This window comes from Protopterus annectens, chromosome 7.part0, assembly GCF_019279795.1.
Source record: "Protopterus annectens isolate FY-2018-M chromosome 7.part0, PAN1.0, whole genome shotgun sequence".
Lineage (NCBI taxonomy): Eukaryota > Metazoa > Chordata > Ceratodontiformes > Protopteridae > Protopterus > Protopterus annectens.
In genome coordinates this window covers 1,457,662,380-1,457,734,468 of record NC_056739.1, presented here as the reverse complement: position 1 = coordinate 1,457,734,468, position 72,089 = coordinate 1,457,662,380, and positions in this window count along the sequence as shown.

Genomic DNA, 72,089 nt, shown 5'->3' with positions numbered 1-72,089 from the left:
GCAGGTAAAACCAGTTCATGTATAAAGATGATGACAGCCATATCACTGTCCAAACTAAGGCAATAGGATAGTGTAGTAATAATTGTAAGGTACAGATAACAGCATTGACTAGGAAAGCAATGCGAACTACAGGAGTATATTAGTTGTTAATTGACATCTTTCTGCTGGTATGTGATGACGCCACTGTTATGTTGGGACATATGTCCTATTGGTTGATAATTATTTAAATCTGTTTCTTTGCATGTACTATGATGAAATACTCTGACACTGGTGGCATTGTGCTATAAATGTACCTGCATGCTGTTGTTATTACCACTGTGGTCCCATATATGCATGTGTTCCATTTGCTATGCAACTGTTCCGTATCTGGTGTCTGGGTTAATGGGAATATCTATGCATGCTGTTATACCTAACCCTGGAAAGTGATGACTATTACTAACTCACATATGTTGATACACCATAAACACCATAGCACGTATGAGAATAAGGGTCCCAGCAGACCCACCTGTCCCACCACAGCTGGCCATGGCACCAGACTCCAGCATATCTGGGGCCCAACCCGGGACCTCCTCGTCTGTTTGTCCTGCACCACCTTCGGATGGAACTGCCTCAAGGGATGGGGCTCACCCCCCCCCGGGAGTGGGAGCATACAGGAAGCTGTCACCCGTCACCAGGTCCAGGTTGTGGTGAATAGAGAGCTTGATCAGCAGTTTGGTGATGTTCTAACCAGCTTGAGGGTTGCGTGTTGAGAATAGAGGGTCGGACTGGCTCTCCAATGCAGCCCTCAGCACATCTACCTTTGGGGCTGTGAAGGTGCAGTGGTGACTCCCCATGGGTGGGGATCTCAGTCCCACTGTTTCCACTAGGGGGCTCATGGGCTTCTGATTTCCCAACACCCCTCCCCATCAAGGTGTTTACCTCCCACATGTGTCACATACTGCCCCTGCATGAGTCTTGTTTATCTTGTCTGTTAACCTACCCAGCCAACCTCCCCAAATATGCCTACTATCCCTTCCCAACATGCCACTCTCACCTGAAAAAAAAAAGGCAATCAGTTCCCCCCAAAATCTCTAGCCCCATACATAGCTGTCCATTTTGCACACGTGTCCACTGGACACATGTAATCTGGTCTAATTGGTATCACAATATATTATTGTTGTCCTCACCCATCTCTCAGGGGTTTGAGTGTCCAAATCTACCTCCAAAGTCACTGTATATGTACAGCTGTTGCTGTAGAAGAAATGGGCAGCTATGGACCTTCCGGAAACCCTCCTTCACATCCCTAGCTATTTTCCCCACTGTCTTTCCCTCTTTGTATCCCTTTTTCAACACTGTCCTATCAACCCTTTTTTCTTTCCTTGTAAAGAAATTAGTGCGGGGGTAAATGGGAGTAAACACTTTTAAGCAGCAGTAAGCAGGTTTAAGCCTGTCTGCGTGGGGGTAAGCAATGCCTGCACAATTTAAGCAACTGAGAAGCTAAATCAGTATAAGAAACTGTAACCAGAAGTTAGCCGTGCTTACCTCCACGCAAATCCACATAGACCCACTTACAACTGCTTAAAAGTGCCTTAATCTCTCTGTATCCAATGGCCTTGTTCTGCCCAGCAACAAAATAAACAGCCTTTGAATGCAAAAACCCAGGACCCTGCACACCATAGGCAAAGTGATTTACCACTAAGCCATGTCAGATACACATAACCCTGAAGTTTTCACAAACAAATCATCCAGCCCAGTCATTCAACAGTACAGGAAATGTATTTCAACATGTAGAGGTATGTGTGTGTGTGTGTGTGAGTGTGTGTGTGTGTGTGTGTGTGTGTGTGTGTGTGTGTGTGTGTGTGTGTGTGTGTGTGTATATATATATATATATATATATATATATAAATAGATATAACATATTTATATATGTAGATATAGATACATATATATATATATATATATATATATATATATATATATAAACATATATAAATACATATGCATACATCTACAGATATATATGTCTACATCTATATGTATATATATATATATATATATATATATATATATATATGTATATATATATATATATATATATATATATATATATATATATATATATATATATATATATATATATATATATATATATATATATATATATATATATAGCAATATATATATATATATGTAAGCATAAATATATATTTACATAGGTATATACAGACATACATCTGTAGATAAAAATGGAAACATAACAAAAACATATATGTCCACATGTAGCGTTAATGGGGTTGAGGAGGACCAAAAAACATACGTCTTGTATGTATAGATACCCCCCCACAGCCAAACATGTCTGCCCAGCAATACAATACCAACTGTTGCACATCCCATAACCAGGACCTGACACAACATGGGCATAAGATGTTAACAGTACTCCATCCCACCTGTATGATGTCAGGCTGGTATCAGTAACATATCATGCAGTACAGTCTGGCTACCATAGAGAATGTACAATGTGGAAGCAATCAACATTCTTAGGATACATAAACACATACACATATATGCAGATACAGATATATACATACATACATACATATATATATATATATATATATATATATATATATATATATATATATATATATATCTGTGTGTGTGTGTGTGTGTGTAACTACACATACACACACAGATATGTATAGGAAGATACATATGTAGAAGGTGCACACAATACGAAACAGCCACTATGTCTACAGTTGCCACCTTACCAAAAGGACACTGTATGAGCCACCCATGCAAATGAAAATTGTTGCCTGCAACATATACCCACAGTGAGGTCAAATGATATAACACCACACACAGGTTTGCATACATGGGAAAACTTTATTTGTGTACTATTACAGTTGTATATGCCATGTCATATAGCTGCTTAGACACTGACATGCATGTAAACAGAGCAATGCAATTGTGAAACAGTTATATTAATACAGTAGTCTGGAAAGGTTTACATATGTTGCTGTCCAGGTTGAGGCCTTCAAGTAGTACAATAGTAAAGACAGACTGGGCCATAGGATACAGGATACCAATAAATCAATAGTAAGTAATGCAGATGTATAGTCCAGCAACCTCTATCTACACTCTGTACACAATCCCTAGGGGGTAAATACCTCAGCTGACACAATGGGATGTATCTGTTACATAACAAGACATAACTGACACCATCACAATCACACTGACAAACAGAACAGTCTGTATGGCAGGAGGCAATAGGCCTGCATTTACCCAAGGTGAATTGTATGGTAATGTACATCCAGATACCTTAAGGCAGCTTAGCCCTGATGCCCCCAAATGTTGTAACAGCCTAGGTTAGTTATGGTTCATCCCCCACTAGACTCAATAATACAGGGCCATATACCACTGTTACATACACTGGCCTCTGGAGTGCATAAGGGCACACATGTATTGCATAGACGAAGCCCACACATATATGGACACAATCACACAGTATGTGTGGGGGACACAGCAGCAGTGGACTAATGGCAGTGGACTGATGGCAGGAATGGCAGCATGACATACTCACAGCCCACTACATAACAACCCCTGACAGCATGTCGTATGTACAAAGCCTGGTATGTAGGTGGAGGACAGAGGCTGGAACACAGACTCATATGTGTAAAACTGTTGTCATACACTAAGCAAGTAGCTGGAGTTACAGGATAGTCTGCAGCATACCCCTAGTCAGAAATATGAAGTAGAAACAGAAATGGATGTAGCCATGTACTGATAAAACTCAACACATACACTGTCAGTAATATATCTGACACAAGACCTGTGTGGTGGACAGACAAAACATAATAGGCACACCTCTGACAATAAAGTGGATAGGCCCACAGTTGAGAGCTATGCAATCAGACTACATTCCAAGTTAAACTAGCATGTACACACAAACCCTGTAACACCAGTGCTATACAATGCATACAACACTACTCACACTCTGTCTGTAGTTCTGGAACCTCCTACAAATATGTAGCTGGGCTGAGTGTGCAGGTTCTCCTGTAAGAGGTATTGCTACCTGCTGTCTGTAACACTGCTGCCCACACACAGGAAGGATGTCCATCATACAGGAAAGGTAAAGTGACCACGCCCACATGATGTAGGGATTTATAGTAGTTGGTTGCCATGACAGTGGTAATTGGAAGTAAAACACAGCATGTTGCATGCAGGTAGCAAGTGGAGGACACTGGCTGATGCAGAGGCCATCACCTGATCATGTTCATTACCTACAAACCCCATGCTGCAATCTATGCAAAGCAGTTCATTCCATTTACTGGAGATAGACTGACAGTGAGAGTGTGACAGAGAGAGAGAGAGAGAGAGAGAGAGAGAGAAAGTGTGTGTCTAAGGCACAGAAAAAAAAAAAACATCCAGAAGAGACTGCATTCCCAGAACAGGTATGTGAAGTATATATATGTAAGTAATTGACTGTAGTACTTGGTCCATAATAATGGGATAGATGATGTGGAATGATTTATATGTGCCTTCAGGTGTTGTTGTAATGATGCTCAGCTGAACAACTACTAAGGACAATAGAGTCCGTCCCTGTGGGCAGTGGGCCATACCCGTCAACTGTGCAGAGCAGCACTGACTGATAAGATGTAAGCCATCATAGTGTGTGTTGTGTAATGGGAAGAAGGTATATTAAGTGGCCAATAGCTGGTGGTGGAAGTAATGCCATAATGATGGACACATGGGTTACACAACCCACCTTTTGCAAGATACTCAGGTTAACCTGTATTGTAGTATGCAGGAATGCCATAGGTGTGTAATAGGGTTACCTGCAATCTGGCCCTACATATACCCCCTAATGTCAGGCTGTGTCCATATGTGCACCTGTCTGTGTTGTAGCAAGGCAGAACAGTGCAGCTGTGCAGGAAGGTGTAATGAGATTGTGGACCTGATGTCTGAATGTACCCCACATATAGGTATGCATATGTGTATATGTATATATATATATATATATATATATATATATATATATATATATATATATATATATATATATACGCGTATGTCCACAAATATACAGATACCCTTGTGTAGACATATATATGAACACATATATACATCATATATATCTACACGTATATAGATGTATACCTATATGTACATGTCTACATATATACAAACACACACACAAACATATATGTATGTAAATACATGGGGTCTATATTAGAACATCGACTTTTTAAAATGTCGAGTATTCTAATATTGACCCCTATTCAGCAAACGCTGACAACATCGAACATGCAGAACAGCGAATTTTTTCCAAGGGAAAAAATTTGCTGTTCCGACACACATACACATAACACAAACACACCAAACAAACAGCAATCCACCCACATACACCTAAAATCCTACATCTAACCTTACACTAAACTGTACACACACCACTAGCTATCCACTTACCTTAACTCAAACCCTAACCCTAAGGTCCCTCACTATCGCACACTCACCTCACCCGTGCCCTAACCCTAACTCACCTAAGCCCTAACCCTCACGTCCACACAGTCTCACACTTACCTGATCCCAACCTATAACTTTCCACCACAGTGCTGAACATAGCAAAGCTACAGGAACAGCCAACCAAATTCCTTCCATAGGAAGTAATTTGGTGTTCTGCAGGTTTGTTATTTTCAGCATACGCTGAAAAGGGGTCGATATTAGAACATTCGAAGTTGTGAAACTTTTATGTTCTAATATAGAAACAAATACATGCCCCCTATATTACTACCACAGTGCTGCATGCTATGTGTGAGGAAACAGCACACATAGCAATACACACAGATATCTACAGCTGTCAGTGTGTGCAACATGGATGGGTATGTCACATGTGAACCCCTTGTTGGGACCACATTGCCCTTGCCTGTGAAGTATGGAATGGGAATATGGAGAAGTATGGCAGGTATAGCTGTGGAGGTGGTCAGGGTTGATAGATATAGAGGACAGCCTACAGGGATGGTATGTGACACATGTGGTGGGTAAACACCCTGGATGGTGTGTGTGGTCTGTGATGTGGATGCCCCATGGGCCCCAATATGGATACAATGGGAACAAGCCTCCCAACCACTGCTACTCACAACAGCAGTCCACGTCCTGAAGGTGCCTGGCCTAGAGGCTGCACAGGAGGAGCATGTGGGCCCTGTGAATGTGTACTGGGTGGCTCAAGCTGATGTAGCACATTCCACATATGTCTGTGGAGACCAGAATGGAACAGACCCTGGATCGGACCTCAGAGGACAGGATCATGTCTGTGTGTGCCCCCCGGGGGGGGGCAACATCCCCTGGGTTGGTTCCACCTGATGGTATTGCTGAACCAGTACATGAGGAGGCCCCAGGGTGGGTCACACGTGATGTGGCCTGGTAACATGGGCAGATGAGTTTGGAGAGGTAGTTCTGCTGGCCAATAGTACATATACATGCTGTTGTGTCACTGTTGTAGAACATATGTCGGTAGTAATAGTCTACACAATCCCGGAACATGTCCAGCAGCATGCATAGATAACCCCAATAACACAGAATGTCAGATGTGCAGCAAACACATAGCAAGCATACCACAGGCATATATGGAACCATTGTGGCCCTGACAATGGCATGCAGGTGAATAGTCTGTAACAAGCCAGCAATGACAGTGCCCACACAGGGAACATGGCTACAAACACATTGCACAAAGCATGGTACAATACAACATCTCTCCCACTGGTAGGTATGCTGTAGCCATACCTATTGAACTGTGTGTACAGTTTGTTGTTGCTGATATGGTGGGGGTGACAGTGATGTGTATTAAGAACTGAGGTAACCTTGCTGCATGACTTGCTCACACCTGTGTCCATCTTTATGTCTTTCAGACATGATGTCCCATGGAAGACTGCAAACTTACACAGCAGTTGAAAATAAAATCCTGCTTAATAACCTCATACAGTACTATGCAATCTTGTTTGGCCAGGCTGCCCATGATCAGCAGGAGTGGACCACCCTGTGGAACGACCTAGTCCACAGGGTCAAAGATGTCGGACTGCACAATCGCAGTTATGAGCAGGTCCAGCATCATTGTTCTGACCTGCTTCACAATGCCCATCGGCGTGCTGCTGCAGTCCAGGGGGATCACCTCACCACATGGGGGGGCATGCCATCCATCCCTCTCTGACATGTGGAGGAGCTCCTAGCCAGCCTCTTGGCACCTGCCCATTTGCACAGCCAACAACCGGCAGACAACTTTTTGGAGGTGGGTGCCACCCACGCACCGGCCGAAGAGCATGCAGGTAAGGCCACAGGGCACATCAGTAGACCACTGTTGCATATACATCCGCATCGGTACAGGTAGATCATGCATATCTGACATGTCATAGATATATATTGTTGCTGCATAGTAGTGATAAACAGATGTGCATATGTGGTAGTATTGTGGACATGTACTGTTGATGTACTGTAATGCTGCACCCACCCTGTAGCAATGCCACAGATGTGGCCACTGACTTTATATCTCTCACCCTCTTGTGTAGGTCCCTCTGGGATACCACCAAGGCAGCAGCCTGTAGCTGGTGAGTATGGTTTATGTAGATGCTTGCCAATACACCGGGCATGTAATGGAGATGGTACATTCCATGCACACATCTAACACGCCTACCCAGAATGCATGCTGTACATGTGCATGCATTGTTGCTGTTAAATGCACAGCATCACAGGTGGTGACCATGATGGGGTATTGGAAGGGTATGTCAGACACCTGCGTGATAACTAACATCTTGTCATTGTGGAATGTGTCTACAGGGAGTAACATAATGGTGGGAGACATGGACTACAGTAGGGACATGTTTGGAACAACACCCATATACAGTGCAATAACAGTGTATATACCTGTAGGACAATGGCAACTGCTGCAGAGTTATACTATGGCATAAAGAATTACTGTGGTCCACATTATCAGCTGGGACTAGGCTGCAACATGTGGTGTTCAGTGTATGGGACACTGCAAAGTGACACACATGTGTAGGCCTTACTTGTCACGTATTTGCAAAAAGGCTGAAGGAGTGGGGTGTCAGCATGACACACCAGTGCACTGCAGCAGGGATCCTAAGGATGCTAAGAATGGCTGTATCTGCACATAGTCAGGTTCAAGAGCTGTGGCAGATGAAACTAGACCCCACAGCAATAGTGATGGCAGCATGTGAACACCAAGGGATGTGCACATGAGAAGACCTTTCAATCATGCAAATTAGGGGGACATATGTAGGGCAGACTGAACATACACTGGCAAATGCAAATGGCCCACGCTAGTATAACCCTGCCAGGAGTAGTGACTGCTGTAGTACACATAACAGGAGGTGCGACACACTGTCATGATAAAGGGATGCACACATATGCCCACCTGGAGTGTATGCATCACAGTCATTATCCACACACCTAACACATTCCATAGACACTGCATGTGAAAGTACAGGACATATGTCACATATCAGGCTCATGTACTCTTAACATATGCGGTGATGTAGTGCCATGGCAGGTCAAGGATGGGTGCATCCTATCAATAAGGGTGTGTACACCTGTCATAGCCATGTTATGCTCTGATGGTTGTCAGTGTAAGAGTACTGGATTAGTCATACATGGTCCGCTGATGTTGAGAGCTGTAAATCAGACATCAGGCATTCACATATCATCCCAGGTACGTGTTGCTGAAAAAATAGGGGCTGTGAGCATTAAAACTGACATAACTGACACAGTAGTACACATTCAGCAATGGGTTGTACACCTGTGAGGTGTGGTGCACAGGACATGGCAGGGTGAAGAACAGGTGCACAGCAATACTGTGTACATGGGTGCAGTGGTATCCAGGGGAAAGGGTATCACCTAGTGACATAAGACCTGCATCACACACATGTATACTGTTGCTAACATGGATTGACTATGGCTGCAGTGCATGCTGTTGTGTACCATATGTTATGCATGTTGACAGATGGGTAATAGGAGGACTGTGTGTACTATCATGGTGCAACCTCACCTGTATATGTGTGTGTGTGTGTGTGTGTGTGTGTGTGTGTGTGTGTGTGTGTGTGTGTGTGTGTGTGTGTGTGTACTCATCCTGGTGGGTAGTTAGTTTGTCTGTAGGGTCACTATGGTAAAGTGCAGGGAGCTTGATGCATGTAAGATGCGTGTGTGCATGTGTGTGTGTTTGTGTGGGTGGCCATGTATGCACATATGTGATTGTGGGGTGTTCGTACAGCAGTACCTTCCTTTGGGATCATGCAGTACATGGGCATGGACTGCCACATTACATACCAGGAATACTTGTCATTAATGTAATCACAGGGCAGCTGATAGTATAATAAGGTCTGTAGCATGGAGAGGGAAGGTAGACACCAGGTATAACCTTATCAGAGAGGTGACCTACAACCCATGTATGCAGCATTACAGATGCATTGGGGAAGTACTAGTCAACACCAGGGAGTGTATCCATATATTACAGTTGTCACATTATAGCCTGATTGAGCAGCATATCTGGTATGTACTGAGCAATACATACACATGATACACCAGTGTGTGATATTATGGAGTGAACATAGTAGCCCACACATATAGGGGCCATGCTCATGATGTCTGGACATGCACAGGGTGAACACTGAGTGACAGCAGTGAGGCCATCTAAAACTTCTACACACAGGTCAGGCAGGTAATATAGTAACAGGTAATGTGTTGTGATAGCTTGTCTAGGCATTTAGAGGACTGATATGTTAATGAGTGGTATCAATGTGTGTATGTTACCAAGTGTGATGCAGGATGGAACACATAGAAATATACGTGGGACTGTCTGTAAAGTTACGGACAGGTATGTATTACGGTGGTGTGTCTGTGTGTGTGTGTGTGTGTGTGTGTGTGTGTGTGTGTGTGTGTGTATGTGTGCATGTGTGTGTGCGTGTGTGTGTGTGTGTGTGTGTGTGTGTGTGTATGTGTGTGTGTTTGTGTGTGTGTGTGTGTATGTGCATGTGTACTGTTCGGCAATGCTGTACAGGTTCTAAAGTGCGTTTATTGTTTTCTTCCACAGGTGACGAGGTGGGTCACGGTCCCCTCTGCATGCAGTCTGATGGTGTCCATACAGACACCGAAGATGATGATAGTACTGTTGAGGCACAGGTGGGGTTGCCAGGGGCCAAAACAGTGCCATCGTTTGACATCCCCCTTTTAGCCACCCCAATTCCGGACACAGTTTCAGTGCCTATACATACCCCATCACCAGTGGCCATAGCAGAGGGACAGCTGGTGTTTGGTGGCAGTGCACAGGAAAGTGTGGTAACCATGCCTACTGTGTCTGGTCGCAGCAAGCATAGCTGGATGACTGACAGGCACCAGATAAGCAGATGTCCCAGGGTGCTTGTGGTAGGGCTGCTGGACATCATGCCCCTGGCAGAGGCGGCATAGCTGGTACCAGCAGATACATGTTTTAGGCTGTCATGGCGGTGCAGAGGGCTGCTCTTACATATGCAATCGACAACTTCAGTGAACTATCTGGTGCCATCCTTGCTTATACCGAGCTCATGGATAGATGGTCTGGTGAGATGATGGCCCTCCTCAACTGTGGTATGTCTGTACTTGAAAGTGTGGTGGGGGTGTGGCAACAGCCGCGTGGATGTAGTCCAGCAACACCAACAGCTGGCAGTCAACATGGACGTGCTTTGTGGGGGGGGGGGTGCTGTCCACACCACACCACAGAATGCCATGAGGACGTGGTCCTGGCCAGTCCCATGAGGGACCTGGTACCAGCGGACATTTGTCATCATCAGGTGAGAGTAGCACATCAAGGCCTGTACCTGGACATGCCCATGGAACCCCTGGCAGGCACAGTCCATGTGTCCGTGGTTGGAGGCAGTAAAACTGCACACCCTGCTGGGTATGATCTTCAGCTGTCCATAAACACCTGTGTAGGGCAGCCACATGGCAGAACTGTGTGCATGCATAACCACACACTATACAAACACACCTAGGGCAACCCCATACCTATACACACCACATCATCATGCCCAGTTCACCACAGTACAACCTTCACCCACACACATGGTGTCAAATGTATGGCCCACCCCTGGCCTCTGGCAAACCAACAACACACACTGTGCATATGATGATACCTGTGTCACATTCCTGTCATCCATACCATCAATACAGGGACAGGCTAATATGATTCTGATGCACACTGTGACTGTACTACAGTGTACCACAGTACTGCAGTGTAACATGCTGTAAGGAGTAAAGTGTAATGCATATGTGTCAGGTAGTGTAGCCATTCAGCAATGATGCACTATAGCTGTAACACTAGTTGATTGTGGTCTCTATAATGTTATCCATTTGTGTTGTAAGTGTACGTGTGTAAGCATGATGGTCTGCAGTCATATTCCACAATGGGGTATAACACTGTGGTGACACCATGGGTGTAACATGTCTGGGGTACAGTTGAACACATGTCACAGGTTAGTATAACAGTTATTGCCTGTGCCACATGGACAGGTGACCCACTGGGGCATGTATAATCTGCGACCTGATGTAGACCTATCCACATACATGCACACTGTTACTTGGCAATGGTGGGACTAGACCCCTACCTAGATATGTAGTGATACTGAAGTGTGTGGCTTCCATTGCACACACCACACAGCATTTAGGGTGAGGTGTGTCACAGGTTACATGTTACATGCAGACATCCCCAAACATATACAGTATGCTAATGGGTGATATAATGGGTGTATATGGACAATACATAGCGTGACATACCTTCATATACACATTAACAGGCACATAACAGGCAGACACACATCTGAGAGACCAGGGCCTATCGCTGCTAACTAACATGACCGTGTGTCCAATGTGTTGCAGGTAGGCTGCACACATGCATAACTGGCCTTGAATGTGGTATCAGTTGCCTGTATGGTTGATGGTGACAGTGGTAAACATAATGTGGTACATGGGACATATACCGGGTGTACCTTGGTGTAATGACAGTGTACACAGCACCCACAGCCCCCAGTGGATATTCTACTCCCTGAAACCCATGATGACACTCTGATATACCCACCATCACACATTGGCCATGACTGCAATATAACCCATTGCAGATACCAGCAGTGGTACTATAGGGATATGCATCTCATGCACATGCCACACGCATATCAGGGTGTTGCATTGTCATGCATGTCACCGATGGGCAACAACAACACAATCTGCATCTGTACTACCATGTGGCAGTGGGTATTGTAATAGGAGTATGTGGTCTAGGAATGCTGTACCCTACAGATAAATGGACATGCACACATCCACACACTTACCAGAACACAATGGATATCCCATGCCTATCAACCCATTTGTACAATGCTGTTGTGATGGTTCTGCATGGCTCGTGTAGCCGGTATGGAGAGGAGCTTAACAGAGTACATGTAATGCCTCATACAGCAGCAGCCAAAGATGGCTATGGAAATGGGTGGTGTGGTGGTTGTGAAGGCCCTCATGGAATTCCAACATACAGGTGTGCTAACACACAGACACTGTTATACTCACATGCACACATACACATGCATCAGTACTGGGGTGCATCTCTACAGGTGGTCATACCTGTGTACCTAGCTATTGTTCAAGGAGAGACGGGTTGTGTAGAGGTTGTGTGTACAGTGGTATCCTGCCACCTGCCATGTGGTAGCAGGCAAACCATTGACAGACACTACTGTGGTGACCTTCAGGGTGGAAGTGACATGCATCAGCCATTCCACCAGATTCCTCCTGCAAATGGCCACTGTGGTGATCAAGTTGACATGCATGCAACATGCATTACAACACATGGTTAGCGTCTGTGATGGAGACCTGTACCCAAGCATGTTCAGTTGACTGTGGTAGTGCAGTGGAGGTACCCGTGGCATATGGTGCATACAGGGTGTTATCTCCAATATGTGCCAGTTCTTACACAGCTGGGCAGACAGGTCATTGTCAATCAAGCTTAGGATACCTGTACATATCCCAGCGGGATACCTGCCATCTGCACATCTGTACAGGGACTGACAGTCATTCACTTGACATCTGTACAGGGACTGACAGTCATCCACTTGGCAAGTAGCTATGTCATAGGATGAATGTGTTGACAGACAGACGTTTGACAACAATATGTATGCCATAACTACATGTCAGGAGCCCTCACTATCATGTGCTGTACAGACAGTAGTCTACAGTTACATTCCACATGTTGGATCATTACCCAGTAGGGGTTATATACTGCGACACTGTTCACACACCAGGGATACAACAGAGAGGCCTCAGAGTCCAGCTATGCCTGCAGGTGTGCCTGTTGTCAGTACTACATTTAGCACTCTACTCTTGCATGGGTAGGCACTGTCAACAGTAGTACCGCCATCATGCACTACATGCCAGTATGACAGCACGTACCTTGGGCTACTACCCCTGTATGTAACAAAGTCACATGGATAACAGTGCTGTACAGGCCTCACATATGTCTGTGTACCTGACATGACACTCACACCCCTTGCTACCATAATGACAGCACATAGGTGCATGCATTGTACGTGGCATTACATACACTTTTTACAGATGTCATTACCCTGCTATGTTATCAGACTGGGTGGTGTGAACTGATATCAACATTGCTGCAGTATAACAGCTAGGCTGATTTGCGCACTGGTAAGCGAAGTCTGCACTGTGTAAGCACCTGTACATTTACCCGTAGCTTAGCACCGCTTAGCTTCATGGAAACCCATGCAAACGCACTTAAAAGTGCTCAGACCTGCCTTAACCACTCTGTATCAAACAGCCCTTGTTCTGCCCAGCAACAAAATGAACATCCCTTGCAGATCTTGCACCCAGGACCCTGTACACTAAAGTCACGATGCTTAATGACTATGCCATGACCACTGTGAAGACAGCTGTTGTTTTTCCAATATATCTGTCAATACACATATTGATTAGTATTGAACAATTGCCTTTACTACCACAATTGTGTAGTACTTGTTATTAATATGACTTTTGCATCACATATGTTGTTTTAACATAATGTACAGATAGCAGATACATACGGTGAGATACATCTGGGAGAGTATACACAACCGTGAGGTTTACACATGATGGGAATATGGATATGTACATATAATAGGTTGATATATGTCTACATGTACATGTATATTCATGCATATGTCTGTATACACATCTGTATAGTGCAACATATATATGGGCATGTGTACACCTCTTCGTATGTACATATATGGAGCTAGATATATATATATATATATATATATATATATATATATATATATATATATATATATATATATATATATATATATATATATATATATATATATATAATGTATATACAGATATATGCATATATAGCTATATATGTATGCACATCCTATGTGTACAGATATGCCCATTTATGTAGATATATATGTAGATATCTATAACTATATGTGCATACATATCTATTCTGATATACTTATTGCTATCAATATATATGTAGATATCCGTACGTATATGTGCATATGCATCTCTATCTGTATATGTGTAGACATATATTGCTGTGTATATGTATAGATCTGAGTGTTTATATATATATATGTATATATATATATATATATATATATATATATAAATGTACATATACATATCATCTATGTATGTCGATATGTGTATGTGTATATATCTATATAAATATATGGATACTTATATATACATATGTGTCCACCATATGTCCTGAACATGGAGTGGAGCCTACCTCAGCCCCAATAGTCCCAACCTTGTAGTGCAAGGGGGTGTTAGGTATGTAGGGCAGGTATATATGTAGACTATTGCTACTGTGATAGGGGTTGTCTTTACAGCCATGTTGTGTGTGGGAGGTCACATCTGCTTTTAACATGTGCAGCATTGACTACTGACAGACATCCTAAGGACATCATTGTACAGTACCACTGCTAGCACAGTAATGATCCTGTGGACCACAGTAGAGATATGTTCAATAAATGTGGACAGTCTGACACACTCTGGTCAGTCCAGAGGTATACACAGAACCCCTTAATGCAAGACATGTAGACCAAGCCTGACAATGTGGATGTTCACAGCCATGTAGATGGGTGTAACAGGTAAATACTGGTATACATTTTTCCCCATAGGTTATGCATTCACACATCCCAGTCTGTCCTGCCACATAATAACCACTGGTACAGAGGTGCCATGGCTACATACTACCCACTAGTTAGTGACATACATCTGTACAGCATCCCACTGCTTTGTCTGACATACATGACTGTTATAGTGGCCTGGCAGCAGTACATCTGGCAAGTATCTGGACATAACATCACACTGGGTAAGGACACTAAGCTGCTAGTCATGTAACAAAGCACTGTGCAGGCTACAGGCAGACTGCCACAACACTGGCCTACATTTCTTATGGGGGAATGCACATGTACCTGCATATATAGCAGGCTCTACAGGCATGTCACAGCACAGAGTAACAGACATCTGTGTGAAAGTGCATAACCACAACCAATGTGAACACAGCGATAGCCACATATGGTAGCCAGCGTAATATTACAGTATATGGACTATCTGATCAACACCATCCTCATATGTGACACTCACACACTAACCCTACATATACTGGGCCACTACACAGTGTGGTCCGATGCCTGTCTGTGGTATGGGACATGTGTGTGTTTGGCCCTACAAACATGTAGCCGATAGGGTGACATACAGTGGTGCAGCATGTAACATCAGATAGAACAGGACCAAGAACAATGACATCTACCAGAGTCTGTACACAGGCCAAGGTACATATTCACAATGCACACACTGTCGACAATCACCATAAGTATACTGACCTCAGTACTCTACATACAACCACAGTATGCCCAGGTTATGTCCTCAAAGAAAACCCCTACTATACATAACATGTGTCGTAATCTGATATCACACTGGCTTGTTATCAGATATGATGTCAATACATTATGGTGTACTGGTCATATGCACCTCTTACTGCATGCCATATGTACACAGGTTGACACAGAGTTGTGGCTGGAGGCACAAACACAGGGCCATTATTGACATGTTGCTGTGATAGCCTCATATATTTACTGTTATAACAGGGTTTGTTGCAACATATGTCCTATGAGGGATACAAGGTCAGTAACTCTCATGTCTGTCACCATGTACTGTCTGCAATCCTCACACTATGCTTCTGCAGTTCACAGATAAGTGCTCTGTGGGTAACACAAGAAACAAAAGGCACCACACACACTGCCCAGTCTGCAGATGTTTCTACAGATGGGGGTTTCATCAGTAACACAGCACGGTCATGACAAGTATTAAAACTTGTAGAACAGCCATATCCACAATCACCCTGTTAAACCAACATTACTCCAAATGCAGAATAGCAACACTTACATTCTGTAGTCATGTCAGGCACATCCCCCTCCTGTGTGTTGGCCTGCTTCCACAGTGTATGTTGTTAGAGGTAAATCCGCAATCCATCTGTGATGCTGTTTGCCAAACAACAAATCTAGGTCCTGCTCACAATGAACGAAAAAGCCAAACACCAACATGATGTTCCTAGATATTGGAGTGTGTTCCCATGCAATTGGCTATGGGACTGTTACCACAGCTATTCCACATGCAGTCAGCAAGAGGACGGCTGGAATTCATGCAGAGGCCATCAGCTGATCATGAGCATCACTTACAAAACACATGCTGCTGCCTAAGCAAAGCAGGTGTAAGTCTCCACATCCACCAAAGAGGGAGTGAGAGAGACAGACAGAGGCAAAGATAAGTCAGGGAGGGGTGGCAGAGTAAAACCTAAGCATGTTTGTGTCACACACCTACCAGTACACGATATCAAACCCCAGACTGACTATGTATTGCTATCGCATGTCAATGCAGTTATTGGATGAGACACATAGGTTACATGTTGAGGAGCTCTCCAAACTTATATGTGATGGTGAGTGACATCTGCAACAGTGATATGGTAGCTATATGGTAGTTGTAGTACACATGCCTGTCCACATGAACAGGTGTCAACGTCAATACAGCCACAATCTCTCAGGGACCAACACACATTGACACACTTGGTAAGGTCAGGAATGCAACTCCTCACTAGTTAGTTTGCCACAATACAGCACTGTGCAGGTATCACATGCACCACAGGGGTTATCCGGAGGTTATATGGGCAAAGGGTATGTGGAGGTGTCTGACATCAGACAGCATACTTCAGTATGCCAATGGGGGTTGTAGTGAGTGTGAATGTGGTCATAAGCATCATACACCACACACACACAGACACAGGGAGCCAGTACTGACATGCATAGGTGCATTGCTTCACGGGTGTGTAGTGGTCGACTGTGCCAGATGGCTATACAAGGCTAGGTGATGGGTATTCCTTGGCATCTGGCCACATGACAATGGTCTGCAGTGTGGGTCAGGGATGTAGTGTCTGGATTGGCCCACACAGGTGGGTATTGTATTCACCATCCAGTCACCTGGGTAACTATTGTGTGTGGCCATTGCTGTGCTTTGCTTGCCATGTATGTGTTCTTTAGTCTATGACATGGACGGTGTCTGGGATGTGCACACGTCCCACATGTATGTACATTGACATGTGGAACTGTACCTGGGGTATCTGGCCCATGTTGTGTACACAGATTATCATCAGATGTGCCAGTCCTGGCCTCATTTGGTGGGAACTGGCAATGGACAGCAGGTTGACCCTGCACCTACATTGATAGCATGATACAGGTATTCCCTGGTGTCAGTGGCATCTGTCCATACAGGGCATGTGTTTAAGGCATGGTATGTCATTTGTGGGTTACATTTGATGGCACCACAGGTGTTGCTGGTGGTCCAGTGGGGAACATAGTGAAGGTGCACTGTCTGCATGTACATGCCTATTGGACTAATGGACAGGGTGCCATGCCCTCTGTCGTCCACTGCAATCACAACATGGTTACTATCTATGGGCAATATGCAGAGTACTACCAACATAGTTTTTGCCTAGGCAAGTGTGTTTCTGTATGAGACATTGGTTGAGAGTGTTCTCTTTGTAATACAAGGGTTGCTAACTTTGTTCACCAGGCCTTGATGTCACATGTAGGGGTATGGATTTGCACCCCAGCCTCTTGGCTATTTCACATCTGTTATCCCTGTAAGGTGGACGTTGTGACATATACTAGGGCCACCATATAAGAAATTTGCAAAACGCATTCCACAATGACTCCAGTTGTTACACACTCACAGCCACCACCACACAGGATGCAAATGAAAAACACAGACACACACCTGCCATGTCTGGAATTCGAACTTCTACCTAACTAGTTTATTACACTGCAGCAGTACACAGTTATAAGACAAGCCATGGAGATTACTGGAGTACTCCTTCCCCAAAGGTGTATTTCACGGTGAATGACATCAGTGGGCTTGCCACAGTAGCGCATTTGAATGGTAGTGAGTGTGACTAGCCTAAAAAGCATTGCTCCCTACTCACACAAAGAAACACACACACAAACATCCACACCTGCCATGTGTGGGACTAGAACCCTTACCACAATTCTATATCACACTAAAGCATTACACTGTTATAAGACATGCCACGGACATTACTAGGCTACACCTTTCCCAAAGGTGTATTCTACAGTGAATTACATCAGCAGCCATGCCAAAGTAGGGCATTTGAATTGTAGTGAGTGTGTCTAGCCTAAAAATCATTGCTTCCTACACAGACAGAGAGACACACAGTTGCCATGTCTGGGATTAGAACTCCTACCTTGCTAGTGTATCACACTACAGCATTACACAGTTACAGGACTTACCAGGGGGATTACTGGGCTACATTGTTCCCAAAGGTGTATTTCACAGTGAATGACATCAGCAGCCATGCCAAAGTAGGGCATTTGAATTGTAGTGAGTGTGACTAGCCTAAAAAGCATTGATTCCTACACAGGGGCATACACACACAGTTGCCATATCTGAGATTAGAACTCCTACCTAACTACTTTATCACACTACAGCAGTATGCAGTTATTGGATGCACCAGAGTAGGGCATTTGAATTGTAGTGAGTGTGACTAGCCTAAAAAGCATTGCTTCCTACACAGAGCCATACACACAGTTACCATGTCTGGGATTAGAACTCCTACCTAACTACTTTATCACACTACAGCAGTATGCAGTTATTGGATGCACCATGGAGATTACTGGGCTACATCTTTCCCAAAAGTGTATTTCACAGTGAATGACATCAGCAGCCATGCCAAAGTAGGGCATTTGAATTGTAGTGAACGTGACTAGCCTAAAAAGCATTACTCCCTACACAGACACACACACACACACACACACACACACACACACACACACACACACACACACACACACACACACACACACATACAGACACACACACAATTGCCATGTCTGGGAATAGAACTCCTACCTAGCTTGCTTATCACACTACAGCAGTGCACAGTTATAGGATGAGCCATGGAGGTTACTGGGCTGCACCTTTCCCAAAGGTGTATTTCACAGTGAATGACATCAGCAACCTTGCCAAAGTAGGGCATTTGAATTGTAGTGAGCATGACTAGCCTAAAAAGCATTGCTCCCTATGCAAACAAACACACACAAACAAATATTTGCCATGTCTGGGATTAGACCTCCTACCTACCTAGTTTATCACACTACAGCATTACACAGTTTTAGGACATGCCACAGAGATTAGTGGGCTACTCCATTCCAAAAGGTTTATTTCAAAGTGGATGACCTCAGCAGGCTTGTTGTAGTAGGGCTATGAAGTGGGCAGTGTGTGTGCATGGGCCATAACCCATTCATCTAGAGGTTGACACACCACATGCAGACACACGCAGGGTTATATTCTGCAGGTACGTATATACAGCTGCTAGATGACTACTGCCTTGTACAGTCATGTTGCACAGCTAGCACTTGCACAACATAGTCTGTAATGCTGATAGATACTGGTGTCTAATGTTTACAGTGAGTGACATTTGCACATCATGTGGTTGTAGCCATTTGGCTGTGTGCTGCGTGGGACAGGCCTCATGATGGATAGCTCTTTGTCACAGTCACTCCCTTCCACAAATCTATGCATGTCTCCATTTGGCTTATTATAGTGTGTTGTCCTTGGATATATGTCTGTATTCCTATCCACTGTGTGTGCAAAGCATGACTAGTGCATACTGAGTGTATGCACTAACATCTGCAACTGTCAGATATGTATGGTCCACTGTTGTTTGCAGACATGGACTTCATTTGTGTAAGTGAGTGAGCATGCCCAGTATGCCCTTCTGTATTGAATGTGTGGATCCATTCCAGGTAGTTTGTACTCCAGTGCAGACCTTTGTGTTGCACACCTACAGGTAGCAAACTGTTTCTGCAGGGTATCCATAGATCATTTGGCAATATGGGGACAAACTGTGCAGGGGATAGCGTGTACTGTAGGTGATTGTGTCTGTGCTACTTCTGCTACATGGAACTGCTGTTAGCAGAGATATTCTGACATGTGTACTGTTATACACTGTGATGTTTTATGTCCTCATTTACTGTCAGGTGGACATTCTTGCTCACAGTGATGTCCTGGGGGACAAGGGTGACTGCAGCTGTGTCTGGTATTGTGGGCAGATGCCTACATATCCATGATAAGTTATGCCATTCTGGAGGGTGAGCTGCAGACACTTGCTGCTGGGTCTGTGTATCCAGTTTAGCACCTTGGTACAGTGCTGGCAGAGGATACCATACTTGTACATCCATTGACATGACAGTATGGCCTTATCCTGCTGTGGCAATACTTCACAGCTGTACAGATTCACACAGGTTACCCAGAGGCAGGGGCCATGAGTCAGGAAATTACCCCTATTGTGGTATACAAGCAGGTATGTAGCCACCCATTTATGCGTTTGTAGCCAGGGATAGTGTGTGCACACAGCTATGTGTCGGACCTTGCACATTCCATGCTGCCCATCCTCCCACCCTCCCCTCTATTATTCTATCCTCTTCCATACATTATGCATACATTCTCTGATGCTTTCCCTAAGGTTATCACATCATCACAGTTGTGTTTTCATGTTGGTCCACAGTTCATGCAGTGGGACATGGTGGACATGTTATTGTGGCTTGTCCACATGCCCTTGCATATGGCTTATGTGGAGTGTGTTATGTTATTTCGGTGTCCATGACATAACATGCATTGGCAGTACGGGTGAGACACAAGCCTTTGTCAGAGGCCTGTAGGCCATTTGGTGTTGATGTGGACCAACTGTGGCAGGCTGTTGCATTCTGTCAGTCCTACAGTCTCAGACCGCCATACAGTATATTCCCCCTGGGGTGACAAGGTAGGTGTGCTAGGTGTTCATGCCAATACTTTCTATCAGTCTTGATCTAGTGGTGTGGATGCCGGCAGGGTGCTACTTATGGCTAGGGACACACCTGCATGGGACACCTGCACTGCATGCTGCATTCTTTCGCTATTGCCATATACAGGTGGGGTCATATTGCACCCATTCCCCACAGCAGCGATACAACCAGAGAGGTAGCTGTGGGTGGTGTTTGGGTGAGCAGGGTGCATGTGAGCTATGGACACTACTTGCATCTGACGCACATATATGCATGGGGCATTCCATTTGTGCTGGCATGTGCAGGTACATCCGTTATTTCCCAATACATAAGTCCTACCACCTTTGTGATCTGCAAGTGTTTGGGCAGACGGCACCAGTATCCCCTACTACAGGTCCAGATAATGTGATGCATACCTGTATTTACAATTTCACACTTTTACACATTATATACCGTATGTCTGGGATACTTTTCCCTGTGTACTGCTTGTATATCTAGCCCAACAGCCATGCCATGTCAATCTTTCAGATGGTGACACATATTACCACAATACATTTACAATGACTTCCTGCTAGCATGTGTTATACTGGTCGGAATTGTCTTTGGCACTGTAGTTGTAAGGACTTTGCCCTGTCATCAGCAGTAGTGGGCAATTGCCACCAAGTCATATCTCAACATGCATACATACTGACCACTCTCACACAATATGAAACACACACCGACCTAACACACACATACCTGCATATTGTACAAATGCTACAATCTATCTTGCTACCTTGGTCACCTCTGGGCATCTGTGCTCCACTGGTATTATACCTACACATACATGTTACTACATTTCTACACAGGATTGGGGGGGCACACTTGACTGTTACTACATTTATACATAGAGTTGGGGGGACACACCTGACTGTTACAATGTGTGTACATCAAATTGGGGGGGCACACCAGACCGGTACTGCATTTCTACATAGGATTGGGGGGGCACACTTGACTGTTACTACATGTCTACATAGTGTTGGGGGCACACCTGACTGTTACTACATGTCTACATGGGATTTGGGGGCACACCTGACTGTTACAACATGTCTACATAGGGTTGGGGGGCACATCTGACTGTTACTACTGTCTACATAGGATATGGGGGGTGACACCTGCCTGTTTCTACATTGCTACACAGGATTGGGGGGGGGGCACCTGACACTTATAGGCATTTGCTATGACTGTACTGGTATGTCAGGTACTCCATTTCATTATGTTTTTTAACCTATCATGCTGACTAGAGGCATGTCAGTGTACTACAGGTACAACGTTTCATTGACCTACATATTAGTTTCTGACTTCCTACCCTTCAGAACTAACATCCCACTGCCTGACCTGATGTAGTCTGTCTGTGTAGGCCTGGGGGGGAGGTTACCCATAGGCATCATTCAGTGGCCTTAGCACAGACTTTGTTTGTGTTTGTTTACACCTGTCCTGCTACTGTTGTTGAGTATGTGAACTTCCCTGACTGGCATGTGTCTGTGTGTCATATGGACACACATGTGGCCCAGCACATTTCCTGCAGTGGGTTTTGTTACCATGTGTAGTAGTGGCTACTATGGTGACACCCTTATTTGTTACAGATCTCATGCTGCCACTATAGGTGTCTATTATCTGCTGGCATCACATTCAGCCACCCAATTCCCTTGCATGCTCACATCCATATCATAGATACAGGTAACAATACATACTGCTACATTCGGCAATTGGTAGGTTGAGTGACTTACCTTGTGGGTGTGCCAGTACTGAGGGTGGTGCTGAAGGGCTGCCTATGTTGGATGCACATAGTACTCTCCCTACACATGGTTGAGCATAGGTAGCATCATGTTTGGCATCCCTTTTACTGTATGTGCGAGTCAGAAAGAGGTGTCATTCCCTGAGTCCTCCTGTGTCAGTGTATGTGCTATGCATTGCCTCTTTGCCAAGGCCAGGGCACACTGGGCATGCCTCCTTCTGCCTACTGGAGCAGACTCAGGTTGTTCCTCCTCCAAGTCATTCTGTGTCTGTGCAGGCCTTGGCAATGGTGGGGGGCTGTGTGGCCCTGCCCCATGCTGTTCCTGCTCTAGCTGTTTCTGCAGGATTATACTATGCAGCATGGCACATAAAATGACAATATGGGTACATGCAGCTGGTGAGTACTGCAAGGCTCCACTGGATGTGTCCAGGCACCGGAACCATGACGTGAGCATCCCAAACATATGCTCTATTATAATTCTGGTCTGTGCATGTGCTTCATTATAGAGTTCTTGTTCGGGTGTGTGTGCATTTCTGATGGGTGTCATCAGCCACGGCTCCAGTGCATAAGCATCCTCCTCCACTAGGTGACTGTAAGGGATGTCCCCACTGGAAAATCTCTGGTACAACTGTGTCAGATGCCAGATGTGGGAATCGTGATAGCTTCCATGGCAGCCAGCACACACATTCATTATTATGCCCTCGTCATCGCACATGACCTGGAAGTTGATGGAGGGGAAGCCCTTGCTGTTGATGTAGACCCTACCCCACTCACCGGGTGGTGCTTTGATGCATATGTGCGTGCAGTTTATAGCACCCACTACCTCAGCGTATTCTGCTATTTGGTGGAACAGATGCTTATTGCTGGCCAATGCCTCACGGGTATTAGGGAAATATACATGCTCACCGGCATGTGCTGACATTGCATCCAGGAACTGGTGGAGTACCCTGGATGCTGATGCCTGCGAGGTCCCCATCATATCCCCAGTTGGCCTTTGGAAGGTACCTGAAGCTAGTATTCATAGGCATACACATACCTTGGTATCCACTGGAATGGGTTCCCCTCTGTTAGTTCTGTGTGTCAGGTGTGGCTGGCACAGCTCAACAATTTGCTGTAGGAGGTCCCTGTCCACCCTATAGTGCTTCACTATCTCCAGCTCATGTAGCCCCTGGTAGGTTACTCTGAGTCTGTACACTCTTCTCCATCTCCTCACTGTAGGTTGGTCAACAGCATTCATATCCTCACCATCCTCAGCCTCTTCCACATGTTGTTGTATGATAGCTATTGCAGCCCCTATCATTTTGTTGTTTTGTTTAAACGTTCCCCGCTTGTATACACCGGTGGTGTAGAGTATGGGAAAAAACAGAAAGAAAGGTGTTTTGATAATTTATAGTAGTGTTTTGGGCTGGGCTGGTCTGCTGACTGTGTAATTGCCTGATTCTGATACATTTCACCTGTCAGCTATGCTAGTTCTCCTAGATTACCTTCCTACTACTGTTTTCCCTTCCCATTGCCTTCCTGTTTAAGCCCGGGGTGTGCCACGCAAACACAGGGCTCAAATGTGCACAGAGCTGCTATTTCCTTGTTTACATTTTTTTCCCTTTAAAACACACCCACTTAGGCAATGTAAAGAGTGCTAGGCAGCCTCAGACACACACCCTTGCTTAGCTCTGCTAAGCTAAGAGCAAACCCGAGCCACAGGGCTCCAGTCTGCTTACAGTATGCCTGACACACACCCCTATGATGTCATCTAACTCCTAGGCTTGCACCAAGCTATTCCTGCTCTTACACTGTTGGGTGCTGACTAGCATGCATAGGAAATCTGGGAATCAGTATCATTCCCCTCATTTGCATAAGATTGCCTGCTGATGCATAGTTACATGTCCCACACTGAGCCTCCCCCCTTAGCAACCACTATTCACTGGCCATGTTGTCTTCTGCCTGCCATTGAGTATAATGGCAAAATAGTGCTTTTGGTTAGAATGCTTATTTTATGTTTTTGTTCTTATTTTCCACCTGATCCCATTTGCACGCCACTGCCCTACGCTTAGACAGTCGAGATTGGCTTAAAAAAAAAAGTTGATTTTTTTTTATTTTTGCAAATGTTTTCTATGCCAATGGCCTTATAGATGGGCATTGGTATGCTTTCTACATGATATCCACCCTTTATTTGGAGCTGTCATGGCACCGTTTTGTAATTTGCAGAAATGTACTCCGTTACTGGCGGAGTACATTTCTGCAAATTACACTAGTCCTGCACGGCTGGTTTCCAGCTTCCTGGATCACAAATTCACCTCATTTGCATGGATTTCTCCTGCAAATAGGGTAATTTGCATACAGCGCCTGAGTCTGTGCAGGACTAGTGCAGGAGCGCTCGTGCATGTTCATACAGGTTATTCCTGGATCGCACGGCAGACATATTGCTTGCTAGAGCTCCTGTACTAGTCCTGCATGCCATGCAGGGCTTGCAGAATCCAGGGGATAGCTTAGCAACCATGTAGACATAAAAGAAATGATGACTTTTATAGTGTAAATAGTTAAAAACAAATATTTTGTTAAATAGATGTATCAAAATGTTTAAATTAGTATTATAAGTCAGCTGTATAATTCACTTGATGCAGAGCTCCTCAATGACCCTATTATTACTCATTAATATCTGTGTGGTGTATAATGTCACACCACTAGCTGCCTACACACAGCTTGCATTCCAGAGCATTTTCTAGAAAAATAAACCTAAAAAGTATAACATAGATAAATAGCAATGTTATCAGTAAGAAATACTTATTCCAATGAGCATATTCAATGCATTCTTAATATTTTCACAAACACTATAATATCTTATTATGCACATGAACCCCAAATTATATTTTTTGACAAACTTTCAGAAATAAAATGTTTATATCTTGTTAACTTTACAAACTAGAATATATTGTTAGGGAATTTTTGTTAACCAGACATAAGCTTTCAAATGACAGCAAGAAATACCTCTATAAGTGCATATTTATTGAGATATTTAAAGAAATATAAAAATATACGCTTAATTGTATAATTAGCACTATATATAACTCTGAATAGCACTCAAGATGTGCAGTTTAAAGTGCAAATAACACTGACGTTTTTCTGCAACTGCATCTAAGGTTTCACCTGATGTACATCACTTGGTTTTTAAAGTATTACATACATATAGAAATATTGATTATTTTGTAAATCACTAACAAAACACTTAACAATATCTCAGGTATCGTCTGATATAAATTGACATTAGCAAGGAAATTCCCTGACTTCCACAATGCCATATCACACCATACCCCTCAATTACTTCCCAGGTTCTCAGTTATGAAAATATAAACTAATATGAAAATGTGAATAATAATTAACTGCAGAACATCCTAGATTAATAATCTTAGTGTAATGTTAATAACTCCTTGCAGTTTCTAATACTGCATATTATTAGCTGATACGCTGCTTAGTTAAAGAAGCCAGATTCAAAAAAGAATGGAAGGGAAGTAGAAATACACAAAAAAAGGTGTTTTAAGTTTGAATGAGTTAAAATAATTAGAATTTTTATGGGCAATGAGGCACTTCTACCTTGTACTGGTAGTAAACTCAGATTTGTGACTTTAAGGGCTCATGACCTAAAACAGATTCCTGGATTTAACTATAAGTCTATGATAAACTAGAACACCACACTGTCTAATAAAGGTATGTTTAAATGTGGTGATTGTTCATATTGTAGATTTATCAATGAGGACATCCATGGCAGTGCTTGCCACTCAACAGTGTAAAATATGGCTGTAGGTGTTTCGGTCTGGTTGACTAATATCGCCATATGGGCAAGGGTATTTGCTGGCATTAAGTGGGTTGAGGACCCAGCCTACTCTGACCTACTCCCGGGACCAATGTTTTACAGTGGGAAGGGTGTATGTGTCCCCATTAACTAGTATATGTCCACCATAAAGCCTGGCAGTCCATGGTCAATAAGCTACAGGCCAATGTCCAATTGCCCAATTTGAGTTACCTGGGATAGCTCTGTAGAGCAAAAGCTGGACATAAAACCAACAAACCTGCCAAACATGAACTAAGACTTGCTACCTTCAGTGTAGATTCACTGACAGGATGGAGCTTGGAAGTAGATGACATGATGGTGAGGATGAAGCTGGACATCCTATGTATCCAGGAGACAAGATGGAAGGGCAGTACAGCAAACACTTAGCTTGGGATCCAGAATCTACTATTTAGGAGGAAAACAAACTAGAAACAGTGTGGGAACTTTGGTGAGGAAGAGGCTTCAGAAGGCAGTGAGGATGTAATCAGAATTAGTGACAGACTCATGGCAATCAGACTCCAACATCATGCTAATATTCATAATCTCAGCCTATGTCCCACAGCAGGGTTGTGATGGTGAAAAATGAGTGCATTCAGACAGCAGTTGCAGGACCTCCTAGATAAAGCAGGGCAACATGAATTAGTATTAATAATGGGTGACTTGAATGCACATATCAGGACAGACAGAACAGGATATGAGGACTGCCTCGGTCAACAAGGATGGGGCAACAGGAATAAAGAAGGAGAGGCCATTCTAGACTTGTGTTTGGAAAATGGCTTGATAGTAGCCAACACATCATTCAACATGCAACTCAGGTAGACTTCCTCCTAGTAAGGAATGGACACTGGGGTAGAATCAGGAATTGTAAAGTCATCCCCAGTGAAACAGTCAGCCCACAGCATAAAACACTGGTTGCCACAATCAGCTGCAAACAGTGGTCAGTGAAGGCTATAAGACCAGGCTGAAGACCTGGAAGTTGACTGGAGAGAAAGTACAACAGTTCAAGGAATTACTCAGGGGTCTAGAGCCCCAAGAAGAAGAGGAAATAGGTGGAATTGAGGAAGAATATCAGGACCTAAAAACAACATTCATGAGAACTACAGAACAGATATGCAGTTGAGCTGGGTATGGGAGTAAGGTATATATGTAAGGAAAGCTGGTGATGGAATGTAGAAGTCCAGGAAGTCATCAAAAGAGGAAGGAGTCCAGGAAAAAGTGGGAGATAGAAAAGATGGAACAGGCTAGGAAGGAATGCTGGTTGGCTAACAAAGAAGCTAAGAAAGCAGTTGTAATATCAATGAACAAGGCATTAGAGCCACTCGACCAGCTTCTGGAAAGCAAGTCAGTAGATGGCATAAATAAACTATATCAGGGTGCAAGGCAAAGTCAGAAAGGCCAAGAAGATAGTCAGACACCTTACATAAGGGATGCCAGCAACAACTTGCTCACCAGTCCACAGGCAATCAAAGGTAAATAGAAAGAGTACTTCCAGCAGCTTCTCAGTGAAGAAACCCCCACAGAAGCTGTATTGGCCCAGACACAGCCTGCAATGAGAGAAGAGGAGGAGCCCACCAGAGGAGAAGTATGAACAACATTAAGGAAAACAAAGTCAGAGAAAGCAGCAGGCTCAGATGAAGTCACAGTAGGTATGGTAAAGATGCTGGTTGAGATAGGGGAGAAATGGCTCCTGAGGTTACTCATAGCAGTGTGGAGAGAAAGGCATATCCTAGAAGACTGGAGAATAAGGACACTAGTACCAGTGTTCAAGAACAAAGAGGTCATTCACAACTATGGGTAGTACAGAAGTATCAAACCCTTGTCACATTGCATGAAAGTTCTGAAGCAGGTGACTGATAAATGAATATAAAGAGTAGTAGTAAATAATACGGGAGATGAGGAATTCAGATTCAGATCGGGATGTAGTACAACTGACCCAATTTATGCAGGGAGATGGATACTTGAGAAGAAGTTAGAGATGAGGAAAGATTCCAACTGGGCATGTCTAGATTTGGAGAAAGCATATGCCAAGGTCCCAAAATAACTGATTTGGGCAATCCTGCAGTGGTTTGAAGTCCCAGACACACTGGTAAAATTAGTGCAGGCTGTGTACAAGGACCAAATGACTCAAGTACAAACAGTGTTCGGTCTCACAGAGGGGGGTCCCAGTGGGAGTGAGTGTGCTCCAGAGTTCATCTCTGAGTGTTCATACTGGTGATGGACTACAGGAGACAGATCAACAAAGTTGCTGTATGCAGACAATGTGGCATTAAAGACAGACTCTGAGCAAGAACTTCAGCAAAGAATAGGAGAATGGAATGCAAAGCTGAAGGCACATTGAATGAAACTAAGTACATATAACACAATTGTAATGGCAGCAAATGGTGGAGTTCAGAAGATGATGAGAAATGAGATAGAATGTAAAATAGTGCTAAAGGTTAGCAGCTTCAAATATCTTGGAGGGATGGTGGAAGAGAAGGGAAATTTGACTGTAGAGGTCAAAGCTAGAGTTAGAGGGGTTGCAGCCAACTGGCACAGAGTGTTAGGTATAAAAGATGAATGAAGAATCCCAAAGAAGCTGAAAATTAAGTTGTGCAAAACAGTGGTATGACCAGTACTACTGTGTGGTACAGAAACCTGGGCAGAAAAGACAAAGCAATTGAGTAAGCTAGAGATGTTGAAAATGAAGTGCCTGAGATGGGTGGTAGAATGCACACCATTGGACAGATGAAGAAATGAGAACATCAGAGCAGAAGAAAAGTAGCTTCCATTGTAGAAGAGATCAAAAAGAACAGGTTACGGTGGTTTGAGCACATGTGCAGAAAAGCATAAGACAATCTGGTGGAGAAGATTTGTGACATACAAGAAGAAGGCAAGAGGAAATGAGGACATCCAGCAAAGAGGTGGATGGATTGTGTGAGAGAAGACCTGCAACATTCAGATTACTGTATAGAAAGAGAGATGGTGATAGTTGACATGATATCCTGAGCCTGTGTAGAAAATGGGAAAAAGGGGTTGATGGCTATATTATTTAAATGTTACAGATTATTGATTATTTTGCAGCAGCATATAAGGACAGAGATTACTATTTTTTCAGCTTGCAAGTGTTTTTATGTAAGCAAAATAAATAGAAAATTGAGTCAATGAGGTTATGAACATCTTTACACTTTTTATGCCAATCATACATTGTACAAATCCTCTTTAAAATGTACACATTTTTAGAAATTCCCTTTTGCAGAGCTGGGGAATGTTGGTTTCCATACAAGTGGTGGTGCTGATGTAGATTATAGGACTGAAATATAGAGTTACAGTGACAGTTGCATCTACATTCCAATTAGCATTTTGACTTGATCATGGTAGTATTTAAAATATTCTTAACTTACATTCAATACAATGATGAAATGTTGCACTTTGTTGTTAAATGTCTTGTGTTCACACTACTTTTATTTGTAAATACAATACCAAATATTTAAATGGTTGGATGTGTTGAATTTCTTTTGAAGTCTCTCACAGTATACAGATGAAAGCACTAAATATTCACAGTTAAGACTAGTAGGATTTTTCTCTTTTATTCATTGTTTTGTTTTGTTTTGTTTAGGTCCAGGAGTGTGTGAAAGAAATTCAGTTTATGAAGTGCACTGAGACACACCTATTTCACAAAGATTATTTGATGTCTGCTCACTTTATTCACTTTTGTAGCCAAGAAACTTTTGATATCTAGCCAGTATCCAGGACAGGGTGAGTCAGTGTTGACCATAGACTAGCACTGCAAAATATGTTCACTTAATAAGGTCATATGGTGCAACTTGGGATTAACATGGCTAGGCTTGTAAGGGCTCAAGGCGCTAGCCAAGTAACCTCCTATGAACCTATAAAGATAGACAGAAAGGGAAGTATATTTCTAATATTTATCAAAGAGAAACATATTCCAATTCCATACTACATTATGATAGTTGTCACCCTCAGTATCAAAAGAATAACATAGGGAAAGGACAAATGGTACATATTTCAAGACTGATATCTGAAGATGTCACTTTTTGTTGAATGTGATAAAGTAGTAGGGATGTTTAAAGATAGAGTCTACCCTGACCTCTTATTACTAAATATAAAGGAGGAAATTATTAGGGGAAGGGATGATTGATTTGCTTGGATTCTTAGGAGGAAAATTAATGAGGTGAATTTGGTAAACAATAAAAGAGAAACAGATATAGTAAGGGACAATGACAATTAGGGGCTATAAGCCCCCAAAATTGGTGTCTATCCTTAAACATATGTGGAAAATTATATTTCCCTCTGAATATAAGGTGAGCTTTTGTGAGGCTCCCAAAATTATATATAGTAAAGGAAAAAATGTCAAAAATATATTGGTATATCCTTATCAAAGAACTGATAATGGTATAAACTCTAAAATGTTTAAATGTGGGTATTGTAAATATTGTAATTTTATTAATGACAGTCCATATGTTTCAGTATAGTGATTTAATATAAAGTTAACTTGGCCAGGAAAATGTAGTTGCAGTTCCAATATGGTAGTTTATTTGGCTACCTGTACTTCATGTCTTGCTATCTATGTAGGAAAAACAGTTTTGGAAGTTGAAAGAGAGAATTTATGAACATCTGCACGACATCAAAAAGGGGACACAGACCAAAGTTCTTTATAAATATTCACAAAAGTGCACTGTTTTTAAAAAGTTCATACTGTATTTTTTATTATAGATAGAGTACGTAATTCTGAGAGGGGAAGTGACATTGAACTTAAATCAGAACAGAAAGAGTTAATATAGCAACTACATTTGAATGCTATAAAAAACATGGTTAAATGATTCTCTGTCATTACATAGTATACTTAAGATTAGAGCAGCACAATTGTGACTAACAAAAGTTTTTTTTATGTTCAATATTAACCTTTTTAATTTTAACATTGATATTTATTTTTAAGGAAGTATTTTTAATACACATTTTCCCTAGATAGCATTGTTGGTATTTTGTTAATGTATGTAAAGTTATTAATTGTTGTAGATTTTTGATTGGCTAGGGTATGTATGAATTAAATATTTAAATAAGTTTAATTACTTCTATGAATAAACTCTGATGAAGTCCAGTTGTAATAAGGATGAAAGTGCTTTGTTTCATTAATAAATGGTTATAGCAATAACAGACTGTATTTTCATTATAAGGTTTTTATTCCAGTATAGTACAGCTACAGTTTCTGATGTAGATTTTTTTTATTAGCCCAAGATGTGTAGCTTGTGGCTACTATGTTCTTTAGTATTCTATGCTGGGCCCCCAACTATTAGGCATTTACTTTGTGGATTTCCAAATTACAAATGGGAATCTCTGGCTAATCAAATTTGTGGATGACTGCAAAACTTAGAGTTATCCACAAGTCCTCCTCTGACACGCTGGAGCTCCAACTGAAACTCACATGTTAACAATTGGTGCTCAAAAATTGGTTTAAAATAAATGTTTAAAAGTACAACATCTTCATATTTAGTAAATAATCATTTAATGCATCTTAAAACATTGACGACACTTAGCTTAAAATGAAAGTATTGTGAGAAACCTTGGAAAACATGTAGATAATTCCCTTGCATTTGACCGTCACATTGAAATAGTGTTTAGGAAATCTTTTCAATTAGTGTAGCAAATTGCAAAGTTTTTACCCTTCAGTATTCTGCAATCGTCAGACCTTTTATTAAATACAATGCCCTTTTTGAGATGTATCTGACCAGCCATATCAAGGAAACGACCCCAGATGTTAATAATTAAAAAGATGGGTTTAAAAGACAAGAGCTACCAGGGGAGGTTGGAATCTCTTATCATTTATTCACTGTCTTACAGATTCCTTCAAGATGATATGTTCCTTTCCTTTTTGGCCATTAGGGATCCAGTAATCCAAGAAGTGTTATATGTAGCTCCACAAATCAAGCAATCACACTAATACTAATGCCAGGAATCTAAACCTCCTTCATCAAATAAACAAAAGAAAAAATACAGTGAAGAGACAAATTTGTCATACAATGCTTACTCTTTCTATGGAACAAACTTTCACTCCAAATTAAGCAATGTAATGCACTTTCTTTCTTCAAAAAGTGGTTAGACAACTGGGTGGGTTTCTACAAACTCACCTCCAGTATGACTGGACTGTTGCTTCTTGAAAAAGGAGGTAAAATCTAAAGGTGGGTACTGGGAAGTCCTAAATGGTCATTGGGCCAAGATGCCTTGTATTTTCTACAATTTTGTGATCCTTTGCTTTTTTTGTCATGCAAGACTGAGTTTTGCAGGCTCTTCAAGAATGGCCATCTAAATAACTAATAACAAAGGCAACATCAAATTAAAAATAAATAAATAAATAAGCCTTTCTATATGTTGAAAAGGTATCATGCACATAAATTAAGGATGAAGATCACCCAAGTGCTGCTATTCTATAAGCTAATTTTTGACTTCACAACTCTCCCAAACTTGACTTTTTTCAGAAGAGAAAAACTTACTATGACCTCTAACCAGTTTGCTTTATTTGTCTGTCTGGATAAATAATTCATCATTGCATCATTGCTCAAACTAGCAAAGCACTATATATATGCGCACACACCTGCCATCAATTAAAGAGACTATGATTAACCCCAAATAAAGTTCAGCTGTCCTAGTAGGATTTTCCTGACATTTACTCAGTTGCCTGCTACAGCAAAAGCCATGGTTCACAGAGAGCTTACAAAGCATCAAAGGGATCTCATTGTTGAAAGGCATCAGATAGGAGAAGGGTACAAAAAAATTTCCACAGCATTGGATATACCGTGGAACACAGTGAAGACAGTCATCAAAAAGTGAAGAAAATATGGGACAACAGTGATGTTGCAAAGAATTGGATGTCCCTCCAAAACTGGTCAGGGAGGCTGCCAAAAGACTTATAGCAACATTGAAGGAGGTGCAGGAATTTCAAAAATCTACCGTATTCTCCATATGTCTGGACTATGGGGTAGGGTTGCAAGATGGAAGCTTTTTCTTACACAGAAAAACACCCAGGCCTGGCTAGAATTTGTAAAACAATACATCGTCTCCCAAAAGCATGTGGGAAAATATGTTATGGTCTGATGAGACCAAGGTTGACTTTTTGGCCACAATTCCAAAAGGTACGTTTGGTGCAAAAACAACACTTTGCATCACCAAAAGAACACCATCCCCACGGTAAAGCATGGTGGTGGTAGTATCATGATTTGTGGTTGCTTTTCTTCACCTGGAACTGGGGCTTTAATCAAGGTGGAGGGAATTATGAACAGTTCTAAATACCAGTCATTTTTTGCCCAAAACCTTCAGGTGTCTGCTAGAAAGCTGAAGATGAAGAGGAATTTCACCTTTCAATATGACAATGACCCCCAAGCATACATCCAAATAAACAAAAGAATGGCTTTATCAGAAGAAAATTAAAGTTTTGGAATGGCCCAGCCAGAAACCAGACCTAAGTCCAATAGAAAATCTCTGGGAGTGACCTGAAGAGGACTGTGCACAAGAGATACATTCACAATATGACAGATTTGGAGCGCTTTTGCAAGGAAAAGTAGGCAAATATTGCCAAGTCAAGATGTGCCATGCTGATAGACTCCTATCCAAGAAGACTGAATGCTGTAATTAAATCAAAAGGTACTTCAAAAAGGTATTAGTTTAAGGGTGTGCACACTTATGCAACCAGCTTATTGTACATTTTTTATTTTTTATATTTTTTCCCCTAACAGATTTGTTTGTTTTTCAATTGAATTGTAGAGGTTATAGGTCACACTTGTGGGAAAAGTTTTGAAATGATTTATTGTGGTCTCCTTTTTTATATCACAAAAGCCTGGCATTTTAACAGGGGTGTGTACATTTTTTATATCCACTGTATGCATTTATATATATATATATATATATATATATATATATATATATATATATATATATATATATATATGGATCTAGAACGTTTGCTCGAGTGAGCAAATGACCGAAACCCAAATGGCCGGGCATACATACATGAAATTGCTTTTCACTAAAGAAGCACTTTTGCGTAAGTATGCCTGTTGCCGAGGCTGTACTATGGTGCAGGTAAGGGAAATTTCCCTTTTCCCCACTGTAGTGTAGTCTCAGAGGGAGAATATCAAAGAAGGGAGGGTGTGGGGGGCACAGCCCCCCACATGGGGGGTGCAGGGGGCAAAGCCCCCCTGCTAAAATGTAAATGTAATATTTTATTTTTTTTTGTAGCACGCTTTAACAAAAGCGCTTTTTCAATAAAAGCGCTTTCGTTAAAGTGTGTTCAGTTATTATGGATTCAGACGTTTGCTCAATTGAGCAAATGTCCTAGATATATATATATATACATACATATATATATATATATATATATATATATATATATATATATATATATATATATGGGTTACCTTCATTTGATCTAAACTCATTTGATCGAATGTTCATTTGATCAAAAACCAGTATTCAAGGCAAATAACAGGGATTTGTCCCCTCCCCAAGGTCATGGGACCCTATAGTTGGTATATATACTTAGGGGGGTGTGGAGGTGCAGCCCTCCACATTGGGGGGTGTGGGAGCAAAGCCCCCACCTATTTTTGTTCAAAATCTGTACTTTTTGTGTTATTTTTTTCTTTTAAATGTAACTAGGTGGGGGGCTTCACCCCCACACCCCTTCAATGTGGGAGGCTGCACCCCCCCCCCTAACTATATATACCAACTCAAGGGTCTTACAACATTGGGGAGGGGGACAAATCATTGTTATTTGCCTTGAAAAGTACTGAATTACTGGTTGTCAGTCAAATGAAGTTTCAATCAAATGAGTTTAGATCAAATGGGCTGTCAATCAAATGAAGGTAACCCATACAGATATATATATATATATATATATATATATATATATATATATGTGTATATATGCAGACACACATGTGTATATATATATATATATATATATATATATATATATATATATATATATATATATATATATATATATATATATATATATATATATATATATATATATATATATATATATATATATATATATATATATATATATATACATATATATATATATATATATATATATATATATATATACACACACACACACACACACACACACACACACACACACACACACACACACACACACATTTATTTATTTATTTATTAATTATTTATTATCATTTGTTGATCATGGAAGTCCACTTGGTCAGAAACTCATTTTCAGTGGAGGCCCGGGGATAAAAGCTCCACATTAAAATTAAAAATTACACAGCGTTACTATATACAGTTATAAAACATAAATATTAATTTTTGACATTATACAATTATAAATTCGTAATAAGCAAACTAAGGAGTTTTATACAATTGGGTTAAATGTCCATGTTGGATAAATGATAATTCAATAGCATATTGTATACTGTAATAAACAAAAGGTTATGTCACTCTATTTTTTTTATTATTATTACAGTATGATAGGAGAAAAAGTAGAACAGCAATAGATACTATGAGATAATGTTAATGAATGATAAAGGTAGTGTGTAGTGTGTTTAGGAAGAAAAAGTAAGTTGAAACAACAGGGCACCAGGATTATATCTATGGTGGTCTTTGGATTTGGGCACAACGGCAGGTTTGGTTTTTGAGAAACTGATTTTCTTAGGGTATGTTTGAAGTTTTGCATAGAATCAAGTAATGTAATAGAGGTGGGCAGGCCATTCCATAATTTTGCTATGGCATAGGAATATAAACTTTGTCCAGATCTCTCGTTAGGTTTAGAAACTTCTAGTAGTTGTTTGTTAGAAGAGCTTAAGTCTCTGGAAGGGGTGTGGGTTTGTAAAATATTAGAAAGTGTTGGGTAGTTTTCTGGGTGGCATTTTAATTTATGAGCAATAGTGAGTTATGTGTACTGAAGGTAATGGGGGAAGCCCAGCCAATTCAATGTCTTGATGGTTTGGCAGTAGTGTGTGTGGTTTGGTAGACCACAGGCAACTTTCGCAATTTTTTAATAGCATGATTGTAATTTGTTATTTAGGGAAATGTGAAGGTTTGTAAAAATGGGTGAGCTTAGTGGAGGGGGGGAGTAGGAGAGTACTTGCTGATTTTATTCTTGTGGGACTATCTATATAGGACTTGTGCCTGTAAAGTTTGTCTAATTTAAAGTGAGTTTTTTTTATTGCGTTAAGTATATGATGTTCAGAGGAAAGTTTATTACCTATGGTGATGCCTAGTAGTTTTGCAGTAGTCACTACTTCTATTTCAGTCCTGTTTTGGGAAAATATTTTAAAATCTTGAGGCATTGGCTTGGATGAGAAGACTAATAACTTGAAATTTTTACAATTTAAAAGCAATTGTGCCTCACTGAGGCATATTTCTATCGATGTAAATGAGTTTTGTGTTATTTTAAGAAGATTTGGGAAATTGTTAGATGAGGATATGATAGTAGAATCATCCGCATATTGGATGAGTGAACTCTGTAGGGGGACTGTATGGAGATTATTTATAAATACATTAAAAAGCAAAGGTCCAAGAATGGATCTTTGAGGACCCCTGTTTTATTGACCAGGTAGCCAGACAGATTGTTTTGTCATCTCACAGATTGCTGTCGATTGTCTAAGTAATTACTAAACCAGGTGAGGGTATGTTTGGATCATCCTACTGTTGAAAGTTGTATTAATTTAACATGTGACACTGTGGCAAAAGCTTTGGATAGGTCTACTAAGACAACTGTTGTTAAGAGACTAGCATCCAGAGCTTTGCTCACAGTGTCAGTAAAAGAAAGAAGGGCTGTGGTTGTACTATGAGCAGGGCCTAAGCCATGTTGAGTAGAGGCAAGTAGATTATTGTCGGTAAGGTGATTAAAAAGTTGTGTTTGTACACACTTTTCTAGCATCTTAGATAAATTTGACAAAATACAGATTGGACGATAGTTGGTTAAATCATTGGTGTTACCTTCTTTATGAAGTGGGGTTATTATGGATTTCTTCCAAAGTTGTGGGACTGTGGATTCTGAGATGGATTGGTTAATTAATATGCTAATGGGATAGGCTATTACCTCTGCACTGAGTTTCAAGTACTCAGAGGGGAGGTTATCAGCTGAGAGAGAGTATGGTTTGAGTTTAGACAGTAATTTAAATATTAGAGAAGTGGGTACTTGTTTTAAGGGAATGTAGGTTGATCTGGGAGGTTACTACTGATATTTTTATGAAAAGAGGGATACAAGTTGAGTTTCTCCTGATAGGAATTTGAAGTATTAATGTTAGTGTTAGGGCAGTTGTTAGTTGCTGGAATGGGATCTTTTACAAGTTTAAGAATGCTCTCAATAAAGTGGGAGTTAAAAATGTGAGCTATTTGTTGTGGGCCTTTATCGGGGAAAGATGATGGATTTTGTATGCTTCCTGGATTTAGGACAGAGGAGATGGAATTCCAAATTTTTTTGGGGTTATGTTTTTAGCTAGAGAGTTGTGTGAAGTAGGTTTGTTATATATTTTTTGCCATTTTTCATCAATTTCTTTGCTGTATTTTGGAGTTCTTTAAAGGTAATTTCATTTTCTTGGATTTTGTTTTTGAGCCATTCTTTCCAGGCTTGATCCCTGGAGATATATACTTGTTTAGTTGATTTTGCAAGCCATGGAGCATGACTACACGTTGTTCTTTTATAATGAATAGGGGCTAAAGTATTTAGGGTATCAAGAAAAACCTTATTAAAACAGTTTATAGCTTCTTCTAAATGTAATATTTTAAGTGGATTCCAGTTTTGGGCTTTTAGGGAGTTAATGAGAGATGTTTGGTAAAATTTGGTTAAGTTTCTAGATGTTTGGTAAGAAAGGGGGTTTAGGAACTTGAGTGTGAGCTGTATGAGTGAAAGCAGGTGAATGGTCACTTAAGGTGTCTAGGAGGGTGCAGTATTGGAGTATTTGTGAGGATCTGAAACTAAGATCCAGTCCAAGATGGATTCTGGTTGTTTTTTATGTACTCAGGTAGGAGTGTTAACAAGCTCGGTGTATCTATACAAGTTACATTCTGCCAATTAATGTTAATACTTCTATAAGTAGTTGTTTGGCTTTGTTTAACTTTAATGATGTGAAAATATATTCCATGTTCCCAAAAGTGGGGACAGATATGGGGTAGGGTATAATGGTTAAGGAACTGTGATAGATAAAAGTGACCCCACCCCATTTCTTCTGTAATCTATCTTGATGAAAGATGTTATAGCTAGGAGGAATTATTATTTTGGTATCTAATATATGTGATTTTAGCCATGTTTCTGTAACAGCTATGATGTGTGGTCTATACTGTGAAAGCCAGGCTTGAAATTCTGCAATTTTATTACAGATGCTACATATGTTGATTGTTAGAGGAAAAATTAGGTGGAGTGATGAAAGATGTTTTGAAATTCTTATTGTTATAAAGGACTTAGACTTTTGCAATGTGTGTAATGCTACAATTAAGTAGAGCGGATGAGATATTCGAGAAGCTACAGCTATGAGCTTGTGGTGAAGTAGTCATTGTAGGAGTTTTTGGAGCTAAAGAGAGATGTATGTATATGAAAGAAGTAGATTGAGATAGGATGATTAGAGTAGTGAACAGAGAAAAGAGGTGAAGTAGAAATGGTGTAGTGTGGGACATTTTGTGGGTATGATATATTATGTGTATGGATGAGATAATGTATTAGACTTCTCAGTTGAGGAAGAGCTTTGCAGATGGTTAGAGGTTAATTATTGGATGTGATTATGGGAGGTCAATTGGCTGATGTCTGCTGGGGGAATGGTCTAAGGAAGTATAAATGTAATGAAAGTGGGGGTGGGTGAGAATGGTGGTAGGGTAGGGGAGTGGACTGGGTTCAGCTGAGAAAGGTGAGAAGCTAAGACAAAAAATTATTGGTAATGTTAGAAATTATGAGACCAGGGCTGAAAGTTTGTATGCAAGGTTAATTGCAGATACAAAAAATTATCTTGGGGCAAAAATAAAGCATGCCAAGGTAAATAAGCCACCTAACCTATGGAAATGGGTGTTATATTTGTTTTACTTCATTAGATAGGGAATTAAGAAGAGGGGAAGGTTAGCAGGATGCGACCCGGTAAGATGTGCTTGTCACTATTTACACAAATGGTTAAAGTGTGGTAAAAACAAGGTATTTCCAGTGTTATGGTTTAGGTTAACTGAAAAGGTACATATAGTTAAAAAAATCAGAAACTAGTGTGGATTCCTGAAATTCGCTTGTTTCTCGGGTTTTGGTGGCGCTAGAATATTAGGGCTGTTTCTTCAGTCTTAGGGGCACCTGTTGAGTTGAGAGACTTACTGTAAGAAAAAAAAAGAGAACAAGAAGGTTGTAGCAGGGGAAATAGTAAGGTGAGGAAGATAAGGCAGCAGACAAATGAGTAGAGAGTAGGATTGCAGTGATACAAACCAAAATGCAATTGAATTAAGCAATTAGGGTAAAAAAACTACAAATAATACTATAAATCAACTAACACCTTGCAATGTACAGTTAATAAATAACAGAAAAACTGCAGTATAGTTCATAGGTTCATAGGTTCATAGGTTCATAGGTAGGTACTAGGCTATTGGCCCTAGGGCCTATACAAGCCTAGCCAAAAATGTACCCTGGCTTTCGTCACCCAAGAAAATTATTTTCCTGTGCCCCTGTCAAGCAGAACCACAGAAGTGATCCCCGGGGTGAATTTCCTATTACCCATCCAATCATCAAGATTTTTCTTGAAGAGTGCTAATGAGGAGCTCTGTTTGACATAGATAGGTAGTCTGTTCCAGAGTATGGGAAGTCTCTGGGACAGGAATCTATCCCTCCAGCATGTTCTGTTTATTGTGGTGACAAGGTTTAGGTCCCTAGAGCATGTAGCTCGGAGGGATTGGGATTTCTTTAAGTGGAGCATGTCCAACAGCTCTGGGTTTGACATAGCTTTGTATGTTAGGCAGAAATCGCCTCTGAGTAGGCGATATGCGATGGAGTAAAGCTGGAGTTTTTTGAAACGGTCTGCATAAGGCATCTGTTTGAGGCCAGTAATCCTCTTTGTGAGGTATTTTTGTGGCCTTTCCAGTTGTTGTAGATGTCTTGTGAGGTACATACCAAAAGGGGCGTTGTACTCTATAATGGGTCTAATGAGTGATGAGTAGAGGGGAACAATGACCTCTTTTTTTCTGGATGAGAAACCTTTTGTGATGAGGTGTGCCACATAGAAGGATTTCCTAACCACTTTGGCAATGTGATTATCAAAGGAGAGACTACTGTCCACCTGTGTCCCAAGGTCTCTTATCACACTTTCATTGTTAAGTAGACTACCGCCTATGTGGTAGTTCATGGGTACAGAATTTTTACCAAAGGGGATGACAATGCACTTTTTGGCATTGAGCTTGAGACCATGTCTTTGACACCAGGCATCTGTCTCAGTGAGGCCCTTTTGTAGGATGTCCACATCATTAGGAGTTTCAATTATGGCTCCTAGTTTGCAGTCATCTGTGAATTTAGTTAGCCAGAGACCTTCTGTGTTAGCCTGTACTTCAGAGAAGTAGATACAAAACAGGAGAGGACCCAGGACTGAACCCTGTGGTACTCCACTTGTCACAGGTCTGAAGTCTGATTTAGAGTCTGCTACTTTCACAGTGTGGGTTCTTTCAGTAAGCCAGTTGGCAACCCATCTTGTGACATAGGGATTTATACCTAGTTTAGTGAGTTTATCTATAATTCCAGAGTGGGGAATGGTGTCGAATGCCTTGGCGAGATCTAGATAGGCTGTGTGAACCACCTTACCCTCATCTATGGCTTTGGTGACTACTTCAAAGAAGTCTATTAGGTTTAGGAGACATGATCTGCCTTTTACAAACCCAAACTGTGTGGGGTCCAGGGTTTGGAGATCTCCAATGTCTTTGTTTATGAGATCCATGATGATACGTTCCATGGCCTTGCAGACGACGCTCGTCAGGCTAATGGGGTGGTAGTTCCTGCGGTCTGTTGTGCCCCCCCCCCCTTTGTGGAGTGGGATAACTGTCACGGTGCGCCATTCAATGGGCACAAAGCCTGAGGTGAGGCTATGATTGAACATGGTACTTAGGTGGGGTGCCAGTTCATTCTGTAGTTCATGTAGAAGGCAGCCTGGGATGTTGTCAGGTCCCATGGATGCTGTGTTCTTGGCTTTGGAGAGTGAAGTTTTTACCTGTGCAGCGGTGATTACAGGAACTTTGCATTCTTCTGGTATAAAGATGGGCCCTTTAATGGGTGAGAAGGGGGGTAAAGTTAGCACTGAACCTATCTGCCAGGATGTTGGCAATATCAGTTGGTTCTGTATATTTAGTGTCATTGTGCTGTAACTCAGAGCAGATATGAGTGTTGCCATTGAGATTTTTGACATAGCTATAGAATGCTTTGTGGTTATCTTTAGAATCAGTGGCAATTTTGTTTTCATAAATAGCTTTGGAGGATTTTATGAGGGATCTCAGCTTTTTACTGAGGCTGACCAGGGAGTTCCTCCAATCATGGGATTTTTACTCTTTTTTGCAACAGTTTCTTTCTTCTGTTGTAGGGTTTGTTTATGGCAGAAGACCACCAGATTGGCTTCCTTTTTTTGGAGGATAGCATCTTGGTTCTGTTAGGGATAGCACGATCCATGCACTCGTGTAAGTGCTTATAAAGTGCATTTGTGTAGGATTCAGCAGTCATACCTCTATCGTCCATCTGCATGGGTGTCATGAAGTTTGCCACTTCTGTCTTAAGAAGCGTGAAGTTGGCTTTGGAGACATTTTTTACGGTTGTTTTCCTAATGGGGGGTGGGAGTGGGATGTGGATGTCTAGGGTGATTAGCTTGTGGTTGGATCTGACCAATGAGGAGCTGACCTCTGGTGTGGAACACCGGTCACCCATGTTGGTGAAGACCAGGTCTAAGATATTGCTGCCACTGGTGGGGGTGTGGATAAGTTGATCCAAAGCATTGGAATTGATGATTTCCAAAAAACGTTGAGCAAAAGAGTTGGTACACGAGTAGTTTTCCCAGTTAATGGTAGGGTAGTTGAAATCACCCATTATTAGAGTGTTGTGTTATACCTTAATATTTTCCAGTGTATCAAAAAAAGAGGAGTGGGAATCCTGGGGCATGGTGGGGGGTCTGTAGCAAGCTACAATCTGGATTGTGGTTTTGCCCAGAGTTAGTTGAACTTGGATAATCTTGGATGCATTATGCTGAGCAACTAGCTTGGAGGTGTGGATATCCTTAATGAATATGGACACGCCTCCACCTTTAGTGTTTCGGTCCGGGTTTGGTGGCCGAAAAGTGTGGAACGAATTATAGCCTGGTAATGCAGGGATGCTCTCTGGAGCTTTGAACCAGGTCTCTGTCACTGCACAGATGTCAATGTTCTCCATTTTAAGGAGTGCCTCGAGTGAGTGCATTTTGAGGTTTAGACTTCTAGCATTGAGTAGCATTACCCTCAGAGTTTGCTTGCTTGTACCTGTTACAGTGGTGAATTTGTCATTTGAACCTTGCCTAAAAAAGGCACTATAGGGGTGGCAAGAGCCTTTGCCAGTATCCAGAATCCCAAGGGCAACAGGTGCAGGCCATCTCTGGCAAAGCAGCGTGGTCTGTTGATCATGTCATCCCAGGCAAACAGATACTGGATTCCCTTAGAATGACACCAGAAGCTTAGCCAATTGTTAAAGTCAATCATTTTGTCCTTGTACTGTGGTGTCATTCTGGGTGATGGCAGGATGCTACTCAGGGCTAGGGTCATACCGGCCTGGGCTACAAGATCAGAGAGCTCATCCATGTCTCTTTTCATGTAGTCCAGGGAGGTAGTTCTCAGGTCATTCACACCAACATGGACAATGACAGAGTCATATTTGTACTTGTTGTAGAGTGACCTGAGTGTGTGCATTATGTGGTGGATCCTGGCACCTGACAGGCAGCTGACAGTAACTTTTTCCTTGTTTAGCCTGGTGAGTGGAACATCAGTGTGCCTGACTATAGAGTCACCTATGACTAGAGTGTTGGGTACGTTATGCCTTATGGGCTGTAGTTGAGTGGCACAATGAGTATGTGGGCTATGTGTCATTTGGGTTGTGTTGGGGGGTGGAGGTTGCTAACATTTCTGCTTTGGAGGTCTCTGTTGTTTGGGCAGATTAGTACTTAGAGCCTCCGCGAATGTAGGAGTGTGTTTTGTGGTTCTGTGTGTGTGTTTTGGTGGTGTAGGTTTTGAGGGACGATGTGATGAGTGTGGTGTGGTACAAGTGTTTACCTTCTTCTCTTGACTGTCTAGGCCAGTCTTTGGTAAAGAGAGCTTTGCTTCCAGTTTGGCTATATAAGTGCATCTCTCACAGGTCGTAGTGTTGGGTGGTAGGAGGAGAGGGTTGTCTGTGTACATGAGGCAATTGCTGCATTGTCCCAAGATGCCCAGATTCATCAGGTAGACAGGAAAAAACACCGGGAGCTGACCTTTAGACATGCCTGAATAGGTGCTTATTTATTAAGTACTAAAAACTGTTTTCCTCTAGACAAGTGAGGAAAGTTGAGTGCTGTAGTAATTTGTAACTTATTTAGTGCTTACAATGAGTTCTGAACAAGTGCTGAGATCAAAGAAACAGATTAGTGCTAAAACTAAAAAGCTGGCTAGTTGCAAGGGAAATTTTGAAAAACAGACTTTATGGTGCCAGAAATAGTTTAAATGCAGTGAAACAATAGTGTAAACTTTTTTTTTTATTGTTTCACTGCATTTATGTACTGTTTTAAACTGTTTTAACATTACTTAACTGTAAACTGCTTTTTCATACTGAGAGTTGTATTTTCTGTTTGTGAGTGCTCTATCTGAACTTTTCTGTGCATTTTTGTCTTTTAAAAGCATTCTCGAGTCTGCTCCTTGATCTGTTTAAAACTTTCATTTAGTGGCTACAGCTAGGAACTGTAATAGTGAGCATTACTATAATTGTTTTTTTTTTTATTTAAATTACTAAATTGTAAACTGCTTTTCATACTGAAACTTGGATTTTCTCTTTGTGGGTGTTCTTTCTATGCTTTTAAAGTGAGGATTCTGTGTTCTGCTCAGGTGGCATAATCTTGACAGAGGCCTGTTGTGTAGGCTGGAAGTTTTGTTTGTGTTTCTGGCAGCCATTTTCTGCTGATTGTCTTCATTAGTATTGAGAGTAACAAGGCCTCCTGACCTTCTGTAGTACGAGTGATTGGGTAATAGCAGGGGCTGAGTAGTAATCTGATCTTCCAACTCTTCCATTCTTACTGCTATATAAACCCTGTGTCTTATAAAGGTTCTCCTTGTATTGTCAGGCTCTGGATTGCATTACATAAGTGGAAATTCCGTAAGATTAAGTTTAGTGTTGTGCAATTCCTTACACATATGTGATATATAAGCAGAGTGCTGACCATTCTAATGTTAACACGACATTAAGCAAAGCAACTCTAGTAAAAACCTTCTTAAATTACAATCTATATGTATGCATGCAAACTAATCTACACAAACACATATTGCACATCACATTCACTGGAAAAAAGCCTAACACTATCTTTACATACAATTTATCTGAATAGATGTAGTGTTAGGTAAAGGGATTTTCATAAGGTAATGCGTAGGGTTAGGGGTAGATTAAGGGACAGGGTTAGGATTACATTTAGCAAATTTGAGTAAGGAATTGCACAACACTAAACTTAATCCCTTATACTCTTATCTAGTCCTTACTGTGACCCTAATCCACAAACTCTGTCAATGACATTCCCACATCTAATGCTAAAATGTTTAGTATATCCAAGAGATTTTGCTTTAATACTTACAGCTACTTACTGTAACCAAAAGCACATTCCCTGCAATAAACAACCATTAAACATTCCTCCTCTTGGTAAACTTTGCATACAACAAAGAGTGCATTTGATAAGAGCCAGCAGAACACTCTGTTGAGAATGTAAGAATTCAGTAAAGAGAACTGCGAACACACAGCCACAGAGACACACACACACACACACACACACACACACACACACACACACACACACACACACACACACACATACACTCACAGATATATATATATATATATATATATATATATATATATATGGATTTACCTGAGATGGTCGACAAGCCATTTGATCGACACTAATTTGGGCGACAGTTCATTTGGTCGACAAGCAGTTTTATGTGGGGGGCTTCACCCCCCCACACCCCCCAATGTGGGGGGCTGTGCCTCCCACCCACCCCTAACTATATATATCAATTCCAGGGTCACACAACATTGGGGAGGGGGGCAAATCTGCTTGTCGACCAAATGAACTGTCAACCAAATTAGTGTCGATCAAATGGCTTGTCGACCATCTCAGGTAGACCCATATATATATATATATATATATATATATATATATATATATATAGGTTCACTAGACAATCTCGAAATACTAAAATGTCGAATTTCAGTATTTCGAAGCTGAATAATCGAAGGTGCAGTTACGTAAAACTGCACTATCTGGAATGCGGAAATGTCTAATCCTCTGTCGTGGTGTCGCGTTTGTGACGTGCGGCGTGGTTTGTGGATTTAGCTGGAGATTCAGATAAGGGGTGTCTACGTAACAGTATTGGGTAGAGATTTTAGTGTGTGCAAATGTGTGTACAGGTGGTTTTTGTGTGTTTGTGTGCTTAGTGTGACCTCAGACTTAGTATATATAAGTAGGGGGTTGTGGGGGGCTTGCCCCCTTGCTTATAGGTAGGGTAGGTGTGTTTGTTTGTTATGTTGTGTTTGTGTGTGTTGTTTTGTTTGTTGTAGTGTAGTTAGGTAGGTGCATGTGTGTTTGTGTGGTGTGTGTATGTGTGTGTGTGTGTGTGTGTGTGTGTGTGTGTGTGTGTGTGTGTGTGTGTGTGTGTGTGTGTGTATGGTCGCAATTGTGATTTTCGCGGTTGTGGGTTTTTGGGTATGTGGAATTTCAACGATTCAGTCTCAAAATACTGAAATTCGACATTTCAGTATTTCGAGATTGTCTAGTGAATCCATATATATATTATAAATTTTATATAAATATATATATATATATATATATATTTATATATATATATATATATATATATATTTATATATATATATATATATATATATATATATATATATATATATTTAGATCTAGAAAATATCACATGAAATAATGTCACATACCAAGTGCAAAGAGAAAATGTATTTCACAGCAAAAGAATACCCAGTACTGTGTTGTGATAAAAAAACTCTTATTCCCTTGCACTGTTGGAAAAGAGAAATAAACAGGCTTTGCTTATACTGGCTTTGACAGTATCTAAACAAATGAAACAATCATTTCCTTTTATATTACTCCACAGATAATGTGATAATAAATAGCAATAGCATGCAAATCACATAAGTTTTTCTCCCCATTGTGGAATTCCAAGTACTTATTAGGTTATTCCAGATCTGAAATGATTCCAAGGGGGTTACAAACTACCATTGAACCAGTGTTTGGCTCTCCTGGTGGTGTATTTTTACAACAGTGGAAAAATATTAAAATATTAGTCACAGGTTTGTTTGCTAATGTTTGCAAAAACATTTATGACAGACCGTTGGCTATGTTAAATATGGAAATGGAAAAGAAAAGCAAAGAAAAGTACAATGGCTAAGACATTATCCTAGAATGTAAAATATTCTGCTTTATTACAATATTCACGAGAAGTGCCTAGACTGAATGAGGAATACAAAGTTTAAAAATTAAGGATTGTAGACTGAACAAGGTTATTATCTGGAAGAAAGGAAAAAGAACATGCAAATCTGTTTCAAGAAGGTAATATGGGTAGGTCCTGCACTCCCACCCTAAATATATGGGGAAAAGAAAACGGCAACAGATTAAATCTATATTGAACCATTCAAACTCTTCAGGCTCTTGAACTGCTAATGGTTCTTCCTCCTATGTAGATAATGATTTTGATTCAGTTTGAGAGTCTGAAGATGAACTTGTCCAGGCAAAAAGAAAACCTACACTTATATAAACTATTGAGACAGTTTTCCCTACCCCTTTTGGGGCAGCAAACATGAGAGGCACAGCAGAAAACATACAACACTGCTCATATAAATGCAGTTTTTCAGGACATTCTAAATATTTGAACATTGAACAATGTCAGAATGTCAATGATTTACTGATGAATATTTATCTTTACTGGCTAAGTGATGTTGAATCAAGTGTGTTAACGAAAGGATTGTTTTATTCCCTTTTATTATGTTTCCTATGCACAAGTGGTTTATGACTTGAGAGATTTTTGTTGCCTGTTAAATGTAACTCTTTTTTTGTTTTGAGGGAAAGCAACAGCAGGACACTAACAGTGATCAGGTTCATTTTAAATATAGCGGTTCAGCCTTTCAGCCAGGCTATTTCCCAGTAGCGAAGACACCTGAGAAAGTCATTATTATTTGTTGAACATGCTAGTGCATTTAGGAACTTTAGAAATTACAGGACTAGGGAAGACACACTGCACTTAAGAATTTACAACAAACCAACAATATTGCAGTAACCATGGCTGATGAGTGCAGGGAGTTGTCATGTGGGACAGGAAGGATTATTCTGTAAAAGCACACCAATAGTTAAATGACTCCAGATTTTACTTTAAGTTGGAATATTGTCCAAAAGAGTTTTTTAAACAAGTGGATGAATTCTTGGAGTATTTAGCAAACTCTGGGGTAATTTTAGACTCATTGAGGAAGGAATTGGTGGTGGAACATCCAAAGTCTCAATACTTGCATATCCTGCCTAAAATTCATAAAACCAGGCAACCCCCCCCCCAAGTAGATCAATAGTGTTATGTGGAGGTTTGCTGACAGAACCACTCTCTAGGTTTTTAGATAATTCCTTTAAACCATGTTTACATTCTGTTAGGTCTAGAATTAAAGATAACACATAGTTCCTTCAATTAATTTCAAAGGTCATCATAGTGTTATTCATGTACACTGGAGTAAAAAGCACTTTATATCAACATTCCACATTATGGAGGCTTATTGGTATTACAGTTCTGGTTTGACCAGTGTGATTTCTATTCAGCTGAATTCATTGTTTTCTTTATTCAAATTGCAGAGCTAGTTCTGTAAAAAAGGATTTTTTTATTTCATGAAGGAATGCTTTTTACAGCTCAGATGTAAATGTCCTGCCATGGGTGCAACCTTTACATCACTGGATACTGACCTCTTTGTGGAGTATTCCGATAATTTTTACATTTATAATACAAATAAATAACAACAGCTTTTTTTCATCACAGCATGTTGATATGTGGCGATGCTACCTTAACGGTGTGTGGTTAATTTGGAAGTGCAGCGTAAATGAACTTAACTCATTTTGTGAAATATTTGAATGGTGATATCTTTGGTATCCAGTTTGTAGTAAAAGCTGAGTTATTCGCTATAGAATTTCTTGATATTATGGTTACAAAAATGGAAGATGGAACAGTGCACACAGAACGGTACAGAAAGCCCTTCCACTAGAACTGTATTTTATACATCACTAGTTGTTACCCCCTCCAAACACACATTTTCAAGAATATTCCCAAATCACAGTATTTGTGGATAAAATGTATTAGTAGTAGCAAAGAGGCATATAGGGCAGCACCTAAGGATTCAAGATGCAGATTAGTTCTTGGGGGCTTTAACAAGAGTATGCTTGATAAAACACAGGAAAGGGATGATGCATTGGACAGAATAGAGGCCTACAATATCAGAATAATAAAAGGAAACAACATTCTGATGTTTTTAGATTTACCACCACTTATGGAATGAACAGTTTTTGCATTAAACAGATTATTAATAAATTCTGGCCAGTGCTTCTAAGCAATCCAGTTTTAAGCAAATATCTGCCTGATTACAATACATTTAGTTACAGAAGAGCTAGGAACAGTAGAAGGAAATATCAGGTTATAAATGTGAAAAAAAAGACAGACCTGTGCTGCAACAAACTGGATGTAGTCCCTGTGGACATTGTTCTTTACGTAAACATAAGTGTTATTCTTTCTCTACACACAATACAAAAAAGACCATTTGATATCAGACAGCATATGACATGTGGAAGTAAATCTATTTTTTTATCTTGCACAATGTACATGCAGTGATTTTTATATTGGACAAACCAACAGAATGCTTAAAGAATGTTTAAGCACCCATTTAAGTGACATCAATTGTTCCAGGGACGGGGTGCACTCTATAAGCATAATAAATTTCACCTTAGAGCTAAGTTTGTATTCATAGAAACAGATCAAATGCAAATTTATGGTGCAGGCTCAGATGCTGTAAAAACTTTTTTAGATTTTAAAGAAAGGTTTTGGATACTCAACACTGGCGCACTGCATGCACCTGGACTCAATTACCATCTATAATTTGTATAAAGAAGAGAAAATGAATAGTTTTATTATATTTTATTAATTGGAATTAGCATGCTCTTGGAAGCTAAGCAGGGTTGGACTTTGTTAGCATTTGAATGGAAAAACACCTGATAAAACTTCTTTTCATGCCATACTGCTTGGGATATTTTTTTCATTGATTTGCATGCTACTAGTGTTTATTTATCGCACAAGTTGTGGTGTTGTATAAAAAAACTGATTGTTTCATTTGCTTATATACTAGTCTCAGTGAACATGTATAATGTATATAAAGAATAGAATGACTGAACAGTCATATTTAAACTGAATGAGTCTGATCTTGCTTGATTTAGCAACTAAGCAGGGTTAGGCTTGATTAGGACTTTGATGAGAGATTGCCTGATGACACTTTTTTGCCATACTGCTTTTGTGTTTTTTTAAAAAATGGTTTGCATGCTATTGGTGTTTATTTAACACATGATCTATAGTGCAGTATAGAAGGAAGTGATTAAGTGATTGTTTGGAATAAAAGTATAAAAGTTTTGTTTTTTATCACACCAGAGAGCTGATATATATATATATATATATATATATATATATATATATATATATATATATATATATATATATATATATATATATATAGATATGGGTCTACTACCGGAGATCGAGATTACACTATTTCGAAATCTGGTAGTAGATGCCCACTAACGCGAAACTGCACTTCACCAAAAGTGCACTTTTGCGAACACCACTTGAGCGAATGGTTACAGACTTTAGGGTTAGGGCTTGGGTTAAGGATAGTGGATAGCTAGTAGGGCTATCCACTATCTTTAACCCAAGCCCTAACCCTAAGGTCCATAACTACCGCACCATAGTGGAGGAAATTGTATGTCCTCCACTGTGGTGCGGTAGTCACGGACCTTAGTGTTAGGGCATGGGTTAAGGATAGTGGATACCTAGTATTATACCTAGTAGAAGTCCACAGTGGCGGACATTGCCCGTTCGTTCTAGTGGTGTTTGCGAAAGTGCACTTTTGGTGAAGTGCACTTTCGCATTAGTGGCCATCTACTACCGGATTTCTAAATAGTGTAATTTTTATCTCCGGTAGTAGACCCAATATATATATATATATATAGAGAGAGAGAGAGAGAGAGAGAGATGTATATGGGTCTATGTCAAAAGATTGAAAGTTCAAAGGACTGAAATTCAAAATATCAAAAACTCAAAATATCAAAAATATTTTTAAAGCAGGGGCAAGGCCCCCACACCCCCAACTCAAAGATTGCACAACACTGGAGAAAGGGCAAGTTCCATTTTCAATATTTTGAGTTTTTGATATTTTGAATTTCAGTCTTTTGAGCTTTCAATCTTCTGAAGGGGGTCCACATATATATATAGATGGGTTGACTACATAATCTCAAAATTTTGAAATATCGAATTTCAAAATCTCGAGACTATATAGCCAAAACCCCTAAATGCCGAAAGACCAGAAGCGCGGAATTCAAAATCCCAAATGTACAACACACATACACAACACACATACACATAACTTCCCCCCACAATCAAACATATCATCCTACACTACAGATAAACAGGGGGGGGGCAATCACCCTGCACCCCCCACTTAAATATACTAACTCCGAGATCACACAGAAATACAAGGGAAACTCACACATTTTACAGTCCCTCACACAAACGCATCACATTCACAACACACACTGACACCCACTAAAGTCCCTAACCAACACACTTACACATACATATTTACCTGAACTTCCACCTATACATCAACAAACCTCAACACCAGAAGCACTACTTCAATATCTCTGAACATCGGGATTTTGAATTTTGCACTTCTGGTCTTTCGGTATTTAGGGGTTTTGGCTATATAGTCCTGAGATTTTGGAATTCGATATTCCAACATTTCGAGATTATGTAGTGATCTCATATGTATATACATATATATATATATATATATATATATATATATGTACAGTATATAGATATACTGGCACACTGTACTTCAGTACTGTTGCATATATTAGAGTTATCCTTATTTAAGTCTGTCTGTAATTCATGCGTTATGCTCCAGCACCACCTTACTGTAGCTATGGAGCAACCAATGCAATTCAATGTCTTTTTAGTACTGAATATATGTATTGTTCCTTTTTATTTTCTTGACTGTATTTACAACAACTGTAACAAGTGCTTTAATGTCTTTGACTGCTATCAGGATATCACCAACATCTTGCCTATAAGACAGGTGTTTCTAGGCTGAAAAAAATCAGACGCAAACAATAAGGCTGGGCTTAAAAGGATTTTCACGTAAGATGTTCTCATAGGCATTTTAGTTGCACTTAAGGTTTTGGTGAAGCATTGAAAGTTTTCTTATATCAAAACTTACAGTTTTAATCTACCCAGGAAAATTCAGAGTTAGTAAAATTATGGACAGTGATAATGCTGAAATTCAGTCCTTGGAATAGAGCATTAAATTGACTGGGAAATAGCCTGGTGATTTGGATTTACTTCAATGGATCGAATGTTCGGAAAACTGAAAGTCTAAATGATGAGAGGAAAAGACCGCAAATTTAAAATACTGAAAGTGTAATATTTTGAAAGATGTAAGAACAAGGCTCCTACTGTGCATGTCCGACAACACTTGGACGTAATGAATGGATCGCAGACAAAGCAATACAGCTACAGTTGATTTTTTCTGAATGGGATCGCAGTGCAGTGAGGACAGGAAAATGTACTCTTTTCTCCACTGTAGTGCGATCTTGGAGTTGGTGTATATAATTAGCAGGGGGTGGGGGGGCTTAGAGGGGACTGCCCCATGCCAAAACATTGAAAATGATATATTTTTAATTTAAATGAAATATTTAAATGTAGTACTTCTTGTTTTGTGTTGTGGGCGATCTTCATTCATAATGTCCAAGTACTGTGGGACATGCGCAGTTGGTTCTTTGTTCTTTCAACTTTCGAATTGTTACACTTTCAGTATTTTAAATTTGTGGTCATTTTGTCTCGTTTCGGTACTCTGTACATTCAATCTACTGAAGTACATCCTATGATTTAGCGAGCAATTAGCTAAACAGATCAAGTAAGAAAGAACATAGATTTAAATGCAACCAGACATTAATGCACATTTCTATCCTGTCAGGGCAATGGTAGCTAGGAGGCATGTGTCTTGCAATCAGGAGCACTGATATGCTCAATTTTTTACAAACAGTTGGAGAAGAGTTAGAATGAAACAGCAAAACAGCATCATATAACAGGCATTGAGCTGTCATAGTTTTCAGGCCAATAATATCACCCTAAAATTATTTTGTAGGAGAGAAAAGGCGGATCTTTAGGTTTTTGGGGATCTGAAATTTAGATCAACTTGACTAAGAACTGGAAGGTTATTGTGTACATGTAGCGTACTGAGTAATGAATAAAATTAATAGCAAATTAAAACTTTTTTGTACATAAAATACTTTTCAACTTCTTTGTTGAAGGTTTCTAGATTAAGTCAAAAATAAAGGCGAAACAAAGACCCAAAATGAAGCATATTTTTCAAATATTACTCTAATTAACATAAACATGTAAAGAAACAACAGGTTTTAGTGAACATGCACTTTCAGAACAATATAAAGTACAAAACACTAATATCAGGAATTATTGACTGACTGTAATCCTCAGTGGTTTACCAGAAAATCTAAATTATTATGTGAAAAGGGCAAAAAATGAGGCAGAATCAGGGATGTTCTGCCAAAACAGGGTCAGTTGAGAGGTATGATAAGTTCGTCCTGTTTTCCAAATGAAAAAGTATGTTTAGTATTAAAGGGACAATGATATTGTCTGAATTTCCTTTCTGCCTCATCCTGTCTTAGACAAACCCAGCTGCATTCACTGCGAAGGAGAAAAGGTTGGCATTGGGCATGGCAAACTCATTACAGTTCATCCCATGCAATGTGAAGGTCACATTGAAAGGTGAGAGGGATGTTATGCAGCCAGCTAATGCTACTGTTGTTACAGGGGATGATACTGGGGGTGCTGAATGTTTTCACCATTCATCTGGGAAGGGGACAATGATACAATAAAATGTATTTCATTCATTTATAGAACAGATTAGACAGGACGTAATGATGTTAGGAAATAAAATCTCAAAGGTACAGATAGTTTTTGTCTCACATTGCTTCTATAAACATATGGAGAAGGAAAAGGGAGCAGGTTCAAATGAGAAGAAGACGGAGGGGTGATATCACGAGAATCAGAAATGTGGTATGAATACATGGCACATCAAAAGTCTGACATGCTGAATTAACAGGTAAGTAATCAGCACTATTTCAGTGGAAAAGGGTACAGTTAATCAGTATAGGGAAAGGAATATTTATCGAAATGTAAGGAACTGGTTAGAGGAGATTCTGATAGGTGAAGTTAAACAAACCAAAACATGAAAATAAAATAGGGTGGCAGAGGTAGAATTCTTGACAAAAACATGTCAAACAGCTTGCTTGCTGAGTGACTAAAGGCAGCATAGAAAAGCTAGAAGATCGGGAATAAGCAGGCTGGTAGGATGTAGCATCTGTTGACAGAAGGGCTGGCAAGGCCTAAGACCTAATGATAAGTGGACTGGGCATGCAGCCAAACCACTAAAGCTGCTCTTTCAGGGTTTACATTTCCAGGCCAAGGCAAGAAATGGGACTGAACTAAAAGATTAGCATGACTGAAAGAATACATAGCCTACAAGGAAATGTCACAAATATCACTGCTTGCATTAAGCTGACAGACCAGGGTCAGGTTTGGAATTAATTGCCTAGTCAAAGGGAAACATATCTACAGTTGGATGTCTTTAAATTTAATTATGCATATATAACAGAAAAAAATAGCATCATGACATGTGTGCCCAAAGGGCAAATGAGGTGGTATATTTGAAATTACAAAGACATAAATACTATTGGCTTTATTAAACAGACTGTTTATTGAAGAATTAAAGGAAATAAAACCCAGTCTTTGAGATCAACACAATACCTCCAAAACTACATCTGCAGTTTTATGGTAGTAAGATATACAACCCCGTAAAGACTTTTAATGTATCAGTAACTTTGATAGTGAAAACTGTGTGTATCTGTGGAAATTTCAACAGGAATAATTATCTTCTATGATACATGCCATAATTGTAAACCATTGGTAGTCCAGTCTTTCAAGGTCAACTCCTAATATGTTTCATTTCAGTATAAGGTACCATCTCTGCTATTCCTTTCCCCATATTGCATATTAAAATTCCTTGGTAATGCATCTACCCCTCATGAGCTACCTGTTTATCCACAGATTCTTTTAATCCATTTAATCCATTGTAATTTTGCTGCAAAAACCAAAACATAAAATGCATGGTGCTAAAAATATCACCTTCTGAATCAGTATTCCTGTCCTCCACTTTCCATGACAGCTGTTGCTGCTTTGCTTGCTACTTATGCATATGCACATAATACATGTTCTCCTTGACTCTGTCTGCTTTTATATTAATAACTTTCACCTTTAGGTTCATGGGTTCATGGCCACTAGGGCCCTTATAGGCCTAGGTGTGCAACCCAAATGTGACACACAAATATGATTTATACAGGGGATGATTTACTGACTACCTCTCTCCATCAGAGACATAGGTGCCAGACCAGGGGTTGAATTTCTGATTACCCATCCATTGGTCCAAGTTGTGCTTAAATAGGGAGGGAGGATCTCTGCTTCACATGGAAGGGGAGTCTGTTCCAGAAAATGGGAATTTTCTGAGAAATATATCTGTCTCTCCAATATGTCCTATTTATGTCACAAGCAAAATTTAGGTATTTTGATCTAGCAGCTCTGATACTGTTTGTTTTTCTGATGTGCAAAAAGTTCATAAAAACAGGGTCCAGGGATGCCTTGTATCCCAGGCAAAGATCACTTCTCAGAAGTCTGTATTTTACCTAATAAAATGACAGGGCGTAGTGGAGATCAGAGTAGGACATTTTGTTAACTCTCTGTATTCCTTTTGTAAGGAACCTTTGTGTCCATTCCAGTTGCTGCATGAGTCTAAATAGGTACATATGAAAGTGGGCATTATTCTATATGATGTGTCTGATAAGGGCTAAGTAAAGTGGTACAACGACCTCTCTGGACCTAGATGATATGTTCTTACTTATAAGTTGAATAACACGGATGGATTTTCTTACTGCCTTGGACACATGTTGGTCAAAGGCTAGGTTACTATCTGTGTGAGTTTTCCTGACTAGTGAAATAACTTGTAGGAGTATTTTATTAGTGAAATAGTTACCCAGGGTGGACAACTTCCCAAAGGTACTATAATGCATTTCGTGACTTTGAGCTTTAAACAATGGCTATAGCACCAAGCATTTGTCCATGTTAGACCTTCCTGAAGAGTGCACTGATCTTGGTAGGATTTAATGACTGCTCCCAATTTGCAATCATCTGCAAACTCAGCCAGCCAGAGACCTTTGACAATGGCTTTAAATCTGAGAAGTACTGATAATCTGTCAGAGAAGCCATCTGATGTGAAAGCAAGCACAGCAAAGTAAGTAGAAGATAGATACCCATACACCTATCCAATCACTACCCCACTTACAAAACTCAATCTCCTTTTTCCTGCCAAAACCAACTTACAGTCAACTCCTCATTATCAACTTACATAACCAATCCCACTCCCAAACCACACCCCCTCCTAACCACACCCCCTCCAACCTATTGCAACTCTCCATACACTAACTACTACCTGGATAACATCCAGCTCCTATATACACACTATTTCCTACATACCTTACTTCTCTATATTTATATTACTATACTATTAACTCTTTCACAACATGCTCTCTAAACACTCCTTCCTCTTATTTTCACTGCTACTACTCCTCACCTTATCTTCTTTCTACCATCTTTCCCAACCCACAATTCTCACCCACTTCCAAACCTTTCATATAACTAACCCTCACAGCTCTCCTTTTTCTCACTCATACTCTCTTATTTCCCCCCATTTATACCCCTCCGAAAACCTCCTCCTTATTCAGCACAAACTTATTTCCTATCATACTTATCCTATCACCATAACTACTAGTAAAGCCCTCCAATTTATAAAAGAACCCAATCTCATCTCCCTGCTAACTACTCACCTAAACTATTCCATGCTATATCTGATTAGTTCCCTCATATCTGGAGACATTCATCCTAATCCAGGCCCCACCACCACAACCACCACAAATAAATCCCTATTATTCACTTCCTTAAATTCACAAAGCATAGTAAACAAAGTCCCAAACCTTCACGCTTGGCTCACACACAATAAACCTGACATCTTGACTATTTCTGAAACCTGGCTAAAACCACACATTAAAGACTCTGAAATAGTTCCTCCAAACTACTCCATCATAAGAAAAGACAGACCTCACAAAAAAGGCGGAGGAATAGCCCTTCTATATTCTTCCTCCCTAGTAGTTACTCCCTACAATAAACCTATTCCACACTTCAACAATGCCGAACTACTCCTTACCCTACTACAAATCAATAATTATAAACACATATGCATAGCTTCCCTTTATATCCCCCCAGGGGATAATATTCCCACACTCGAACTTATCCTTTCCTGGCTATCCAGTAACATTAATAATGAAACCATAATCCTAGGAGATGTTAACATTAATTGGGCCCTTATCCAGTCTCCTACAAACCCCATTAACATCAACTTTTATAATTTCTCACAACTAATCACTTCAGTAACCCACCCTGCCAAAACCTCCTCCAATGGGAGTATATTAGATTGGATTCTTGTCTCCCATCCTCACTATTACACCAACAGTGGCACTCTCCCTGACCCACTTGGTGACCACATACCCACCTTTACCCACCGGCTTCCCACTATCCTTCAACGAACCCATAACTATATTACTATCCGTGACCAAAAAAACTTCAACCCAATAACCTTTTCAAACTCATTACAAGCAATAAATTGGAATTGTTTAAAAACTCTACCTCTAAACAATGCGGTCTCACACTTCAACTCAACATTCTTAAAACTACTAGACTCCCAAGCTCCCCTACGGACAAAGAGAATTAAAACTAAATCTGCCCCATGGCTCTCCAAATGTACTCTTGCTACCATGAGACAGAGAGACAAAGTCTGGGCACGCTACCAAAAACGTAAGATAGCACCACTCCATAACAAATATAAAATGCTCCGAAATAAAGTAAAAAAACTCATTACTCTTGATCGTCAAAACTACTTCCACACACTCCAAAACAACAATAAAAACAACCCTCAAAAATTCTGGAAAGGGATCTCTACTCTCCTCCACCCTAGTAAACCAGATACTCCTACCCCTGACCCAAATGCTCCTGAACTTGATTTAGCCACCCAATTTAACTCTTTCTTTATTGACTCTATCTCCAAACTGACCTCCTCATTCTCTAACACCTCCCTGCTATCCAATACCCCCCCACCCACCCCCTCTCTCACTACTTCTTCACCCTATTCCGCACCCACTAACTCATCTACCCCCTCCTCCACACAAACTCTATCCTCATCTTCACCACAACATAACTTCCCCCCTCCTGACTGCAACCTCTTCTCATTAAATCCCATACCTACATCTACTATAAAGAAACTCCTTCAGAAACTGAAACCATGTACCAATGCTCCTGATAATATCCCTTCTTACTTTCTCAGTATAGCAGCTGATACTCTTGCCTACCCCATTAGCATCTTAATAAACCGCTCACTACAAGAAGGTACAGTTCCCCAAATCTGGAAACAAGCCTTTATTATACCTCTACACAAAGGTGGTAACAATAATAACATTACTAATTTCTGTCCCATAGCCATCCTGTCCCCCATTTCAAAAATCCTAGAAAAATGTGTCCAACTTCAACTCCTTCCTCACCTCCTAGACAACCATCTTATAACTCCCACACAGCACGGTTTCAGACCCAATCATAGCACTATGACTGCCCTCCTCTCCTTCCTTGAAATTGTAAACAAAGCCAGTGACTCTGGACAAATTGTTTCCACCTTACTTCTTGACCTCTCCAAAGCCTTCGATACTATCTCACACAGCCTACTCTTAACTAAACTCTCCAAACTTTACCTATCCTCCTCCTCTTTGAACTGGTTCTCTAGTTACCTATCTAACAGAAATCAAGCTGTAAAATGGAAGAAAGCCACCTCCTCTTTCCTTAGTACCCCTACAGGAGTCCCACAAGGCTCCATACTGGGTCCTCTTCTCTTCAATATTTTTATTAACGACTTCCACAAATCAATCCCACTCTCCAGCATCATCCAATACGCAGATGATTCTACTATCATCTGTTCTGCCCCTTCAATCACTACACTACAAAAACTCACTCAAGATGCCTTCTCTTCCACAGAGCAATGGATGCTAAGTAATCATCTAGCTCTCAATGCTACCAAGACCAAACTAATGTTATTTACTCCTTCTAAAATCACCCCTCCCAACATGAATACATTCTTAGTTACTAGCCAAAACAACTCACCTCTTGAAATAGTGTCAGAGACCAAACTACTTGGGGTCCAAATAGACAACCAACTTAAATTTAACTCCCATCTGCAAACAAACATCAAAAAAACTCATCAAAAACTTGGCATGCTCTATAGACAGAATGCCTACCTCACAGCTGCTACTAAAATTACCCTCTCTACTTCCTTCCTTATCCCCTCCCTACTCTATGGCGCCCCACTACTAACTAATCTCCAGTCCCTTATTAAAAAACAGCTTAGCTCCTGCTATAACAAAATAGCAAAATTCGCCACCAGCCATAAGTCCTCCACTCACCACTGTTTATCCCTCCATAAACTAAAATGGCTAGAACTTCCCAATCAACTAACTTATACTCAACTAACTCTAGCCCATAAGCTTATTCTAAACCCCTCCCTCTGTCCCTCCCTTTCCTCTGTCTTTAAAATGCACCTACCTAACAGAGTTCTAAGGTCAAATAATCAAAATCTACTAGAAGTGCACAAACCTACTCATCCCCCAGGCAAAAACCTTCTTTCCTTCAGCCTCGCTCGTCTCTGGAACTCCCTACCTCCACTCATCCGCACCACCTCGAACCACTCTACCTTCAAAAAGTCTCTTTTCTTACATCTAGCATCACAGTGGGAATGCTCTTGCTCCCACCCTACATAACTAACATTACCTAATATCATTCTGTACAATATCTTACTTTAATAAGTTTACTTTGTTTGTTCTCTAATCTGTATTAATGTTTACATTTGTTCCACTAACTAGTATGTCTCTTCTCAAAGTATTTACTGTTATTACTGATATTCCATAATCGATAAGTTTTACTCTTAGTCTGCCTTCATAGATTCATAGGTTCATAGATTAGTACTAGGCTAACTGCCCTTGCAAGCCATTTTAAGCCTAGCCAATTATCCCCTGTGAGATTCAAACCCTGTACCTTGTGTTTGTAAGGCAAACACCTTAACCATTAGGCCATCCTCGAAACCCCTCATACTATTAATAACTGTCTGTACCTACATTGTCACTGTCAATTGTTGAATGTATATTTTGTTTTTGGAGCTTTTCTCCCCAGGACTCCATTGAAAACGGGTTCTTACGGCCCAATGGACTATCCTGGTAAACCAACTGCAATAAATAAATAAATAAATGTCTAATAATCTATTTGTTACATCTTGATCATTGCACCTTTCAAGATAGAATGGGAGACAGAGTGACAGATGCAGATGATGGAGTGTTTAGGCAGTAGACTGAGAGAAAAGAGATGTAGACTATAGCAGAGCAACAAACAAGGGTGAAAAAAACACATTAATGTGTTTGAATATCATTCATTCAATAGTAAGGCCAACATAATCAAGTATGAATGTGTGATTATAAGGGTTGGTAGCACATGTTCCCCACTGACAGGCACTTATATGTGTATATAAATATAAATATATATATATATATATATATATATATATATATATATATATATATATATATATAATTTGTATATACTCTTAATATTTACAGAATGGAATCATAACTGGAGAAATGAACCTCTTAGATTAAGAGAAAATGACAATAATACATTTCTGGGAAAACCGGGTTATGCCAAGGATTCATAGCATGGATGGCACCCCAAAACAGTAATCTAAAATCATTTTTGGATGTCCTACCACACCTCTATAATATATCTCTAGGGCATGTTATCAGTTTGCTGAAACACTTGAAGACTGAAAAGTTGCTGTTGTTAAGCCAATATACCAAGACAATGGCATGTGAAAGAGCATTAAAAGCTATGGTCCAGTCACATCTTATTAACAAATGCTGGGAAATTCAAGTTGTCATTAGTTCTAAGCAATTACATGAAGAACTTGTGTTTAGAGGAATGTTCAGTTTATGTTTTATACATCAATTTTTCATCTGTTATCTGTTACTGATTCTTTGCAGGCAAATTGAAACTGGGTAAATGTTTAACCTGTAAGAGGATCAGTTAGAATTTCAGTTGTTGTTGCACAGAAATGAATAACAGAGAATTATGAATGAGTCGGCGATCCTAACCAACTTATTGTGTTCCAGACATAGATGCCAAGAAATTCATCTTGAGAGCAAAGCTCGAAGGGTGAATGTTGGCATCCATGTCGAGAACACATAATATTAGGTTAGGATTGGTGACCTGATCATAATTCTTTGTAGTACATGGAGCTTTATCTGCTCCATGTACTACTAGTTACAGTAAAAAAGAAAAAAAGATATTTAGAAGGCTTTCAAAGCTGTAAAGCACTTAGTACTCGCTTTGACAGCACTTGCTGTCAGAGCAAGCACTGTCAGGAAGGCAGTGGAACTCACCTCCATATATTTGCATTCACCTTCCATGCCTCTCAACTGTCCAGATTTTCACAGACAGTCCAGATTTTTGCCTCAGTTTGTTTAGTCTGTTTCTCATAAAGGCTATGTTCTTTGGGCAAATTAGAGGATTGGCATCACTAAGTAAGGACATACATTTAAGTTTCAGACTTTGCATCCTTCAGAAAATACAGGTGAACACATATCCTGTTATTCTAGTAACATTCTAAGTTTACCACAGGATGTTGGGGACACATTACTGATGGACAATTGGCAGAAACAAATCTTTAATGCCACTGCTGTCATTTGCTGGTAAGTACTGGCAGATTTTTACTGCCTAGCCCGAGACCTGACCTTAGCAACTTAAGCAGGGTGAGCTTAACATCTGTTAAGGGCATGTCTTGCTCCACTTGCTTAACTTCTTTCGTCTTTTTCCCAGTTAGGGGTCGCCACAGCGGATCACCTGTCCACTCATGATTGGCAGTGGAGTTTTACAGAGTCGAATTGCCAGCCTGGCACCCAACCTTCCACAGAAGGTGCGCACACACACACACACACACACACACACACACACACACACACACACACACACACACACACACACACACACACATGCCTAGGGCCAATTTAGAGTGTCCAATCCAGCTACAGCATGTCTTTGGGATGTGGGAGGAAACTGGAGCACCCAGAGGAAACCCACGCAACCACAGGGAGGACGTACAGACTACGCACAGAAGGAACTCCAGCAAAGGATCAAACCAGAGAACCTCTTGCTGTGAGGTGGCAATGCTAACTGCTGCACCACCGTGGCCACCCTGCTCCACTTGCTTAACTGATTTGTCTTTTTCTGAATATCAGAGAGTAATCACCATGCTGCATGCACTACATAACAATTAACACATACATTTTATATGCTCTATGTAGTATCAGTTACAGATGTTTTTTGGTCCTTCTCATTTACAGTTGTTAAAAAGGAGATTTGAAACAGGTACGTATGTCATTTAAGGATCTTGGAATATGGAGGATAATAAACTCAGATTCAGTAATCACAGGGAGTATGTAGTAAAAGATTGCAATGAGGCTTCTAATTGTGTCAAAAAATTTATTAACGATAGAAATGCTGAATTGTTGAGAATACATGTGTAAGCATAATTAAACTCAAAATCTAGTATGGGAACTGCTCATGGTTTCCATACACTAAATGCAAATGGCAAAATTAAAGAGAAAACAGTATGTTTACAAAAATGATAACTGACTTGAAGATGCTGTTTTGTGAAGGAAGACTGTTTGAATGAAGATTATTCACAATAACATACAAATACAGGTGTTGGGCTTTGATCCGAGTATACAAGGAAACACATAATCCTTTCTGTGAGAGTGCTTGGACATGCAAAGATGAGAAAATATTGATCATGTTAGGCTGCTAAGATCATTTAAAAAAATAACAGAATGTCAATTTGGTTTAGAGAGAGAGTGGTATCATACTGAAATAATATACATAATGCAAAACAAAGGTATAGCAAGATTTAAGACTGGTATAAACAAATTATATGGCACAGCTCATTATAAGGTATGACAGGTGTCTGAACATGTATTGTATCTTATTGTACTATATTGTACTATACTGTATAGAATTCTGCAATTATGCAACAAAATGGGGAAAAGGCAAACTTGTTAATCACCTTTCTACTGTTAGAAACATGATTAACAAGCTTTTGTTAAGCACTAAGCTCTAAGTTCAGGTCTCATGGTAGGGATTAAGTGCTAACAGTATCAGTCAGCAAAGAACAGTGCAGAAGGTTAAACAGCTTCAACAGCTCTTAGATACTTCTCTCTGTTACACTTATAAACAAAAGGTGGCAAGTACAAGGTACCTCACAGATTTAAACATGGCCACTGTTCAGAGAGCTCTTTATTTCTCCCTGTTTCCTGTTCGGCAGCACTAAGTGTTTTACTGGCTTTCTTAAGTTTTGCATCCCAGTAAAACACCTCACATTCTAAGTGTTTTACTGGCTTTCTAAGGTTTTGCATCACAGTAAAATACCTCACATTCTAAGTGTTTTACTGCCTTTCTAAGGTTTTGCATCCCAGTAAAACACCTCACTCACTTTCTTATACTTTTAATTAACTCACCCTTGTGATATTCTTGTATAGTTGTATTTTGTAGACTTTTGTGTAAATACTGCCTTGTACTGCATTTCATCTTCCACAGATTTGCCCTTTGACACTAACCAAATCAGTAACAATGTGCCATTCATTTTCTGGCAAAATCTGATTAGTTATGTCTCTCATGCTGTCAAATATCAGGACTCACATTTATGTTTTTAATATGGGCAATATATTTTAGGCATTTTCTGAATGATTCACACTCTTCTCTGGGCAAACGGGTATGAATGTGGCATGATGGCTACATTTGTGATAGGACAGACAGTCAGACATTCCACCATGATGCTGCGCTTTATTGAGGTAAAGCATAGCAGAAGGGCTGTTTTAGAATCAGAAACAGCAACCATCAGTATTAACATTTCTGAATCCCAGGGACATTGTCCTTAATATTTAAACATTTAATTATATGTAGGCATCATACAGAAGCATGTCTTCAGAGATTTACAGATGTCACAGACATTTCTGAATATTTTCCTTCCTCTCACACTTATCTGAAACCTAGGTTAGCATACTGTTGTTCTGATGTAAAAAAGGAGAATTTTGTCGCACCATTTTTCAACAATGCATAGCCTTTCTATAATCCATCTAATTAAAACCAAATTTGCTATACGTTTTGATAAGCTTCTACTACATACTCTTTCCTTGGAAACTGATCTGGAAGTGTATTAGCTATTACAATAAAATGTATCTCAAGACTACGCATGTGCTCATCCATGGCTAACAATGCTGTGTCAAGCTACAGTACATTGATAATGTATATAATAAGTGGAAGCATTGCAGTGATGGATATATTCTGCTTTGTGTTGAAAAAATATACTGCTAAATTACTGTTCTGAATCGTAACTGAGCTTTCAAAGTAGATCAGCAGAAAAAAAATAATGTATTGAGAGAATGTGTATGTCTTGTAATCAGTTGTTTTAATTATCAATGTTCAGTGTTTTGTGAAAGCCTTTTGCTAATTTGGCCAACATAATGAAAAACATGATACTGTTATTTTTTCTAGGTAAACAAAGAAAATGGCTTTTCTGTATAAACACAGAAAATGTCCTTTCTTTTTTTGAAGAATAAATGAATCTGTAGCTAGCCTACATTAAACATGTAGATAATATAAAGGAAAGGTTTGTCCTTCCATGAATGCATCTGGATCCATTACCACTAATGGGATGATTTGTAACTCTGGATCATTATACTTTCTCAGAGTTTAAACAACGAAGGAATGAGCAGTACAAAGTGAGACCAAAACTGCTGTCTTTTATTAAATTAAAAACAAAACTGTATAAGTGCTTTTATTTGCAGTTAACTGACTTATCAGACCTCAGAGCCACAAAATCAGTGCATATATACTTGTAGGTAATTAAAATAATTGTGATGTATTAAGAATCTCTTGACCAAGTGTAAGCATACATCGGGCATAGTCTAATCTCAAGTAAAGATCAAAATGCAGGCTTCAGTAAGTAACTACTAATGATTTTGTGAAGGGATACAAGTCAGTGCAGTTGTTAAATCCCCTTCTGATAATTAGATTGTCCAGCATGGCCAACAACAGACCACTGACTGGTGTGTCAGTCACAGTCTCATCTTGAAGACAAAAAGTATGGTATAGTTATCTTTTACAAAGCCAACATTCCCTCATGTTACCACATCACTTGCAACCCTACTAAAAACAGACATGGGTACCTATATTGACAATAAGCTGTCCTTTTTCTGCCATAACTCTGTCACAGAGAGAAAATGGTTACATCTTGTATAGCTTATTTGTTAAGTATCTCACTGTGATCCAGGGATGCTGCAATCCCACTGTATTCTCCCCTAATCAGATAAAACTCAGAATACAGTTTCCTTTTTGAATGGACCTGAGCAAGTACCTTATTCAGCTTGAAAGTTCCCAAATTTCCTTAAATAAAACAATTTCTGGCTTAGTCAACCTAAGTTGCCCTGATAGGTTAATATACCTTTCCCCTCTATTCCATATTGTTTAGACTGCAGAGGGTGATTTCTGTTTAACATCACCCACTGAAAGACTGTACCCTTTTACAACCTCCTCCACCTTCATAAAGCCAATAATCGTATTAATACCCATTCTAAAGGCCTCGTCCTCCATTAAAGATTTAACAACACCTGCTGTTGAGATTGTTTCCTAACGTAATGCATCTCCTCTGTTTTGAATAAATACACATCAAACATAGAAACTCCTTACCTGTCTTCAAAACCAACTTAGATTATTAGATGGACAAACACAAATTTCTTCCAGCAGTTTGTAATAGAGGTCACCAGGTGAAATTAGCGTCCTTATGCTACTACTTGAGGGGAATTGGTTAAGATTGTTGATGTCTCCCAGGATGCACGCTTAGTAAAACCCAGTCATACATTAGGTCGTTGAACTGATAGCCAACCAAAGCAATGGGGAATAGGAAAATGGATAAATGGACATGCTCATGAAAAAGAATAGGAGCCTGCCAAGGACTCAGAGCCAGCTAATGAGGGAGAGGCTTGTGTTAAATCTATTGGAGCAGGATGCTGTGAAGACCGAACAATTGCAACATCATCCCATCCTTCTGATTGATTTTTAGCCTTTTTTCTGGCTTATAAAATTCAGAAATAATATGTTAGTTGTCTGAATGAATAACCATGTACTTTTCACTCACTGGCATAGTTGCACTTTTATTCAGTTTCAACAGTAATCATCATATATTTGAAAGGTATTACAAAGATATTGCAGACACTGCTATGTTTAGTTTTTGCCATGTCTATAACACTGTAGCAGACCTGGATTTGCGTAATGGTCTTAGTGATGAAGGAACTGTGTTAGGGAGAAAGGAATGAATGCCATATTACAATCACTTTCCACAGATGAGGGCAATTAGATGTAGCAGCGTCATCTCTAAGACAAGTTGGGTAAAATATGAGATGTAAAACAATTAAGGGTAGGTATGTCACACTGTGGGAAGGGGAATATAAAATATATGTATGCTGGCTCATTTGCTTCCCACGGACAGAGACAAAAAAAAAAATCTTTCCCTTGTCTTGTGCACTTGAACTTTTATTAATAGACTTTACTGAATTGGGGGAATAGATAAGCCCTGATAATAAAAGGTCAGGTACCTCAGGGGTGAAAGTCAGTATGTAGGGGTGAGACCAAAAAGTGTAAAAAAGACAAAAATGAGGGTTGCTCTATTATAAACTATTCATGTCACAAATAATGGTTAAACTTAATATTTTTTTAATTCAGGTGTAAATAAAAACTGTTAAAATCATACTGTATTAATTTTATCACATAGATTCACAGGTGTACATTAGTCCAATGACCACAGGGGTCTTTTTAAGCCTAGCCATGCATCCCAAATGTATCTGACAAGTTTTGTTACCCTAAGGTTGTTTTAAAGGGTATATGTATACTACAGCTTGGGTGGATATTTTAAGGGGTATATGTATACTACAGCTTGTGTGGTCAAGCACCTATAGAGTCTCTCTGTCCATTAGAGGCATTGGCACAAGACTGGACTGAATTTTTGATTCCTCATCAACTGGTTCAAGTTACACTTGAATTGGGTTAGAGAAGAACTCTGCTTCACATGGATAAGAAGTCTGCAACAGAAATGAGGTAGTCTCTGAGACACATACCTGTCTTTCCAGCATGTCCTATTTATGGTTTATAGGTTCATAGGTAAATACTAGCCCATTGGTCTGCTGACTATTACGAGTTTACTCATTAACCAGAGGTCAGAATCAAACCCTGTACCTTGTATCTGTGAGATAAAGTTATCAACCATTAAGCCAGCACCACCTAATATGTCACAAGAAAGGTTTAAGTCCATAGAGTGAGTAATATGGATGCTATATGTTTTATAGATATGCATACGTTCCATCAGAGTAGGATTCAAGGATGACTTGTATGCAAAGCATAGATCGACCCTCTATATGCTGTAGGAGATAGTACAAGGATAGGTCTTTGAGGTAATCCACACAAAACATGTTGTTTATACCCTACAGTCTTTTATTTTTGGAACCACTGCTGATGTTCCATTTGTTGTATGTCCCTGGTCAGGTACATAATGAATGGGGTGTTATACTCAATGATTGATCTTATGAGGGCCAAATATAGTGAAACAATGACTTACTAACCTTGCTTATAAGTTGTGCAACATAGAATGATTTCCTTACCACCAAAGACACATGATGGTCAAAGGTCAGGTTAATGTCTACAGGTGTCCCCAAATCCCTGACTGCTGGGGCTACTCTTAGGTGTGCATTATTAATGAGGTAGTTCCTAGGGGTAGACAACTTATCAAAGGATATTATTATGCAGTTTTTAGAATTAAGTTTTAGACCATGTTTCTGGCACCAGTTATTTATCTGAGTCTGCCTTTTTGGAAGATATTAGGGTTCTTAGGGGATTTTATGACTATGTCTAGTTTGCAATCATCTGCAAGCTTGGTCAGCCAGAGGATCTTGACATTGGACTTAACTTCAGAGAAGGATTTGCCAAAAGGAGCGGACAAAACACAGAAGCCAGAGGGACTGTGCTATTGACTAGTCTATTTGTAGAGGTAGACTCCTCTATCCTAACTTCTTGGGTCTTATTTGAGAGTCAGCTGGCTATTCAATGGGTAACATAGAGGTTTGCACCTAATTTTGTGAGTATGTCTTCAATGTCTGAGTGAGGTATTGTATTAAATGTGTTGGCCAGATGAAGGTAATATGCACCATTTTGATCTTGTCCATTGCTTTGGTGATCTTCTCGAAGAGGTCCACCAAGTTGAGTAGGCATGACCTGCCCTTAATGAAACCAAATTTGGATGGTCCAGTGTCTGAAAATTTCTTAAGTCTCTGTTAGTTATTTCCATGATATTACTTTCCATGGCATTGCATCTGAGACTGGTCAGAATTATTGGTCTGTAGTTACTGCGGTCTGCAGATGGCCAGACCCTTTGTAGAAGGATGACTTCCACAGCTCTCCATTCACATGGCATGAAGTCTCTCTAGAGGCTATGGCTAAAGAGTGACTCAAGTGATTCTGTTAGGTCATGTTGCATGATATTTAGGAGGCATTCCGGCATATTACTGGAGCCCACTGATGCAGTCTTCTTGGCCATGGACAGTGCATTGAGGACCTGAACCTAGTGCATTTGGGACAGTTATATTTGCTAGTATTTCCTGAGAGATGGCTGGAGAAGTGAGATGGGCAAGATTTGGCTGATGTTTTGGCCAGTATATTTGCTATATCTTCCATTTCAGTGTAAGTGTCTCCTTTTACAATTAGTTCTGCACATTGTTGCGCCTTGCCATTGAGGTTGTGGACATAGCTAAAGAAAATCTTCCAGATGTCCTTGTTCTGGGTGGCAATGTTTAACTCAAATTTGATTTTGATAAACTTGATTTGATCTCTGAGTTGTTTGTTTAGATTGGTGAAAGAGTTTGTATCCTGATGGGCATTGCACTTCCTAATTTTTGCCATGACTTTCTGCCTTTTGTTATAAAACCTATTGATGTTGGGATCTGACCATGGTAGCTTGTTTTTTGAGTTTTGTCTATGCTTATTCCTTGTAGGCACAGCTGTCTCTATCCATCTATTAACATGAGGCACTCACCTTTGAGCCAAATACCCTGTTCATGGGAGACTTCAACTATCACTCCATAGACCAGGAAACATACACTGTTTACAACTTGAAGGCACATTTCTTGGACATTATTAACACAAGTACCCTTGACCAGAAAGTGTACACTCCAACCAGAGGATCAGACATACTGGACAGAGTACTCACCAATCTGGGAGACAGCTTAACCCCCCCCCCCATGTCATCTCCTCAATGTTGAAGTTAGATCACAAAGTTGTTTCCTTCAAAATAAAAATCAACATGAAAAACCCAGCAAATCCTCTAACAGTGAGCAGCTATTCTAAAGGAAACTACATCTTATTAAGCAACAGTTTGTCAAAATTCAGTGTCCCTCTGAACCCCAAATTCACATCAACTTATGTGGAATTGTTCACAGAAACACTGTACAACCATGTAAATGGCTGGACAGAGGATGCTGTACCTACCAGAATTAAGCCCAAACCAAACACTGAAAACAAACTACACGGGTGGAATCCTAACCTTAACAAAGTACATAAAACAGGAAAATAGTCATGGCCAAAATCAGAACAAGCAACTTTCATAAGGACAAGAGCTCACTAATTTATTGAACAAGAAACTAAGAGGACTAATTAAATGCAATAATTCCTGTTATGAGGTCAAGATAGCCTCTCAGGCTAAAGACAGTTACAAGGACTTCTACATGTATGTCCAAAACTTTAAAGCTAACACACAACAGTGTGGTGAACTGATGGTAAATGGTACTACCTTCAATGATCAGAGTGACATTACACATTTACTGTCTGACAAATTCATCTCTATCTTCATCAACCATTTCCCCCCTGCCTCTCCCAGTGAAATCCCTGCTAGCGTAACCACCTCCCAACTATTAGCAGACAGCAGATCATAGTGGTACTCACTAAGGCCAAAAAAAAAAACACCCTCAGTGGGGTCAGACAATATCCTGGGATGCTTCCTTAATACCTTGAAACATTAGCGATCAGGACCACTTAAGTCACTTTTCAACTACAGCCTCAAAACAAGCTGCGTACCACATGAACTTGGGACTGCAATGGTTATCCCTTCTTCACAAGGGTGGACCATCAACCAGTGACCCTGGAAACTACTAACCCATAGTCTCACTACACTAATATGCAAAACAATGGAATGAATTATCAAGGAAATGATCAACAAAGACATTGAAAGCCTACAGACATTGGACACATCCCAGTTACGTTATATCAAAGGAGGGTCATGCTTACTTAACCTGGCTGACTTCTTTGAGTTTGTCAACAAGACAATGGATGAGGGTAAACAGTGCATACTGCCTACCTAGACCTGGCTAAGGTGTTCAGTACAACATCCTACTCAGGTAGTGTTGCCAAACTCACCCAAAACTAGGCATAAATCCCTGCATTACTCATTGGAGAGCCAGTTTTCATAGATAGGACCAAATAAGTCAGGATTATTAAGACCACCTCTTCCAAGAGACTGATCCCCAGTGGAGTATCCCAAGGCTTGATGCCTGTCCCACTTATGTTTGGCGTTTGCTTCTCAGAAGTCAAGGATAATGTCAAGGGCCTCTGGCTCACCAAGTTTGCAGATGACTGCAAATTGTGAGCTTTCACAGACTCCCCCCATGACACTAACATTCTACAAGAAGGTTTAACACAGACAAATGACTGGTACAAAAGCCACGATTAAAACTCAAAGTCAGGAAGTGGATTATAGTACCTATTGGGAAAATGTTCAGCCAGATTAATTACTCCATTGATAAGAAACCTCTAAGAACTGACCCAGCAGTTAGGGATCTGGGAATATATGTAGACAGTAATCCGGACTTTGATCAATACATAACCAAGGAATCAAGAACATCGTTCTATGCCACCCAACTTATAGGCATGGTCATATCATCCAGGTCCAAGGAAATTATAGTACCACATTACTCAGTCCTTTCCAGACCAATCATTAAGTACAATGCTCCCTTCAGCATGTACCTGACCAGACATATGCAACAGCTGGAACACACACAGAGGTTCCTCGCCAAGAGAATCTAGGGTATTAACACATTGTCCTATACAGATCACCTTAAATCCCTATCTCTATACTCATTCTCCTACAAGTTACTAAGATTTGATCTATGCCTAGCATATAAGGCATCCTCAGATCCAG